The sequence below is a fragment of the Phaethon lepturus genome, unplaced genomic scaffold (genome assembly GCF_000687285.1).
Source record: "Phaethon lepturus isolate BGI_N335 unplaced genomic scaffold, ASM68728v1 scaffold1764, whole genome shotgun sequence".
Classification (NCBI taxonomy): Eukaryota; Metazoa; Chordata; class Aves; order Phaethontiformes; family Phaethontidae; genus Phaethon; species Phaethon lepturus.
Window position 1 is genome coordinate 1 of NW_010532442.1, and position 51382 is coordinate 51382.

The following is a 51382-nucleotide window of genomic DNA, read 5'->3' on the forward strand; positions in this document are numbered from 1 at the left end:
CCAGCGGCGTCGGCTGGTGTTAGATACGTGTTGAATGTTCCACGTAGCGAAGGTAAAAGAATCCCTTAACTCCCACGTCAGATGCTTTAGCTCCGTTACACGCCACGTTGCCGTGTGCTGGCAGCGTCTGTCCCGAAAGCTAGTGTCGTGGTGATTTCGGTAGGTGCTCTTTCAGTTGCGAACAGCTAACCCGTCTGCTCTGCGAGGATCACACTGTGGGGAAGTAAAATTTTCGGTGAATATTGCACAGTAAAAGGATTTTGCTCCTCTAGCCTTCTGTACCTATGCTCTCTTGTAAGAGAGATGCGGTATCAGAGCTGTGCTGTTTGCAGAGCTAATGCATGGAACAGGAGTTCTTAACAGTGTTCAGAAATGCAAGAAATAGATATTTTTCCATTTAAAAAAAAAAAAGCTTATTTTGTTCTTCAGTTAACAGTTTGGGCCCTATGTCCTAACGGGGTATAGGAATGTTATAGACACCCTATTCTAAGTGGTTTATATGTTTCAGTTTCATCTGTAGTAAGTTAGATGATGACAAAATTCGCATTTTTATAATTGGTCCACTTCCTGAATTCTTTTATAGGTGGATTATATGTTTCTTTGGATTTTAAAGAGCAAGTGGAGAAGCACCACAACTTTCTTTTTCAATTACAGCTTTAAGACATCCCTCAATCTGGATTTTTACCATGCGGTTCATAACTCAATTGAAGATGGTACTTGTGCTGTAAAGAAAATATTACTTAAAGAAAACACAACTTGCTGTGCTAAAACGCTGTGTTAATTGTCCATATTCTTATTGAAGAAGATGGAGAATCTGTGATGTGGAAACAGTGAAGTAAGCTTAAGTTACCCATGGTTGTTCTTGTGTTCTTGAAAAGGTGTGGCAGGCTTTAATAATTTAAAGCTTGCTTATGTAACACATCCAATTTAGATGTTGAAGGAAATTTTACCTTGATTTGAGCTTTGAACTTTTATTTTCCCCTTTAATGTCCAATCAACAGTTTTCACTTAGTTACAAAATCAAGATCTAAAAGCTTTGTGTGAAAACAAGGCAATAGACTTCCATACAGAAGATTAAGGATGGAAGTGGTGGTGTGCTACCTTTTGTTTAAAAAAAAGAGAAAGTCTCCCTGTCCAAGGGGGTAGCAGGGGGGGATTCACGGTTCTCGATCCATAACTCATAGACAAGTCCTTATACTGGTAAAGGGGTTAACTTGTGCGTCAACTTAGATGACAATGTTCAAAGAAGTGCAAGGTATGATTTGGCCACTGCTACTTGGTATTCTTATCATGGGTTGACAAAGTTAGGCATTTTCTGATGGCTTCTGATGCTGCCGTTCTGCCATATACTGGTGTTACTGCATGAATGAATAGTCTTGTGTTACGGTTTATATGCAGATCAGGCATGTAATCAATCACACCAGGTAGCTGAACAGTAGAACAGGCCTAATTTGTAAGACAGTCTGAAATTTAGCTTTTTTTAACACTGTGAGCCATAGTCTTTGGTCTCCCCAAAATTCTGGGAGAAAAACTCTTGCATTCACACAATGGCTTCTAATCACGAATGAAGACGGAAATCTGATTTATATGCTGAAATGAATTTAAAAGTACAAATGAATGAGATCTTTATCTTTTGGTTTCCATAATGTTAGTGAAATTATAACTTGGGCTTTTAATTTTAACGTTCTTTTGTTTTTCTAAAGCATACCCTTCTATGAAAGATAACATTAGAAATTTTTTCTGGTATCTTGATGTAAGATATGAACATATCTGTGAGTAGCTTTATGGATGAGATGTAATAAAACCTGATAGTGCCATTTGGCACCTTCATTATGGAGAATATAATATTGCTTTTTTGAAGCTGGGATTTTTTCACAAGGCTTTATCATTACTTGCAAGTAATAAAGTAGTTTGTCTGTTTTCTTGAGTGCATTGCTTTGGTTGCCAAAAAAAAGCTGTTTTCAGTGGAAGTTTTGCGTGACAAAGATGGATGAAATGTATGTGAAAGTTGTCCTGAAAACTTGGTGTCCAGTGCTGTCACTTTACAACAGTTAAATTTAATTAGTCCCTTTGTGAGAAGAATGAGTTACTGAAGGTCATGAAGTATCATGGTTAAAAAAATGTACCCGTGTCCCAGATACAAAAATGTTTAGGTCTTACAGTATCTTGAGCTAGAAGAGCTCAGAGGTGAGTCAGGTGTATTGAGGGGATTGTCTGAACAAGAGAATAGGAAGCTGACAGCACCCTCCTATATTATGCTTTTTTGCTTCTGGCAAATTTCGTTGGACAGGGAGGAAACTACTGGTAAACACTGCAGCCCTCTTGCTCATCTCCTGAAAATATATTGCTGTCTCTAGCACTTCATAGCCTCCCTCCTTTATCGCTTAAAACTACATATTGTGGAACCAAGAGTCCTGATTGTTCTCCTGGTGAAGTTCTAATTTCTGTTGAAATTCTTGTTTCAAAGTGTCATTTGTATTTTCCATTGGAGAAGAGTTATAATGTCACAGGAGAAGGATCTGGAGTTTCTTCAGCATAATGCTGCTTGTTGGGGGCATGAGACTATTTATCTTTTTAAAAAAAAAGTAAAAAAAACCCTATTAAATACTTGTATTAATAATATAAAATTGTTATTATTCATAATGAGATGTGGGTTTGTTTGTTTTTTTTAAGAGCACCTCACAAGTTTTAACTGCTGTAATACCCTTTATTAGCATCCTTTGAAAAACAAGTGTTTCAACATGTGATTTCCAACCAAAAATTCTTTGGCTGAAGGTGGTGTTCTATGCTAACCTGTCTGGTTGAAGGAGTTCTGCAGGATGTTACCAAATACTATATAGTGATTCATAGGGTTTTATGCAATTCTAAAAATAAAGGCTTTGTGCAATTTTCTTAATCCAGACAAAGACAATAGATAAAAAAAGACCATTTTGATAAGTACCTAGCAATACAGACTTCTGAAAGTTAAGTGTCTAGGGTGTACTTAATTCTCTGTTCACATTTTGTATATAGTATTAATATCTGAGCTCTTGGGAACCAGGTTATTTTAAATCTTGTCAAGCTGTGTAGCTTTAATGTCTTGCTTATGTTGCCAGCCTGCTTTACGCTCACTGTGGGCTTTCCAGGCTGCAGCCAACACCTGTGGAAGAGAGACTTTTTAAAGGGAATAGAAAGCTGTCAAACTGAGAGTCTGAGCCTGAGAAATTACCCAAGTAATTGTATTCAACACAGAGGTTAATCTATTATTAAATCAGACTGAGGTATGAGAAGTATGCTGTTGATAACTTCTATATGTCATAGTAGTGTCATAATGCACACACATGCATTTTTATGACTGCCTTGCTTCACTGTTTTCTGTTATGGTAGTCAGTCACGAGGCAGGAATGATTATGTAGAATGGTCATGGTGTGGTGAGGAAATGCAATAGAGAAGACACTAAATTGCTATGATGACCCAGTTTCTGTTCTTGGCTTTGTCACTGGTTGTCTATATAACCTTCAGTGCATTTGTTTAGCTGTCTGTACTTTCACTTCCCAAGCCTCATATCACTTAAACAGATGTGACCTTTCATTAGTTGGTAGTGGAGCTTCACATTAGTGGTTCCATCCAAACACTGTTGTAATACTTTAAAAAAAAAAAAAAAGTTCTGTGACATGGAAAGCATGGGCTAAGACTTGAGATGAAAACTTTTTTCCCTCCTCATTGAGTTTAGAAGTTTTGAAGGACCTTATTGTGGTAGTAGATTTAGAGGGTGTTTTCCAAATATATTGAAATGCGTTGTACCTGAAAGATATTACTGGCTGTGGAAGGCTAGCTTACATCAGGGCTGCCATTCTCTCATCACATACTGTTATCAACCCATTCTAGAAATGCATGTATTCATTTAAGTGAACTTGGAGACCTGACTGGTTTCTGAGTTTTTGAAATTAGTGTAATATTTCTCTGAGAAGAACATGGACTATTTGGAGACAAAGAAAAAAAATTGTACCTCTAAGAGGACAACTATGATTTTTTCTCTTTGAGACCAGTTATAAGTGAAAACACTTCCTTATAGGAATGAAGCAATTTAACTACAGTTGGTCACTGACATCTCCTCATCCCACTGATGTTAAATCTTGTCTACAAGGTTTTCATATAGTCATAGATACCTGGAGAGTGAGACGTGGGCAAAGATATTCCAATTCTGTTTCCTCTCCTCCTGGTATGGATTGTTGCTGAAGATGATGAATTAGCTTTCCCGTTAGTAAAATATGGAAGTTCTACTGTTACCCCCTTGAGTTGGAAGGCATGAAGAATTGTAAGTGGTGAGAGTAGGAAGGGGGCCAAAGCATTTTTAATGTGTTTGGGTTTGTTGGATTTTTTTTAAGAGTACGTCCACTAGAGAGCAGCAAAAACCTGTATTCCTAGAAGCTTTGACTATTCGGCTGATCAGGCATTGTTTTCTGCTTTTGAGGGAGGGGGAGAGTAGCCTCAGAAGGAAGTAGCGATCTGTTTATGCCGAGGAATCCAGTCAGGTGTGTGTGACAGTGTACTGTGTCTTGGCAGGGGACTAGAACATAGTGGCATTAAACTGGAACAAGAGTATAAGTTCTATGAAATTGCACTCATTGGGAATTCTGTAGCAAAAGAGAGGTGGGAACAAAATGAATGAGGAAGGTAAGATACCACATGCTTTATTTAGTCATAGTGGTGCCTCTACAACTTCACAAGATCAGGAAGTGTAACAAGGTCAACCCAAATCTCACTTTTCATTTGGCCTCTGTACAGAGGCACAATGTAAATATAACTTGCAGAATATCTGCCTCTTACTGTAGGCATTCAGATGCATGCATAGTTACAATGAGCCAAGAATATTATTTAAAAAAAATCACGGATGAAGCAAGTGAGATAAAGGCCTGCTTGTTAAGAAAGATGAAAGAAATATCAATGTGTGACTATTTCAGGCAATGTTTAATGGGCTAAAAATAATTTGTTCAAGTGTAAATTACCAAAGGCACACCAACAGGAAAATAACTGTTAATGTTCTCATAGTTAAATTCTGAATAATAAGACTTTCCTTACTTCTCTGATGGGGGGTGGGAAATTGCATCTAAGAAATTTGTTATATCTTTTCTGTAACAGTAGAGGATGATTGGCAATAATTTGTTTTGATTCAGAATCTTGGGGGAAGGAGGCCTTTTCAGAGAAGGGAGTACGACTTAGAATAAAGACTTTGAGATGGAATGTATATTTGAGATCAGATCACCATTTAGCTAAATCCATGACATCCAAGGATAGAGAGGGGTGTAAAATCTCAGGCAATTCAGGTGGTTATCTTAAGCTCTTGAATTCAAGTGAAATACCACATTTTGGATTTTGGGCTGTCTTTGGCCACCTATTAATCCTCACGCCTTTGGTGTAAGACTTTTGTATGTACCCTTGAAAGAGGCTTGTTTATGGCTCAGTGCATTTTTGTGTTTTGGGCATTAATGTTTAAGATTTCAAACTTGCCTAAATTGCTGTACTTTAATTTTTCTGCATGCATGTACACAAGTTCTATGCTAGTTTTTGCTCTCCACAGATGAATAAATGGAGTCAGAGTGTATTGATATTTTTATTGTTGCTGCTGCACTGGTTTTTGGCTGCCTTTGGTCCTGTAAATGCAGGAAGGAATGGAGAAATTTGATGTAGTAGTCTTCCTTCTCTAAGAACTTCTGCAGTTTTAAAGAATGAAACATGATCATCTTGGACATGATTAGTTTGTCATTCCAAAAAAAAACTGCTTTCCTCCCTGTGCCCACTCCTTTACTAGTATAATTGATAGCTTTAGTAAACTAGGAACTTGAGTAATGTAAGGCAATGTTTTCCTGCGGCTTCATAAATAATGAGTCTAAATGATATTTTGCTTGTGTGAAGGTACGTTCTCAGGTCCTTCAGGGTTTGTTAGTGAGGATTAAGCCTTTATATGCCCATTCCTTGGCACAAAATTGAAGCTATCAAATAATGTATAAAGTATTAAACTTGGATAGCCAGCAGCGTCCTATTTGTCACTTATTAAAGCTAAGCCGTGGTTAGCTTGCTACTTACTAATAACCCATGGTTATTGTGAAAAAATAGCATTATTTGTATTGGGTTTTAAAATAGCAGAATTGGCATGCTGTAGAACATACAGGATTATTAAAAGTCTAGATCTTTAGTATGAGGAATTGTAATGGAACTGCTTTACCTGGAGGAACATCTAGGCTTGCAGCCTTTCTCTTTTAATACATAATTCTTATAAGGAGAGATGACTTCAGCTTTAAATTTGACTTTCCTTCGTCTGCTCATCACCAAATTTTTTTTGTCCCATGCAAAAGCCTTGTAGTGTTCTTTAGTGTTACAGTTCTGTGCTTATGTAATCAAAAAGATTATAGGCCTCATAGTGTTTTGATCTTTAGTCATTCAAAGTGTTTCTCAACTCAGAAAATGTACCAATGCTAACATTAATGTTTTTTTCTCAATACAGCATTACAGTGTTACTGCCATCTATGTACAAAAGACAACTTTACATGTGTGACAGATGGGCTATGTTTTACCTCAGTAACACGAACTGCAGACAAAGTCATACACAATAGTATGTGCATAGCAGAAATTGATCTGATTCCCCGAGACAGACCGTTCGTTTGTGCCCCCTCCTCCAGAGATGGAGTCATTACTTTGCCTCATTGTTGTGACAGAGACCACTGCAATAAAATAGAACTTCCAGTTCCAACACCAGGTAAGGGGTTTTGGTATATTTGATTTTATTTTTTTTTAAAGAAAATTCTGTAAGGGTGGAAATTTCAGTTTTGAAGTTGTAGGTGAATTTGAAGGCCTAAAGTACATCTTAGATTATGCAAAGAAAATTTCAAGATATTTGGAGCAAGTAATTTAATCTTCTGGATGGGGTGTTAGGGCCAGTTTTGGAGACTTATATGCAAGTTAAATGAAAACTGTGAGTAAGCACGTAGTTGCTTTTGTACTTTGTAATTTTGATTCTTGAAAAAGTTCCTGTACAAAAGTTTTAATAATACATCGAAATAATTTGAAGATAACTGTGAAATACTAGAAATTAAGTTGCATAATGATGAAACTGTTTCTCTTTTTCTTTTATTTTTACTATCAGGCCCTACTCCAGGGAAACCAGCTTCTAATCTAGGACCTGTGGAACTAGCTGCTGTCATTGCTGGACCTGTCTGCTTTGTCTGCATTTCACTAATGTTGATTCTATATCTTTGTCATAATCGTACTGTAATTCATCATCGTGTGCCAAGTGAAGAAGATCCCTCACTGGATCGTCCCTTTATATCGGAAGGAACTACTTTAAAGGATTTAATTTATGATATGACAACTTCAGGCTCTGGGTCAGGTAATCACACTTCTGTAATTACTCTGTTAAGAGGCATAATTTTTTTAATATTGTCAAATTTACTTAAACCTATAAATAACTGGAGAAATTAGTAGAAAAGCTATGTCCATGTAGATTCAATATATGAAAATAAGTGAAATAAACATAAGACTTGCTGCTACTGTTCCTCATCCTTCTGAGAATACGGTCTGATATGCAGGGATTATCATAATCAGCTATTAAATACTTTGTTTCCTCTGTTGGTAAGTCTTGGGTCACTTACCTCTTTGATCTGCACAGCATATCTGAATTACCATCTTCTGTGGTTTTGAGATAATTTGTGAAGTCTGTCTTTAGCTTCAGACTGAAAATGAATTTATATCTGTAGCTATTGGTATATGAAGAATATTCTGAATTCTAAGTAGGATTTAATATTTTAGCCAGTTCACTCCTTACAGAAGATATTTTTTCAGTTGCAAATAGCCATTTCTATGTGTATAGGATGGATGCAGTATGCAGACCACATCTGAAGAATTTATATCCCTTGATTTCATGAATTTTTGTTTTAATTCTGACTTTAACAGGTGTTGCTCTGGGAATATGAGGCAGTAGTCTGTTCACTGCATATAGTCTCTGCTATCACAATCCTGACATAGTTGCTTATAGGATTGTGGTGGTCTGTGTCACAGAAGTACAGTTTAACAGGCGTTGATAGGGAATGATGTGTCAGATAAATCATTATATATGTTAATCTCTCACCCATGTTAAGGAGTGAGAGATTCAATTGTGTACTGCAACCTGTTATCAGCCTTCTACATAAAAAGTTTAGCTAATTTAATACTGAAAATTATTCCTACTACTTGCAAATATATGTGCTGAGACATCGGTGCCCTTCAAGAGTACTTTCTGCAAAGAAATACTGGTGTTTGATTCTCAACTGCTGAATTCTTTAATTTCCTAGAATTGGAAAAAAATTATAACAACATTATGGATTCTGAACAGCTTTACCAGTTACTGCCTTTGGGAAAGAAATACAACCCAGATCCTTGGGTTTTGTTGTTATATCTTCACTGAAGAAGGTGAGGTAGCACCAAGTGTATAGGCAGTTGTTTCAGCTGAGAAAATTTTTGTGTGTCCAAATAAGATTTGATCATGATAGGATTAAGTTCCTCTCTCTAGAACTGGAGCTTTAGTAGTTTCTGGTTTACTAACAGTGATAACTAAATCAATGAAAGTGATTAATAAAACTTCCAATATATTGGGCTAGAACTTCATAAATGCAAATACTGGACTTATCCCTCCTAGAAAGAGCTAAGTGGAGGATTATACAGAAGTAAGAGACTTAGTAAGAGAATATGAAGTAGTCGAAGATTTACATTTCTTGGAATACAGGAAGCTATGATAGGTAATTGTTACACTATTAGGAGCATAAAACTCTTAATGTCTGCAGATACAGGCTTTTCCTAAAGAAGGCCAAAAAGAAATTGTAATTTAAAAAAAAGTTAAACCTTAAAAGAGCAGGTGTGTGTTCCATATGTATAAAAAAAATTTTTCACAGTGAGGGTGGTGAAACACTGTCACAGGTTGTCCAGAGGTGGTAGATGCCCCATCGCTGGAAACATTCAAGGTCAGGTTGGAAGGGGCTCTGAGCACCCTGGTCTAGTTGAAGATGTCCCTGTTCCTTGCAGGGGGTTTGGACTAGATGATCCCTTCCAACCCAAAGATGATATGACCTTGTGATTCTCTAAGTAGTCATCTGCAATGTATTAGCTGCTATCACTTCAGGAAACCCAGGAAAGAAAGGCTTTACAGTTTCCCTGTGAAACTTTGTTTAGTCATACTTGTTTTAAAATACTGTCTGGTTGACAGTTCTCTTGTAACTTCTGTAGATAATCACAGCACTTCCAGCACTTTCTGCATGACTACTTATCAGAAGTCAGGCCTACGATAGCGTTAGTTCATACTTAGTTGTCTGTTGGTCTTTATTTCTTCACTTCCCTTCTGGCCGCCTTTCCTATGGTGCTTTTGAGCCTATTTTCATGTCCGTATGGAGGTAAAAAAAACTATGGAAGTACTCCTTCAAAAAAAGCTCTTGAAAAGCAGGGAATCCCAGTTAGAAGAACCTTATGATTCTTCCTCCAGAGCAAATTATTAGAAACTACTGACTCTTCCCTCGCCTACTTACAAATTACACTTCAAGTAAAAGCAGCATGCTGGGGAATTACTTAAGTTTTCAGAGCTGCAGGACACTCAAGCTGGTCTAGACTCCCAGAGCACCTGACCTACTATAATATTTGAGCATTGGCTACTTATGGCTGCATCAGAGGAAGAAAACCAGCAAATATGGTTGGATTTTATGCTTGGAAGACAAAGTCACGTTCCCTGTAAAACAAGAAGACTGGATGTTTCCTTAAGAGTGATCTTTTAACTTCAGCTGCAGTGAGTTCCATGCTCAAGTGTTTGTAAGACATGTATTAGCCTTTATCATGTTCTGTACTTACCTTTTGTTATGACAGTGGGATAGGAGGTGCTTCAAGTCTTTTCTGTACTGTTGGCCCCATATATGTATGTGCAACGACTTGTATTGCTTTTTCTCAAAATTAGTCAATTATAAATTCACAGTGCCCTAGCACTTGAACTGATAACTTTCTTGTGGCCTGAAATATGCCTACAGCAATTGAATCGCATTGAAATATATGTTTTAATTCAGACTCTGGTACAGCACATTTAAAATTGAGAAGACTATACATTTATGAAATAAACTGGGGTGGGGAACGTGGCCACTGAAGGGAGAAAAGTCAGAGCAGCTAGTGAAAATAGTGCTTAACACTGTCAGAAACTGAACTATGTGAAAGGGATGCTGTTGGGGCAAGAGGTTGCAAGAAATGCAATGGAAATGTACAGAACAGACAAAACCAGACTTAAGAGGCACAGCTAAGGAAGTGTTTGTTCTGGTGACCTAAAGTAAATGTTCTGCTTTTAAATTCATGCTGAGGGATCAGAAGAGCTTGTAGTCAAATAAAAAACTGGTAGAATCCTTTTTATTATGGTATTCTATGAAGAGAAGCATGTAAAACAGAAGTGATCAAAACTCTAAAAATGAGCTTCCTACTCGGATCAAAAGGGAAGTAGGATTCATTTTCTGCAGTGATGAATAGTAAGCTGTTTTTAATTATTCAGTCTTGATTTCTGTTAGTAATGCCCTGTTGTTCCATGACTAACAAGACCTGAAACAACTAGAGGCTTGATGAAAGGAATTGATTAAACATCTCAAATAGATCCTCCTGCTGAATCTAAGAGAAGGATTGTGAGGTGTCTTGGAGCTGAGAATAATTTTTCAGATTGTGATGCAAATCTCTAAATATCAACTATATACTGTATAGACAGATTGGGATGCCCAGCTGTTACTCTCCAACTCAGAAATGACAAAGTTACTTAGTGGTAAGGAAATGGGAAAAACTGCCTAAAACGGGGGAGAAGCTTTGATTATTTTTGATAGGTGACTTCAAGCAGGAACTTAAAGTGTTTAGAAATCCAAAGGGTCACAAAAAATCAGTGTAAAGTTGAGTCAGTTGAAGTGAATGTAAAACTCCTCAAACTTATCTGTGGTTCATAGAAGCTTGAAGAGAATGAGATTTTTCACAGTTCATGGGGCTGGGTTATTACTCTTCAGAGAAGGGCTTCTGGGCAGCGAGGTACAAACAGGATCAAAGTTCTAGCAGCTGCTTTTGTTGGCTGCCTTTAGTGCTTTAGAACTTAATTCCTTAATTCCCAAATTAACCAAATCAGGTACAAACTTCTCATGCATTGAACAGTCATTGGTCCGAGCTAATCAGAGTACAGTTAAGTTATGAAAGAGAAAAAACTCTTTTGTTAAACTCTCAGAAGGCTTGAGGATGCCTTATCATTTTCATACATAACAATGAAGTATCAGGGTTAAATTGGATGACCGTGGCTGAATAAAAGATGCTGAATGTTATGGGCGGCTGTTGAATTTAACATGAGCCTGAATTTTCTAATCCCCCTGATTAGCGAACTGCTTGTCATCTTTCTTCATGAACAGTTGGGAAAAAGCTCGACTCCAAGAGCTTGAAGAACAGTTGTGCCCAATGGATATGTCAAAGATAAATGCTGTAGCTGTCTCTGGTGAGCCACTTTGCAGGCAGTCCAGTTTGTAATAAAGCAGTTGCTTTAGTTCCTCATGATACAGGGCTGTGTTTCCTCTATAGCAAAAAGAGGAGACCACTCAGTTGCAACAGGAGGTCTGCAAGGAATTCTTATGGATGTAAGATAAACATGGATTCCTATCTTCTGATTTTGTTCAGCAGCAGTAATGGTAAAAAGCTCAGTTGCAAAAACCAGAAGCAAGTGGAATCTTTTAATATTTTAAAAATATATAGGAGCAAGGTGGATAGATCACAGCAGGGTTTTTATTGTACTGTGACATGTTAATGGGATGATTGGGGGCTTGTAATGTGAAATTGAAATGCTTTGTGTCTGGAAGGTTTGGCGCTTAGTATCTGTTTAGAGGTTAGCTGATAGCCTTGGACATCTTTTTAAACCAGAAGGGATGTCTGTGAATGGTACAGCAAGCTGAGAGCAGTGCATCTGAAACTGAAAATGTACAAACAGTTTTCTGAAACAGCTGTAGGAAAAAGAAAATACTAGGCATATCATCCCTTTCAAGTATACAAAATCTGCTTGTGTTTAACACCTGTCAGTGGATTTTGCAGTAGTATATAAGTGCTAAGGAGGAAGCTTTTGCTGGCCAATAAAGTAAAATCTTACATTTTCAGGGTTGAGTTTGGTGCTGTTGCTGTTCTAGTCTGGCCTTTTCTGCATTTCAGAAGTCTGTCCCTAAAGAATGCAAGTTAGGCTTCACAGATGAGCCTTTATAGTCTGGGCACACAGCACAATTGACCTGGGGACAGCTATTACAGCAAAAATTTTAACTTTCTCAGTAGGAATTATTGCAGCACCTGACAATGATTAAATTAGTGGTACGGTGTCCATTCTATCCTCTTCTTCAGGTAAGTATATTCTCAGCACAGATCATACAGAAATTTTCTGTAGGTCTGGAAGTCTTGAGGAACACCGCTGAACACTGTAGTGTTTTTAAGTTGCACTGCTCAGACTGAGACACAAGTGTATCAATGCTGCTGTCAAGATCAGATGTCCTTCTAGAGCTGTTATTAGCAAATAACATCCAGAGATGGACAGGACCTAGTTATAAATCCCAACTAATAGCTCAAATATTCTGTAGTATAAGGGAATACAATTGTTCTTCTATCAGTTATTGAAACGGTGTTTATGGAGTAACAGACAAAACACTTCACAAAGTTAATCCTGTACCAGAAGAGCTTATTGTGAGCAGACAACCTGGCTGATGCGTTCATCCTGCAGTGTAGTATCACCACACAGTTCTGTGACAAGCCTTGCAGTTACAACAGGAAGGATTTAAAATAAACAAAAACCTCATCCTGGCTGGGGAGTGCAAGTGCTGCTGCTTTGTTGTATAAACTTACTGAAGCACATTATGACATGCTGTGAGTTGAATGCATGTAGATGTTCTGAATCTGCAAGTATAATTATAGTGAGGTGCACAAGAATGGCCTATAAAATGAGAAGGTTGCATTACAAGGATGTTTTCCAATTTTACAGTGGCTTGAGTACTACCAGGCTACTGGCATATTTGGGCATGAATGTGAACATTTGACAGTTGGCGTTGCTGATAAGCGTGATTTAACTTAGAAATGGACTGAGTCATATTTAGTGATAAATCAAGTAAATTAATCAGTAGCAAAAGTGCTCTTGAATTGCTTTGCCAGGAGAGTTATGGGCAGATCCTTTTCTTAAAAAAGAAACAAAACCCCACAACCAAACACACACACGCACACACACAAAAAACCCACCCCAAAAAAAAACCTCAGACCTGGTCCAAATTGTTTCATGGTTTGGTTTTGGTTTTTTTCATTAAAATAAAACTTTATGGATCAACAGCTGTCAATTCTAGATTGAAAGGAAGGTTGTGCCCTCTAACAACTGTAGAGGCAGTTTGTGGGATAGTATCTTTGAATACTTGTATAGCTGGCCTTTAAGGTTGAAGGCAGCCTCTTACCTACATGCTTGTTAGCAGTTCATAAGCTGTTAAAATCTTGAGAGTTTATATGCATTCTAAGAGAAATATCTTAACAGAATATGGATCTTATATTTAGTGCTTACGATATAGTGCTTATTTTGCTAGAGTGATGTTTAAGGTTAATGTTAAATCTTCTTTTTAGGTTTACCTTTGCTTGTGCAAAGAACAATTGCAAGAACTATAGTACTTCAAGAAAGCATTGGTAAGGGTCGCTTTGGAGAAGTCTGGCGAGGGAAGTGGAGAGGAGAAGAAGTTGCTGTGAAGATCTTCTCTTCAAGAGAGGAACGCTCATGGTTTCGTGAAGCAGAAATTTATCAAACAGTTATGCTACGGCATGAAAACATTCTTGGATTTATAGCTGCAGACAACAAAGGTTAGTGATGCTGTGAATTCATTTTGCTGATGGTGTACCCCGTCAGAATAGATGGTAAATGGAGGGGAAAATAAAGTTGTGAGGATCCAATTAAGAGTAGCAAAAAATTTTGTTACTAGAGCATTTCAGGGTTTGGCAGGCTTTTATAGGTTTAATGAAGGGAAAAAAGTACATATTCCTTTTTCTGGAAAGCATGCTTTGTTTAAATATTTTGTAAAAAATATTGCATATTTAATGAGGTATAACTTCTGCAAGCAAGTTAAAGTACTGGCTAAGTTTTTTATCGAAAAGGAGATGCCTTATCCTGTCAGCCCACACATCTGCTGAATACCTGTACTTCCCTTATAGCCTGATAAAATAAGTGTGTGGGACCAAAAGAGATCATGTCTAATATTGTTGTCCTAATAGAAAGCGGGAGGTAGAAGATTGGTTTTTAAGGCTGAGATGAGACGTTATTAATTTAGAGCTCCAGTTAGAAAAGAATTTGGGAAAAGGTAATTGATGATTTGTTCCCAGTATGTAAAAAAGCTGTACCCGTTTCCTGATGTTCTCCTGATAAGCCTTTAAGTATCCACTAAGAACAGTTTAACCATTTCTTTTCAACTTCATTTGTTGCGGTTTTAGTTGGATGACAGTTTCTTGGGTTTTCCTGGAGTCCAATTTAAGGCACAAATTTGGCAAAACCAACAAAAGGTTTTTTATTTCTTACGTTGAGGGGAGCTAAATGTTATGCTGTTTCGTTTGGTCATTTTAATCTGAAGTAACATGTTTTGCCACAAATGGCCTTTGCCTTTTTTTTTCCTGAAGAAAACATTAACAGAAAATTATGTCACTTTAGGGAGGGGTCAAGAATCCACACATCGTGGATTTAAAGGGCTCTCAGTTTTGTGGGAAATTTCTAAATGGTTTTAGCATAGTTGGAGTATACATGTAAATAGGATTATCTTTAATTATCAGTAGATTAATTTCAAGTATCTGTATAAATCTGTAGAATTGGAACAGAACCCAAGAGGTTGTGCAGCACGCTTCCCTTCTCCAGGAAAGGGTTAGCTATAGCTAGCTTGTTCTGAACAGATGTTTGCGCAACTTGTTAACCTCCAAGAGCTTGCAGATCTGCAGCATACCAAGCAACTTTTTCTGCAGCTTATTATGCTTACCATTAGAAACTGTCTTTCATGCCTAAAACTGTATTGCATATTAATAGCACCGGTGAGAACTTGAGTTTGTTCTGATGGACCTAGTGGAGTATCTGTAGCCTGGGTTTAAAATTAGTAGATCACTTGCATTAAAGACGTAAATGAAAATTCATCTCTGCAGAAGCCCTAGTTACTATGTCGCATTTATTGCAATATATCCTATATGCTTTTACCTTAGCTATAACTTTTCAGAGGATCTTTGGGTTGGAAGGGACCGTTAAAGGTCATCTGGTCTACGCCCCCCCCTACAATGAGCAGGGACATCTTCAACTAGATCAGGTTGCTCAGAGCCCAGTCCAGCCTGACCTTGAATGTTTCCAGGGATGAGGCATCTACCACCTCTCTGGGCAACCTGTGTCAGTATCTCACCACCCTCATTGTGAAAAATATCATCTTTATATCTAGTTGAAATGTACCCTCTTTTAGTTTAAAACCATTACTAGTTGTCCTATCGCAACAAGCCCTGCTAAAAAGTCTGTCCCCATCTTTCGTATAAACCCCCTTTAAGTACTGGAAGGCTGCAATAAGGTCTTCCTGGAGCTTTCTCTTCTCCAGGATGAACAACCGTAACTCTCTCAGCCTTTCTTCACAGATTAGGTGTTCCATCCCTCTGATCATTGTTGTGGCCCTCCTCTGGACCCTCTCCAACAGGTCCATGTGTTTGCTGTGCTGAGGGCTCCAAAGCTGGACGCAGTACTCCAGGTGGGGTCTCACCAGAGTGGAGTAGAGAGGCGGAATCACTCCCCTCAACCTGCTGGCCACACTTCTTTGGGTGCAGCCCAGGATATAGTTGGCCTTCTGGGCTATGAGCGTGCACTGCCAGCTCCCATCCAGCTTTTCCACCCGTACCCTCCAAGACACTCTTGGCAGGGCTGCTCTCAATCCCTTCATCCCCCAGCCTGTATTGATACCAGAGGTTGCCCTGACCCAGGTGCAGGGCCTTCCATTTGTCCTTGTTAAACCTCATGAGGTTCACATGGGCCCAATCTTGAGCTTGTCCAGGTTCCTCTGGATGATATCCTATCCCTCAGGTATGTCAACTGCACCACTCAGCTTGGTGTCATCTGCAAACTTGCTGAGGGTGTGCTCGATTCCACTGTCTGTGTTATTGATGGAGATATTAAACAGTACTGGTCCCAGTACCAGACCCCTGAGGTACACCACTTTTTGCTGATCTCCCTCTGGACATTGAGCTGTTGACCGCTACCCTCTAGCTGCAATCCTCCAACCAATTCCTCATCCACCCAACAATCCAACCATCAAATCCATCTCTCTCCCATTTAGAGAAGGATGTTTTGGGGGACTGTGTCAAAGGCCTTACACAAGTCCAGATAGATGACATTGGTAGCTCTTCCCTTGTCCACTGATGTGGTCACTCCATCACAGAAGGCCACTAGGTTGGTCAGGCAGGACTTGCCCTTGGTGAAGCCATGCTGGCTGTCTCAAATCACCTCCCTGTCCTCCCTGTACCTTGGCATAGCTTCTAGGAGAATCTGTTCCATGATATTCGCAGGCACAGAAGTGAGGCTGATGGGGTCAGTAGTTCCCAGGTTCCTCCTTGGTACGTTTTTTAAGAATGGGTGCAATGTTTCCCTTTTTCCAGTGTCCAGGGACTTCACCTGACTGCCATTAATTTTCAGATATCATGAAGAGTGGCTTGGCAACTACATCAGCCAATTCCCTCAGGGCTCTGGGATGCATCTCATCAGGTCCCATTGACTTTTGCATGTTCAGGTTCCTCAGGTGGTCTTGAACCTGACCTTCTCTTACAGTGTGAGAGACTGCCAGTGAAGACTAAGGCAAAGAAATCGTTCAGTACCTCAGCCGCCTTATCTGTTGTTACCAGTCTGTCAGTCTTGCTCATCAAGGGGGGTACACTTTGACCTTCCTTCTCTGGCTGATGTACCTGTAGAAGCCCTTATTGTTTGCATCCCTTGCCCACTTCAGCTCCAGCCACACCTTGGCCGTCCTGACCCCATCCCTACCCAACCAGGCAGTGTCCCTGTAATCTTCGCAGGATACCTGTCCCTGCTTCTATTGCCTCTGCATTTCCTTCTTGCCCTTTAGTTTGCCCAGCAGGTCTTGACTCAGCCATGCTGGTCTCTTGCCTTCGCTTCCCAGTTTCTTACACCTGGGGATTGAGAGCTCTTGTGCTCTATGGAAAGTGTCCTGTCCTTTAATTTCTGCCAGCTCTGCTCCCGTGTCCCTGAGGTCAGTTTCCCAGGGGGTCCCTATTAACTGAGTTAGTCAATATCAAACTTTTAACAAGATCTATCTGTAGTTAAGCATACCAGTCTCCCATTTGGCCTAAAACTCATAGTTTGTCCCAAAAATACACTTGACTGCTGTGCAGAGGAAGGTTTCCTAAACAAGTGGGTTCCTATAAATAATTTCCTGATTGCTGGCTCAGGTTCCAGGTACAATAGGATGAAATTCCATATGACTGGGTCATCTTTAGGTTCCTTGTGATATAATAAGATGTGATTATAAAATTGTTTCTGGCTTCTATTGTTAATATGCTGTACATCCAAAGGAAAAAATCCTTAGTTGATAGGTCATGCCATTATTTGGGGGTTTAGGGCAAGGTTCTTCTGTTTTCTTGAACTAGTTGGTAATTGGTTTAAAAAAAAATGGATGAAGATGTGTTTTGAAAATGCTGCTATTCTTGACTCCATCTTCTAACTGTCTGAGCAGATGTGGAAAGCTAGATTATTTCTAACCCACCAGTGCAGAATTCTCAGTATAACTCTTCACATTCTCTCAGTGAGGAAATAGGTACACACCATTCTTTCTGGGTTAAGCATTCAGAAGTCCTGAATATTGAAGGATGTTAATACTTCAGCTTCTGTTTAGAATACTCCCATTAAATGGGAGAACATAGAGGGACCATGAAGGAGGTAGTTCTTTCGGTTTAGCAGGTGTCCTATCATGATACTCTGAAAGGAGTAAGTGTATCACAACAGGGTTTTAGAGACCAATGGTTTAAAAACACCTATTAAGTATTTCATTGTAGATGCTGGTGCTAACTGATAAATGCTTATTCTGTGCCAGGTGCAAGATGAAGTATTAGTTTACAGCAGTAATAGCTGTGAAGGATTTGCATCCATTTCTCCATAGGGCCAGGCTGTTGAATGCATTCAGGAGTTACTACAGCCTAGCTGGAATGCACAGTCATTAGAATGTAAGAATCTGACTGTGTGTCTGAGACCTTGCAAAGATGACTACAGAGAGAGAGCAGTACAAGGAATTGCTTGTTGCAATCCTAATTCAGTGCTTACTGAAAGCTTTGGTGATACATGGAGAAGGATTCTCAGGAGTAGGTTCTTGCGTATCTATCATGAATGCCAAGGACTTGTATCTCCTGACATTTAGTTTGTGGAGTAAATGTGGGCCAGTGTTGTGCTGCCTTTCTCACTACTAGTAAAGGCATTAAGGAAAGTGCTTAATGAGAAAAAAAGTTTCTCTTCTCAGTACAACTGCTGGGCAATGTCTGGTTGGTCATTGTAGTTGTAAAATTGGGGGGATGCTTCAACTGGAAGGGTGCATGTATAGATTAGAAAGTGTTTACAAGCACAGATAGATCAGCTAAGTTAGTGGTGTTTAGCTCAGATAGTGGAGTCATAAAGCTTGTGACTGAACTACTGTCTTCCCTCCTTGTTCTGCTATGCTGTCTAGACATTCCACGTGCCTTAATGGCACATCTCCTCCTGTACTTCCCTACAGCTGTATGGTGTTCAGAAGGCTGCAGGAGCTGGTCCAATCTGTCTGCTTTCCCATCCCAAAATTTAGTGGGAAATAGGTGTTGCTGTTAGGCCAGCTTGAGGGCTGAGAAGCAGTATATGATTTTAACTGCAGTTGTGTTCTGTCTGGCTGGCACATTTGTGTTCTGTGTAGCTCTGTACTTTGCAGTATATGCTAACTTTCACATACTGCCAGATCAGGGAAATTACTTTCTAGGCCATGTGTTGCCATGTTTTGAACTGTCTAAACAGATATGTTTTGGGTGTTTCTTTCATTTTGTTCTTTCTAAGCTAGATACTTAATTGAAAAGTATATCAGGAACTACTTATCTGCATTGTTCTACTAACAGAAGAGTAGTGGCAGCAACCTCTGTTTACAGTACTAAAAGTTTCCCTGGATTAGCTGTCTGTAACCATAACTGTCTGTAGTCATGTTAGAAGTAAGCTGTAGTCTTGTATTTTCAGATAACTTTATGCACTAAAATACGTTGGCCTCTCCATTCCTTCTCTTTGAAAGCTGCACTTCCCTAGGTGAAAGTTTTGTGCAGTCAGACTACCTTACATGGTAAGTAGACCCCCAGGAATGATGTTAGGCAACATGCTGTGGAGAAACAAGCAGAATTCCTTCCTCTTGAGAAAAGTAGTATCTGAGCCATTTATTCTTTTTTGAAGCTCTGGCTTTAGCTTGAGAAGAAGGAATTTGACTGGAAAATCTTGCTAATCTACACAGCTAAGTGCTTTTCATCAATTTAATCAGATTACTATCTCTATGTGATGGAGTCAAGCTGTTTCACTAACAAAATACCATTCCTCTTCCAGCTACAGTGTTTTCCCTGACATTTCACTGAATATCTCATTTTGAAGAGTTCTCTAGTTATAGATCCCATCTGTACCTGATCTTTTCACTGCTTTTTTGTCTCTCTTCTCTGTTACATTAGCCTTTTTTGGCATGCAGATAATGTATCCCACTCTTTGAAACACTTTACTATGTGACACTAGAGAACACATGCAGTTAGGAAGTTTCTGTAATTTTTTAAACATTCAACTTGGAACATAAGTCTGTGGCTCAAAACTCTTGTACCAAGCAATACTGTCACACCTTAGAACCTAGTATTTGGTTTAAAAACAAGCATGTGCCCAGTCCAGATTTTTGTTTTGCTAGTACCAATGTGAAAAACGCATTTTTCACTTAAGTGAATTCAGTCAATTCAGTTTTAATTGGAACTTGATTATATATTTGATAAAGCAATTTGTTATAAATGCATTTCTTCAAGAGGCAGCTTGTCTAAGATGGATATTGCTTGGACTTTGCTAATGTTTTTTCTCAAACTTAATGGGTCTTCTAACTATGAATTTGAAAGTTAATTTACTCAGACTTTAAAATTTTGTTAGAACTGCAAAAGAAAAACTTTTTACTTCTGAGTGATTTTGATGGTCTAAAATACTTTCAGGTTTCTTGCAAACAGATGAAATAACCATAAATAATCTCTTAAATAGGTTTCCAAGAACATATGTAAGTATTTATAGTGTTCTTGAACATTCTGAAATTGCTTGAGATTCTTGATCATGGTGCATATGTGAACTAAATTAGGTTACCTTGTCATGGAAGGCTGTGCTACTGTATGTAATTACTATTGAGTGTAATTACTTTTTCTTACCTGATAAGCAAGTCCTGTGATGGAAAGCTTCATGGCAGATGCTGTTTATTGTGTGGCGAAAAATACTTAGGGTCAGATTAATTATTACCTGGTAATAATTAACTACTGTCAGTGGTGTAAGACAACTTAAGTTCATCGTAATATGTTCTGCTTAAATTGCTAAATGAATGTGTAGCTTGTCAAATATAGCAAGGTAAAGAATGTAGTAGGTCTAATGTGCTAGCTGGATGCTATACTTGCAGACAAGCAGAAATGCAGCAATAATTAATATTATTCATGTAAGCTTGGATGTAACACCATCCTTTCTTAAAATATTTTTGGAGATCCACAAATATGACATACAATAGGAAATAATCATGGCTCCTTTCAGACTGCTTAGTAAGCCCAACTTTGGAAGGAAGGTAAAATGGCCTGAATGTTAAGACTTGCAGGAAATAAGATAAAGCTGAACTAGAAGGGTCTGTAATCAGCAGCATATTCTATTCTTAGGTGGGAATCTAGAGTTAAGAGGGGGGAAGAGTTTAATGCAAAGATACTGTGAGCTTGGTTCAAAGCAATGATAATTCTTCAGGAACTTTGATGTCTTTAAAAGATCTGTTTGAACACAATAGGTCTGGTAGTCTACTTGAAATAGATTACTAATTTCCCTACTTACTGTTGAGTTTAGATGCCTGCTGAGGTATCCCATTCATAAGAAACATGACAAGAAATCAAATACAGGATTAAGCAATGAGTGTGTATGGTGTTAATGCCCAGGAGAGGATTGTTTCAGGCTATGTAGGGTCATAACTGGTGAAGCAGTAGACTAAAACTGAGTGAAGAGAATATTCTGAACTGATTAAGTTCGTTTATTTTGAACTTCAACAGCTTTTTGGAGCAATTTGACTATATGTATTTGAGAGCACCTTTTATACTCCTGTGAACACATGCCTGTTTCTGACAGTTCTGTAAAACTGGTTCAGTGAAGCTAATACTGTTGGATTGACTTTTCAGAGACCATAATTCTCTTTGGAAAAAGTCATATTTAATAGTATGCAGAGTTCTACAAGTTCATGCCTGGATATGTGAAGTAACAAAACAAGCAGCAGTCCTAACTATGAAATAATTGAAGATTTTTTGAAATCTTTAATTTCCCTGTTTTAAAAAAAAAAGCAAAGCTTAGGACCCACTTTTGTGGGTATGTTATAAGAAGTTTCCCACTGCAACAGCAGATTTCTAACAGTCTTTTACAGGTTAGAGCATTTGACTGCTTTCTTCTGCCTGTTTAAATGAACAACTTAGTTGAGACTATTGTGTGAATGTAGCAAGGCAGAATTCTTGTTCCATTATAAGAATTGCTTGAATCTAGATTAGGCTTTCATTTCCCTACTCTGAAGCGTTTGGTGGTGTATTGGGTTTGCATGGCAAGGTTTTGGTAGCGTGGGGGCTACAGGGGTGGCTTCTTATAAGAAGCTTCCCCTGTGTCTGATGGAGACAAATGCCAGCCGGCTCCAAGACAGACCAGACACTGGCCAAAGCCGAGCCCATCAGTGATAGTGGTAGCACCTCTGGGATAACATATGTAAGAAGGGGGAGGTGGAGAGGCAACAGCAGTTGCAGCTGGAGAGAGGAGTTAGAATATGTGAGAGACAACGTCAGACACCAAGGTCAGTGAAGGAGGGGAAGGAGGTGCTCCAGGTGCTGGAGCAGAGATTCCCCTGCAGCCTGTCGTGAAGACCATGGTGAGGCAGGCTGTCTGCTTGCAGCCCGTGGAGGTTAACAGTGGAGCAGATATCCACCTGCAGCCTGGGGAGGACCCCAAGCCAGAGTAGGGGGATGCCCAAAGGAGGCTGTGATCCCATGGGAAGTCTGCACTGGAGCAAGTTCCTGGGAGGACCTGTGGACCCATGGAGAGAGGAGTCTGCATGGGAGCAGATTTGCTGGCGGGACTTGTGACCCCTGGGCGACCCATGCTGGAGCAGTGTGCTCCTGAAGGACTGCACGCTGTGGAAGGGGCCCAGGCTGGAGCAAAGAACTTGCAGCCTGTGGAAAGGACTCCCAATGGAGAAGTTTGTAGAGGACTGTCTCCTGTGGGAAGGACCCCATGCTGGAGCAGGGGAAGAGTGTGAGGAGTCCTTCCCTTGAGGAGGAAGGAGCAGCAGAGACAATGTGTGGTGGACTGACCGTGACCCTTATTCCCTGTACTGCTCAGGGGGGAAGAGGTAGAGAAAAAATCAGGAGTGAAATTGAGTCTGGGAAAAAGGAGGGGGGGTTAAGATTTGATTTTATTTCTCATTATCCTGCTCTGATTTTGATTGGCAAGAAACTAAACTAATTTCCCCAAGTTGAGTCTTTTTTGCCTGTGATGGTAGTTGCTGAAATGATCTTTCCCTGTCCTTATCTCGATGCACAAGCTTCTTGTTACACTTTCTCTTCCCTGTCCAGCTGAGGAGTGATAGCCAGGGTCAACCCACCACAGGTGGCTTTTTAATTTTTTTAAGTTATTTTTAATGGCATCACTGGCCTCCTTAGAAACACTTAAGTAGAAGGGATGCTTGAAAGCTTTCCTGCTGCCACCTACATGCTTATTTAAAGATAAGCACAAGCACTTATATAAAGGTAATTTCTGTCAATCAGGTCAGGTATTGTGTGACCTGGCTTGCCCCCCCCAACACTTTCTGGGCCAGGTGTGTTCTTTGAGGTGAGTGGAGGAAAAGGGGAAGGAAACATGAGAACCTTCTATTTGGAAACTAAACATTTTTCAGTATGTTTATGATAGGAACTAACTTCTGAATTCACTTTTCCATCCTATTCTTTGTATTTAGTTCCTGCATATGCATTTTGATAATCCTTAGGGACACCTGCATAATGAGATATCTTTTTGGCTTTTACTGAGTTTTCTCACTTGTTCTTTGGGAATAGTGGCTGTATAATTCGGGATAGAAGTCCAGCTGAAATCTTTTATGGGATAACTAGTCTTTAAAAGAGATGAAAGACTTCTCTTCTACAAAAGTAGTTAGCTATAAAAACACTTCTCAGATATGCCACATGAGAGTTGCTTTTATAACAGAACAAAATTGGAAAATACATTTGGTGGCAGGGTTGTTCTTTTCTGGGTATATTTCTACTTCCTAGGTTAAAAAAATGGTTTAATAATATGAACAGTTTAGTTCTTATCTGTCACGTGTACACTTGGGATATCTGCAAATGTATTATGGCCTGTCTTGTTCTTAATTGTTCAATGAAAAATCATACAGCAAACTGGTTTTCTCATAATCAGTGTTTTTCACTCTCTTTACCCTTGTGCCTCCTGGAAATCTCAGTTTTTGGCCAGCAACTTAGAGGTCACCAGAGGTGGGATTTGACTTTTGTTTTTGAAGTAATATGTCAAATTGCTGCTTGCAAGCTTCTGTTCCAGGAGGAGAAAATCCACTAGCTGCTGGTAACTGTGGGAATTGTCTCCCACGCTGAGGCCAGATAGGTTATGAGAAAACTGAAGGAGTTACGGGGCAAAGCCTGAAAGACTGTTTTTTGTTTGTTGGGGGTTTTTTATGGGTAGCCTGGACAATATTGTACTAGACCAATAGTGACAGGATTAGGTTTGCATCATGCATTCAGCACTGTTCCCTCTCAAGCAGAAAAGTTAGGGGAGGGCAGGGCCTGGCTAATACCATGAATAGTTCACTTTGGAATCAGTGACATCATCTTTCAACGGTTTTTCTTTTAGTTTAAATAAAAGAATACTCACTGAGCTGTTCAGAAAGCCTTGCATGATAGTCCCAGCCCTTAGAGGCATTTAAATGTTACAGGGATAGAAGTAAAGATTAAGAATCTAATTGGCTGAGGTTCCTTGCAAAACATAATTTGTACTTCATAAGCATTGTATAGAAGTGGCATATATGGTTTGCTTGTCTTTGTGTATATGTGTGGTATTCATGCCAGTGTTATTTTGCAGACAATGGTACATGGACTCAGCTGTGGTTGGTGTCAGACTATCATGAGCATGGATCACTCTTTGATTACCTGAACAGGTATACAGTAACAGTGGAAGGAATGATAAAATTAGCTTTGTCCACTGCCAGTGGTCTTGCTCATCTTCACATGGAAATTGTTGGCACACAAGGTAATCTTAAAACTCTTCAACCTGTCATGTAGATAATACTGGATTTGTTTTAAAATGAGACATATGTAGCTTTTTCTACTATAAAACTCTTCTTAATTAGAACATTCAGCCTTTTCAGGGTGTAGTTGTTTTGCGCACAGCTACTTATTTGTGTGATAAGACAGCTGAACTCAGCACAGATACCCAAGTTAATCTCTTGTGGAGTTCAGTGACTTGAAAAATGTTTCGTTGGGACCTGTAATTTCTGAACTAATAAACTTCTTAATTTGGCAGGCTTTTTACCTTCCTTTCTATGATATATCCAGGCCTTTCTATGATATATCCAGGTTTTGTAATGTAACAGTCCTTCCTATAAAATACCTATTAAAAGGCACTAAGTAATGGTGCCTGTAGTATCTTAACTTTGATTTGAGACAGCACTATGGGTCTGTTTCCAGAGATATTAGGAACTTTTTTGTGGCAAGTAGTATATGTATGCAATAAATACTTGCAGGAAGAGGGAAAGGAGCAGTACAGTGGAGTAATACGGTAGATGTTTTAAGGCACGCTTCTGGACAGCCAGCCAGTCCACAATGAATGATTTCAGGAGTCACCTTGATGCACATAAAGCAGCAGAACTAGAAGGAATTCTGTAACTTTAAGCAAAATCTGCATCAGGCTTAGAATAGTAGGAGTTATGTTTTTTACAGATGTGTTATTTCTATTTTTTTCCATTACAGGCAAACCAGCAATTGCCCACAGAGACTTGAAATCAAAAAATATATTGGTAAAAAAGAATGGAACATGCTGCATTGCAGACCTAGGATTGGCGGTTAGGCACGATTCAGCTACAGACACAATTGATATTGCCCCAAACCACAGAGTGGGAACAAAAAGGTAAAATCATTAATGTGGTGTCAGGCAACTTTTATAATAAAATGCTTTGTTTTTTTCTTGTCCCATATAGAAGACTTTTGCGGATACAAACACAAGTAGCAGGAAAATACAAATAATGGCAGGTAGACTTCCTAGGCACTTCCTTGCCAGCTGGTAGTTTAGTTAGACAGTATGTGCTTAAAAAGCATGCTAAATCTTGGCACCTATCACTAGTATGTGTAAAATACCAAAAACTTGCAAAATATTTTAGGGAACAAGTATATATTAAAACTAGGAGACTTCATGAATGACAGTTTTAGAGACTTCACTGCTATATCTTTATTCTTTTTGCTTTGTGTTGCATGGAAGTGTTGGCTGCAGCCCAGTCTAAGGTGTAAGACAGGATACTGACAGTGGTAGTAAAAAGCTGAATTTTTTTCAGTGTGAAGCCTATGTGGTAGAACATACCAAGGTGCAAAGTCTTGGACATCGGCTTTCATGGGATCATATTTTTGAGAGAAATAAGAGAACTTGAAACAGCAGTCATCTTTGTCATATAGTGCAAAATGGAATTATCAATGCATGAGTCAGTGTAATCCCTTTCTTTTAAAGGCCTGCTTCTGAATTTGGAAATACAGATTTTCTTGTCATCAAAAGAACTCAGAGCTGTAACTCCACCAACACAAGTGCAGTTAAACTTATTGGCTGTAATTTAGCATTGCTTGACCTTCAGACAATAATAACTGGAAGCTGTTCTGAAAAGATTAATTTCTGTTAGTAATCTGTGCAGCTATACAGCATACAGAGATAGCAGCACTAGCAATGAATCACAGCAACAGAGTTGTGTGACATGGGCAACTTTTTGTCCTTCTGATGCATATAGGCTCAGTGGTATGTCAAACTGAAGTTTGTATGCCTGTCATGGAGAAACGTGTGGAAGCCCAGTAGTTCAGAGCTGTACACGATTAACTTTAGCATATGCCCTAGCAGTGTTGTAGAAAATTCTGTGTTGATCTTGCCCAATCTCCAATCCATACATAAAAATTACTTTTTTTTATCTATTTCTTTAGCAAGTGATACTGCAGGGGAGCAGCGGGGCATGTGGTTGGGGTTTTACAATGAACTAGGATGCCTCTTTAGCTGTGTCTTTTTGGACAGAAAAAAAAACTTTTAAGGCTCAGTGAACAAAAGCTTTTAAACATTGACTGAAAATTTATTTTGCTAACTATTCTATCACTGAAATTACTTTGTTCTCAAGCTCTGCTATACTAGTCCTTTGCCAACTTTAAAAATACCACACAAGCAGTCAGATGAGACTTGTTGTCTGCACTGCAAACTACTGGGCATTATTCCTTCTCAAAGACTCAGTAATCATAGGTAGTAGAACAGCAGAGTACTTTGGAATTTGTCATTGCAAACTTAGCTGTATGCAAGGTGTATTCCACATGTGACTTAGTATTTTCTACTATACTACATGCAAAGAAAAATTACGTGCAAATCAGTTACTTTCTGTAGTCTTTGGAGAAAGCATCCTTTCAGCTCTGTCTGTAGATCCCACTTACAAGATCTCTTCTTGCGTAGGCACTGTTAAATTGCTTGTTCATCTGCTTTATGCTTCTTCACAAGGGTAAAGCTGTAGCAACTCTCTTGCTGCAGTGGGCAGTAGCAGGACTAAGTCAGTTTCCCACTTCAGAGATATTAGTCACTTCTGCCTCTCTGAAAATTGTTCATTCTCATAAAAAGCTTGGTTCCCTCTTATTCCCTCTTGTGCATTTTTAGGTAAGTAACTCTGCATCTCTGGTTAACTTTTCATAATAAAGTTCAGATCTACCTGTTCAATGACTATTTTAATTCCTATTGATTGCCACTGCTGGTACCTCTTCTGCACATGGAAGCTCTGTGTGCAAGTTCAGGGAGATTTGACTAAGTTTATTTTTTCTAATGATTGTCTGTTGTAAAAATGTATGGTCTAGGTAGTGAGCAGGATTCTTGGGTGAGTGATCTAGGTTCCGAGTCAGACTGATGATCCTTCGCTCCAACTGAATGAATCTTTATTTCTTTTCTATTCAGAGGCTTAGCTTTACCAGAGGGTGTGAACTGTGTGCTTTCACAACTCAGCCTGCAGCATAAAGCAGGGAATGTGAGCTTTAAACTGAGAAGGAAATAGAATCTCTCTCTCACTCCCTGAGGCAAGTAACAAAAAAAAAGACTAATTTTCCTTTTTCTTTAAAGTGTGGCCCAACTGTTATTTTTGGTAGTTGAAATAGGCTGTGTTTAAAAAGTTTGGCTGCAAATTCCACCTTAACATGGATGCTTTTCTGCAGTTTTACCTAAACCCAATATAAGCAGAATTCTCTCCATGCTTGTGGAGAACAGGCTTGGTGAAGGAAGATGTTACACTCGCCATGTTGTGTATGCATCCTGTTTGACATCAACATATGTTGCACAAGAAATTTAGGCAACTAATACAGAGCTTTTAGACTAGAAGGGGTGGAGGAAGAGGTCAGCGGGCGCCCAAAGTTTGGCAAGGCCATGCTCAACATAACTTGTACACTTCTTTGTAGACTTACCCTTTCATTCGTGGAGGGTACTGAGCTGCAGACCTTGGTCAGAAGGTCAAAGGTAGTCTATGTAGAGTAGTTCTCTCCAGAACCTAAAGTACTGTTTCTGACAAGCAATGCATTTCCAGTATATAACCTGACAAGGAGATGCAGGTTTCTCTCCCTTTTGTCTGATAGCTGTAAAGTGGCTAATCTGCTAACTGCACTAGATTACCTACTTGCCTTTCGCCTCTCTTGTTCCAGCAATAATCTCTGACTTTTTGAGCACTCAGTCACCATTCTGAGTTATGGAAGCCAAAGCCAATCTAAATGCATTGATGGAGGATCATGGTAAGAGGTTGATTTGCCAATAAACTCAGTAGAAATCACACTTGGGAGGGTGGGGAGGTGGGATTTTTTTTTTCTTCAGAAGGGTACGAGTTCAGCTCCATTGCCACATTCAGGCCTCGTATGGTCTTTCCTGTTAAAACCCTTGTCCTTAGGATGATACACAGAAACTGAGACAACGTCCTTCACTGCTTGTATAAGTGACTCTGGCTGACAGTCTTGTAACATGGTTGGGGTTTTTGGTTTGGTGTTTTTCTAGCTCCATCACTCTTCTCATCCCCTACTGATCTTAGGTCAAACAATCTTTCTTCTAGACCCAAAGCTGATCACTGTACTGTCAAGTACATAAGGTAGTGTGAGAAGATGATCCAATAATGCAAAATCCTTGGAGAGCATTAATACACCCACCACAATCTTGCATTCTTGATTAAAAAGTGTTTGATATGGGTAGCCCAAAATAATTTGAGCCTTGTCTATATCAAAGATTGTGACATATGTAAACTTAAGACTCTTAAGACTCTGGTTCCATTCCATAAATACCGTCAAAGTAAACCTTATGTTCCTCTTTAGACAGTTGTCCTCTGCTTGCACTGTGTTATCAGTTGTGGGGAATTTATATGCCTGTACAGTCCTTAGGAGAACTCTCATGTCAGCGGCCCTGTTGAAGTTCTGGACTACTTGGTTGCATTTTTGCTCTTTTGTTGATAGCCCTTGCTTCCTTGTATCTATGTCACTTCCATAAGACACAATAGTGCTGAAAGAGTTCTGAAAAGTCTTATGGTCCTGAAATTTATTTTAAGTAGTGTGTCTTGTGTTCTGCCTACCATCCCTGGTACTAGGAAGAGAAAATCCTAGTATTATGTGATGTGAAATTGTGCTTAGGCTGCTGTGGCTGTTCCAGAGGTTGAGCTATTGCCTGACACTGTATTCCACTTCAGTAATCTATATGTGTTTGCTTTTTTAGCAGTTAACTGTGCTCTCCAAAGCCCTGGTGCCATTATTTGCCTGCTTCATTAGTATGTCAGCTTGAGATTGACAAGGCAGTGATGTGGAGAAACACACTGAACTCTACTAAACATTACATACTGGATTTAGCTACCAGAGCTATACCAGATTGAGAGCGCAATGCTACAACTGATGTTGACTGATACAGCAGATACCATTCATTCTTTCCAGCAGCCAGCGGGGATGCTGCTGTCAGTAACTCTCAGAATGTGGTCCGCACTGACATTTTGCTTGATGTTCCCACATTAGGCCTAGTCGCTAAACAAGGTAACAATCACTTGGATGCTATGACCAGTTTTCAGTCCCTGTTTCTCAGTTTAAAGTCTGTCACAGCTTTTTTTTTTTTCTATTGCAGGAAACATTGACAAAGTAAACTATTCTTGTGAGCACAGTTGTTAATTGTAAATCCTATTTGGGTTACACATTAAAAAAAAAAGCCTGGCATGGTTTATGATGGGACTTACAGACTGTGTGATGAATAATCAGTTACTACAAGGGTAGGGAGCCTTTGTTCACAAGGAATCCTTAACAGTGCTGCTTTTTTTTAACCAGCCTTTCGTGTCTATTCCCTCTGTAGTCTTGCTAGGGGCTGTTATAAGTGTCTGCTATATCTTGACAGATTCCAGCAGCTGGGGCTTCCTCCTGCGTGGCTGCTGGAGCCCAGCCTGGCCTGTTAGCAGGGCTGGGGCTCTGTCCATCCTAGGCCCGTGGATGTGGCTGCTGCTTTCTTGAGGCTCAACCAGTAATGAGTCTGGTTGAACAGAGACATGTGCAATAGTGACAGAGCTGATTACACAGATTGCTATACACCATGTGGTGTCTTCAACACCCACATAAAACACTGTCAGAACTTCTATAAAATTTAAGTATAGACAGCCAAGTCTCCTTCCTTCTCTTCAGCTGGTAAGGATTGAACTTCATTAGTGAAAACATACACATGCCCTTCTGTAGCCTCACAGGCCCATGCATGTTTATGAATCCCTCAGCTTGATGTGTCTAATGCCCTCTTCTGTGCTCCACAGGTCTCATACTCACCAGCTGGGTGAGGTTAATGTGCAGTAGCAAACAGATGCATGTACTCATGCACACGTACATGCATGGATTCCCTTGAATACCAGTGGAGGCCCTCCCCCTGTCAAACATCCCTGCTTGGGCCACCTCTTTGCTGGCTAGATCAGCTTGAAGTTTGCTACTGAATTATACCCATGCACACCTACCATGCATACCACATTTGGGGGAAATATAAACCTTCCAGGCCACCCCAATAGCTGGCACTCAGGCACATAGACCTTATGACCTGTGATTCCCAGTCCAGTTGCTGGTGCTGAGAGGCCCTTACTCTGATGTTTTCTTCCCTGTAGCTGGTACCTGTAAGCATGTGACTGTGAAGCTTGTGACACATGGTCTTACTTCAGTGGCTAAAGCAGAGACCCTTATTTGTTCCAGTTGCTGGCACCAGGGGTGCTTTCACACACTGTCTGACTGCAGTTGCTGGCCCAGAATTCATCACGCTGACTCCCTCCACAGTAGCTCCAGCTATGTTCTCCGAAGTCCTGTGGACACATGTTTCTAGGATCCACAGTTCCCCTTCCAGTTGTTGATGCCAAGACCTTCCTTCTCCCCAGTCGCTGGCACCCCAGGCCCGAGGGCAACTTCATCCCTGGTCTGACTCCAGCTAACTAACTAACTAGCCCTGAATTCACGCATGCCTGCCTGCAGTTGCTGGCCTGTAGTCCTTAAAACACATGCACATGGGGTTGAGAGTGAGATTGCATAGAAAGATAGGTAGGATTTAATAAAAAAATAGGATACACTGCGGTGAACAGGTGCAGGGCTTGGTCAGACAAGCGTAGTTACTGGCAACTGTTTATGCAACTGGCCCCTTTGATATCCTTTTCTATCTATTGCCCCACTTTTGTTCCTCCCAGTTACCTTTCTCCTAAACTTGCCTTGATAAGTGTTGCATAGTCCCACAGGCCTCCCTTGAATATCCACAATCCTGCTGTTCCTCTTGTTTTCCAGTTATTAGCAGTTACAGTTAGCAGTTACAATGTCTAGACTGGTCCTCTGTAAAGCTATGCCTGGAGTTTCTTAATAGCCCATCAGTTAGAAACTGGAGACCTTTGGTCTTTGTTACTGTCTCTGTTATCCTGTGTCTATCACGTTTATGGTTCTGTTTGTTTATTGTTTCATCTTTTACTTATTCTCCCTATTCTTTTGCTTGTTCCTCTCAGTTTGTTTATATCCCCTTTGCACTGAAAGGCCTTTGATTTGATAACCTTAATGAAGCAGATTTTCCTTTGTCTCCTTTTCCACATAAATACTGAAGTTTGGTTTTGAGCTGATCAGTAGCACTGAACTTTTTCTACAGTAAGTATTTATGAAATTAAATGTTTTCTTTTTTTTTTTTAGGTACATGGCACCTGAAGTTCTAGATGATTCCATAAATATGAAACATTTTGAATCATTCAAACGAGCAGACATATATGCAATGGGATTAGTGTTTTGGGAAATAGCTCGGCGATGTTCAATTGGTGGTATGTGGCATCTTTACAAAATTGGACATAATAAGGAATTATAAGTAACTTACACAACCTGAATAAGTTTGAGTATTTTGCTCTAAAAATGGTGCAAGGTTATAGCCAGTATGTCTTGGACTTTCTCTCTGTTAATCCTGTAAATGATGACTGGGTTATTCAACCTCTTTGTAAATTGATGAATCATACCTGTTGAGGAAAACAAGAAATCTTGTTTTTCTAAAACTTTTATGTAGAGGAGAGAAAAGGGTGAAGTTGAACGTCCTTGAGAGCAAGGGACAAAGACCACAAGTAAGGGCTACCTAATAATGTGTTCAGATAACATCTGTGCCTTATTTAAAATAAAACAAAACATGCTATTATAAATTGTATGCTTCCAAGAACTGTGTGTTCAGTATAATGTATGAAAGATTTGATATAGCCTCCATCTTTTCCAAATGTATAAATTTCAAAATTAAAAGTTCTAAGCTATGGTTAAGGATTCTTTTTTAAATTGTTTGTCAGTGTTTGTAATGTAAGTTTTAAAAATAAAAACTAAAAAAGGAAATTGTAAGTAAAAAGTTAAAAATATCTAAGATAGTGTTAGCTAAAATAAAGCTATTTTCAACCTATTACAGGAATCCATGAAGATTACCAGTTGCCATACTATGACCTCGTTCCTTCAGATCCTTCCGTTGAAGAAATGAGGAAAGTTGTGTGTGAGCAGAAGTTAAGGCCCAATATTCCAAACAGATGGCAGAGCTGTGAGGTATTAACTAACCTTACTAAAGCTGCTTTAACGGACCCTAGAGCTTTTATTGATTTCAAGGGCTTAAAAATTGTGCTTGTTATTGAAGGGAGAAGGGTTGCTTCTAGGAGAACTTAATTTTGTTTTGATTATTTTGGCTTTATAGGGTGTTATTGATCCTTGATTATACATTAGTATTTAATGTAATTTCACAAAAACTAATAGCTAACCCTGTATAAAGGATTCTAGGATTCCTTCCTGTGAAGCATAGGTGACACTAACATAAACTAAAGCTAATCTGAATTACATTATGCAGGAAGCATCATTGCAAATAAATTGTGCAACTGGGGGTTGTACTGTATCTGGCTGGGATTGAGTTAGCACCATACAGGCTACTATGAAGAAAGTTGTGTTTCCGATTTGTGACCAAAACAGTTTGATAGCACGCTGATGTTTTAGCTATTGCTGAGCAGTGCTTACACAGCTTCAAGGCTTTCTCCATTTCTCACTCTGCCCACCCTACTGCTGAGTAGGCTGAGGGTGGACAAGAGGCTGAGAGGGAGCGCAGCTGGAACAGTTGACCCAAGTGGATCAGAGGGATATTCTATACCATGCAACATCATACTCAGCAATAAAACTGGGGGAGGGGAAGTTTTCCAGGGATTGCTGTTGCTCAGGGACTGGCTGGGCATTGTTCAGATGGCGGTAAGCAATTGTTTTTATATCAATTGTTTTAATTTCTTTTGGCTTGGTTTTCCCCCTTTGCCTATTAAACTGTCTTTATCTCAACGAACAAGTTTTTTCACTTTTGCCCTCCTGATTCTCTCCTCCATCCCGCTGTGGGGCAGTGAGCGAGTGAGTGGCTGTGTGGGGCTTAGCTGCCTATTGGAGTTAACCCACAGGAGGAGTAGTAAAGATACATGAGCTAATCAGGTCTGTGCGAAACGGTTTGTAACTAGGCTGGTTATCTCTTTCAAGATGTGGAATGGCTAGTTGTGCTTAGTACTCTGCCCGCACAGCAGTACTGCTTGTTGGGACACGAATGGTATCTTCAACAGTGCTGTGCTGCCTCATGTGGATGCTCGCTTGGAACTAACTCACTCAGGGGTCTTTGCTGTATCACTGTATAGTAAAGGAATATCCTACAGACTAGCCAAAGTAGTAAATGCCTTTAAGAATTTGCATCCAAAGCTGTGGTTGCCTTAGTATTTTGTGTGTGTCAGAATTTGTACTGTATGCACTTACATAAAGATGAACACAGTTATTAGGAAGCTGGGACTTCAGTAAGCCAAAGACTTAGAACTGAAGTGTGTATGAAACCACCACTCCTGACAATGCCTCTGTAGAATTGCTTGCTTGATTCTGGGGTCAGTTCATTATGCTGGTAGTCACTGCACGGGCAGTAGCATGGACAGCAGCCAGCTCTTGCCTTTCCAGCCAATGAAAGGCTGCAGTAGGCTACAGGAGAAGTAAGAGTTTGAGGTATGATGTATTTTAGATGGAAGAGGGCTCTGGGTTGTGGCATGTGTGAAATAAATAGATGGGTGAAGTCCTGAGATAAGAGATTGGCCAAGAAGAATGCAGGCAGGAGGGAAAAGTGATGATACATGCCAGTGGACTGTACAGTCATTGTTTAAATGCTGCCATTCCAATCCTGCAAATGTATTTGGCAGCTCCACATAATACAGCTTTGAGTGTAAAATCTTGGAATGTAGAACAATTAGTTTGTTTCATCTTCAGCTTTTATGTTATTTACATTGTTACTTGTGTAGTAGCATTCACGGATTTCAAAGAATGGCTGTTAGAAGGATAATAAGAGTGCAGTGTCAGAGTCATTACAGAGCTTCAATTTGAGGAAGACAGTTGATAAACTTCTGAATGGCTACACATTGCATTAACTCCTTAAAAAGCCATTTATGTCTGAAGGAAGTGATTGAGTACATTCCCAGCTACACAGTACTTCTGTGCAAATACAGAGTACTTCCTATTTTATTACTGCTTTTCAACTGGAGGTACAATAAAAAAGAGTGTATTTTTGTCTAATGCAAAAATTCAGAAAACTGTTACAGACAAACTACTAATTTTTCATTAAAATATTTTTGCATGGGCCACAATTCTACTGAAAAATACTAGTCCTGCTATATGGTGTTTTAAAGGATTTTATTTTTCTGTAACAAAAGTAAAAATTTGAGGGGTTTTTATACAAGACACTCTTCCATGCGTCTGTAGTACTAGTAATAGTCTTCAGAAATGCATGAAGAGGCTAAGGCAAAAACAGAGGTTACATGGGCTACACTGGAAGAGCAGTACGTATAATTATTTGTCTTTCCTTTGCAGGCATTACGAGTAATGGCAAAAATTATGCGGGAATGCTGGTATGCCAATGGAGCTGCTAGGCTAACAGCTTTGCGCATTAAGAAAACATTATCCCAACTTAGTCAACAGGAGGGGATAAAGATGTAATCCTGGATTTGCTACCGAAGAATACTGTAAAAATCCATATCTGCACCAGAGTGGCGTGTTAAGAAGGTTAATTGTTCTACCTCATTGGGGGAACAGAAGGATATTGCTGCCTTTTAGTACTTCATAGGAACGTCACTTATTAGGATTTTTGTGGACGTGCTAAACGGTTGTGTTGGGTCCTTTCTGTGCACTATGAACCTCTTTCCCAGGTTACTTACAAAACATTGTGTAGTATAGTTTTATTTTTATTAACCTATAATTTTTTATTTGGAAAGTTGATAGCTGGTCTTAACTTCTGGTTAACTGTGCTAAAAATAGGAGGTCACTCTTAAAACAGAACTGGTTCACTATATTGTTCTGGAGTGCATTGATGGCTCTTTAATCAACTTTATTCCTGGCTGGTACATTGACTATCCTGAACCACTGTACGGTTCTTTGATTCAGATTGTGAATGTACTGTTGGAGTATGCTTTACTAGCTATTAACGTAGTATATCTTTTGGACTCTTACCTTGATATACAAATTGACCTCATTCAGTTGTGGGAACATAATTTATGCAACTATACTTTATACATGATTACTGGGCTTTTTCCACTTTTCCAGAACATTACATTGCCTTCAAAATAGATTGTATTATACCAGTAAGTGCCGCTTTTGAGTCTTTTAATGCAAAACAGTAGGAGCGTACAAAGCCTATGGTACTTTTGGTTTCAAAAATACAAGTTAAAAATCAACTGTTCCTTTGCCTAGCTAAGATCTAATTCACACTCCTTTTGGCAAGTACAATATTAAAGGATTACCTTTAATTTTACCAAAATCTGTCTCTTTAAACCACTGTAGGAGTTTTACATAGTGTAAGCTAGTTAATTCACTGTCATATTTTATATTTGTCAAGTCATGAGTCATAATTATATATAAGATTTATCAAATTATACTTCTAAAATGCTTCAAGTACCTGTCTACTTCAGAAAAGTAGCAAGAGGAGTAAGATGTTCTTAAGGGAGATTTTGCTCCATTAAATCAAATATGAAAAACATATTTTCCGTGCAGTTCTGCAGAGTCTTAAGGCTCAAAGAACAATATTTGCAATTAGATGAGGATTAAGTGCACCTGTAATTAGGGAGAGTTATTTGGGCTTTTGTACTAGAAAGTTCAAAGCTGCTTATAAATTTTATGTGCATATATTTTTTTGTGTGTGCCTCACACAGAAAGTGGTGAGCTGCAGGTCTTTAGATACAAATACCAGAGGATTCCAGCAATCCTCTTCATAGTTACAAGAACAAAGCTCATGGTGTCTTGTGTTGTCGTAGGAACACAAAAGAATATGCATGGCTTTAGTCAAGATTTGCCTGGGATTTTAAGGATATCACAAGAGTTTTTGCAAACTTGTTTAGAAATGGAATTGCTTCCTGACCAAATGTACAAGTTCTGGAGGGGACTGGGGGAATTAATGAGGAAAATTCTCTTTTAAAAAAACCCTACTGTTACAGGATTATTTTCTTTTTAATTGCAGTTTTAGGAAGAGTCTGGTTGACCTTTGGTTTCATTAATGCCCAAAACACTCAATAGTATTTCCGTATGTAACTGTGTCTGGTAATTAATATGCCACCTAACCTCCTACTCACCAGAACACATCAGTTTCCATCCTATTATGCAAGACACGGAGCAACCTTAAGTCTTGCTTCCCGTTCATCCTTCAGCATACGGTCTACTGAGAGTTTTTCACACTAGTAGCAGGTGATTGCTAACAGAAGCATAGTTGAGATCGTGTTCCATGGTCTGTGATATATGATAGTTAAAGCAGTAAGATGGATGGGTCCTAGTAAGAAGAGGCTATATATATGTGACATAAGCATTAGGACTTTGCTAACTTTTGCGTATTTCCAAATTCTTAGTGCTTGCTTGGAGATAGGTTTAAATGATGTGGGAAATACAGACCTTCAGATGTTGAACTGCAAATAATTAAATGCTTTATGCAGCCATCTTTATGGATTAATTTACTGATATTGGAAGATGGCATCCAGGAGCAGAGGAAAAAATAAGAGAAGTTCTTAGAAAACAATTGGGTTTAAACATATGTACAGCTGTCACACTTAATGTTTGTTTGGCATTATGTGACCAGTCATGTGCTTCAGGCCTCTATCAGTCAAAGCTGGATCAAAAACTAATTCATGTAGGTATTTTAAATAAACTATGCCTTTGTGCAGATGGACAGCTGTGCACCACAGTTTTTCAGTTATGATTGTTCTAAAAAAATTGTTGAATATAAGTGAACTCCCAAGTCTATCCAGCTGGCATGCCTCTAAGTTCTATGTTTCTAGACAAATCTTGAAAGAAAACAGGTCATCATCAAAGTAGAACTTACTGTAGCTCCATACTAATTTCAAAGGACTCCTATTTAAATAATTTGTTAACTTACTAAATTTTGAGTTTTTCGTAGGCATACCTGGATCTTTACCATAGATACAAATGGTATAGTTCATACTTCAGAATCATCAGGCACACTTCAGATTTTTATAGTAATCTTGATGGTAACATGAGAGAGCTTCCAATACAACTCATCAGATAATTTAATTAGTGGCTTTTTTAGCACCTACAAAACCTTCTCACCATAATGTTTAGTTTCCTAAAATATAAGGAGCAGTTCTGTTGCATTTAAAATTAGAGAATCTGTGGCAGCTGAACAGCATCATGGTATGCAGATTATTCAGTCAATGGTACAGTGGTTTGTTACACCTGTCTTATCTCAACTACCTACTAGTCTTCATTGTCCTGAATTGCTAGCAACTATTCTTACACTCTTCTAATTTTTGCTTTGTAATAGAAGCTTGCAAAAACAAAGCACAGGAAGGATGCTTGGTACAGTCTGTGACATTTAGGGATGTTATTTTGGGACAACCTTATTCATATTGGAATGCAGAACAGGAAAATTCTGAATAGAGCTATATGTATCCTCAGTTCTGACACCACAACTTCAAGCTTTGTTCTTCTTTTCCATTGTATAAACTGAACACCTTTTACAAAGGCTGTGTCTGTATATATTATGTAACTTTAAATGTCACCTGTGTAAGATCATATCTTATATATATGGACACAGGTACACATAAGTATTTTTTAAATTAAGATTGTAATATCACCAGATCTGCTCTTGGAAATCCAGGGGGACCAAAATATTTTAGCATTCAAAATATTAATTTTGTATCATTTCAAGTATATACCAAAACAGTTTCCGATGAATACTGATGCAAATGTTTATTGTAAATATTACATACATTATACATTCACTTAAGTTTTGTGGATTTAATCAGTTTGACATTTTAGTAGCATTGAAGCCTCAGTTTGGTTTACAGACTTGTGACCAGGTGGATATGGACATGGAGAGTAATGAGCATTGGAAATGGACTGATGCTGAAAAGTCTGAAACTTTGTTTTTTCAATGCTGGAATTCTTCAGGGACCTTCCAACCCTAAAAGCTGGAATTCTGGGATGTTTCTCAAGCTGACTTTCCAAGTATGACACACTGTCACCCTCAAACGGTTTCACTTGTAATCCTAAGAAAGACTTTGTTATATAAGGTAAAGACATTGGGATTGACTGTACGGGGACATGAAGGTGTCAAATGAAATAAGAGGCTATTTTATTTTTTTCAGTAATGGTTCTGAGTGTGATTGCCATGAAATTCACCTTTTAGTTAGCTTCTTGTTTATATTGTGCCATTGAAACAACTGCAAGGTGTTAATCATTTTGTGTTTAAAAAAAAAAAAACTTCACCGTATCAGTTGCTTTAAACTCAAATTACCTCTTAAAAGACCAAGGTACATTTACCTCATGTGTATATAATGTTTAATATTTTTCAGAACATTCTCCAAGTCTGCAGTTACATGTTTCTAGAAATATGGGTATTACTAAATTTACAACATCAGCGGTACTAAATGTATTATCTGGTGCCCCAAAACACTTCAATTTTCTGTATTTTATTGTATTAGCAAGTTTGCTGCTTTGTCACTGTAGCACCTGCCATTACATAGCTGTGTGGATACTGCTTTGTAAATTTTACTTTTTGGATGATTTGAGGATCCTGTACAGATGAGTGTCACTTTTTTAAACCTTACAAATTGTGCATTTCCCTTACATTTCTGAAAATATGTATTGTATTTGTAGAGTATACATTTCAATGGATTGTAAATAGGACAGTAGAAGAGTGGATGCTTATGTTAAGTGCTAACACTACAGTAGAGAGATTAAAGCAGTGAAAATAAATAACTTTTTTCAAAATGTGTGAGTTGTCTTTCAGAGGAAGAAGTTGCAGGTAGGTATGCGTTTGGGTGTGATGTTCTTACCTGGCAAAATGTGGAGTGTCTGTAAATTCCTTTCCTCAGAAGGAATTGCTGCTGGTATAAAAATGATAAAGGGGTTTGCTAATGCTTAGGCCATCAGTCTCATGTATGATATGCAGATAAAGTGTCTGACCTTCCTTGTGTCCTACACTAATGTTTGAGAAAGTACCTTGCTGGCATCTCTGATGTTTTGAACAAAATAACCAATGACAAAGTGTTCCTTCTCCCCATTTATATTTACAGAGAATCATATAATGGTTTAGGTTAGAAGGGACCTTAAAGAGCATCAACTTCTAATGCCCCTGCCATGGGCAGGGACCCCTTCCACTTGACCAGGTTGCTCAAAGCCCTATCGAGCCTGACCTTGAACACTTCCAGGGATGGGACATCCACAACTTCTCTGGGCAACCTGTTCCAGTGCCTCATCGCCCTCCCAGTAAAGAATTTCTTCCTTATCTACCCTCTTTTAGTTTAAAACCATTACCCCTTGTTCTGTTGCAACAGGCCCTGCTAAAAAAGTCTGTCCCTATCTTTCTTATACTCCCCCTTTATCTCCTGGAAGGCTGCAATAAGGTCTCCCTAGAGCCTTCTCCAGGCTCAGTAACCCCAATGCTGTCAGCCTGTCCTCACAGGAGAGGTGCTCCAGGCCTTTGGTCATCTTTGTGGCCCTGGACTCAGCTAATTGGTGAAGTTGGGGGGCTGCAGTGATCATGCACTGATGGAATTCACAGTCCTGAGGGGTATGGGACAGGTGAAGAGTAAAGTCAGGACCCTGAACTTCAGGAAAGCAAACTTCCAGCTCTTCAGGGAGTTGGTCAATAGGACCCCTTGGGAAACTGCCCTCAGGGACAAGGGAACAGAACAGAGATGGCAGATCTTTAAGGACACTTTCCACAGAGTGCAAGAGCTCTTGATCCCCAGGTGTAAGACACCGGGAAGTGAAGGCAAGAGACCAGCATGGCTGAGTTGAGACTTGCTGGGCAAACTAAAGGGCAAGAAGGAAATGCACAGGCAGTGGAAGCAGGGGCAAGTATCCTGGGATGGGTACAGGGATGTTGGCCGGTTGTATAGGGATGGGGTCAGGAGGGCCAAGGTGTGGCTGAAGTTTGCAAAGGATGCAAACAATAATAAGAAGGGCTTCTATAGGTATGTCAGCCAGAGAAGGGAGGTCAAAGTAAAGCGTAACCCCAGCAGAACAGAGCTGGCAGAAATTAAAGGACACTTTCTATAGAGCACAAGAGCTCTTGATCCCCAGGTGTAAGACACCGGGAAGTGAAGGCAAGAGACCAGCATGGCTGAGTTGAGACCTGCTGGGCAAACTAAAGGGCAAGAAGGAAATGCACAGGCAGTGGAAGCAGGGGCAAGTATCCTGGGATGGGTACAGGGATGTTGGCCGGTTGTATAGGGATGGGGTCAGGAGGGCCAAGGTGTGGCTGAAGTTTGCAAAGGATGCAAACAATAATAAGAAGGGCTTCTATAGGTATGTCAGCCAGAGAAGGAAGGTCAAAGTAAAGCGTACCCCCCCACACCGCTTGATGAGCAAGACTGGCAAGCTGCTAACAATGGACGAGGGAGAAGGCTTAGATACTTGGTGACTTATTTGCCTGTCTTGACTGGCAGTGTCTCTTCCACACATCTCAAGTGGATGGACTGCAAGATGGGGACTGGAGGAGCAAAGTCCTTTTAAAAAGGGTAGCAAGGGGGAACCTGGGAACTACCAACCTGTCAGCCTCACCTCTGTGCCTGGGACGATCATGGAACATCCTCCCAGAAGCTATGCCAAGGCACAGGGAGGTGATTTGAGACAGCCAGCATGGCTTCACCAAGGGCAAGTCCTGCCTGACCAACCTAGTGGCCTTCTGTGATGGAGTGACCTCATCAGTGGACAGGGGAAGAGCTACCGATGTCATCTGTCTGGACTTGTGTAAGGCCTTTGACATGGTCCCCCACAACATCCTTCTCTAAATGGGAGAGAGGTGGATTTGGTGGATGGACTGTTGGGTGGATGAGGAATTGGTTGGATGGTTACACCCAGAGGGTGGTGGTCAACAGCTCAATCTCCACATGGAGATCAGTGATGAAAGAATTTTAGCTAAAGGCAGTATATTCAATACACTTATTTTAAATTAAAAACAGGCAGTTTCTTTAGACCGTTTGAAACCTGGCTGAAGTTAAACTTCTTTAGTATGTGATTCAACTGATAAATGTTTAAGGAGTACTGTTTTTCATGTCACATCACTCTCATTTTTAGAAGGTGAATGACAGCTTGGCTTTTTTTTAATCCAGAAAGCTGGGAGGCAGTTGGTTTGTTTTAGTTCATTTGAAAAGCTAGTATTTCTCTGCAATTTCTTGAGCAACTGTCTTGCTTTTCTTCCAGACCGGCTCTTGGAGGTTTTCTTCGTAAGCAACCTTCAGTGAGAAATTTTATCACAGTAGTAGGTCTTCTCCCTGCAGTTCTACCTTTATTGTTGATCGGTTTCAACTGGTATCAGCAGTTGCATTATAAAGGACTTTGGCCCCTTGGCATAAAAAACAATGCTTTTTAAAAAAAATAGAATGTAATTTTTAAAGACCGATTCTCCTAGTCCCAGCTATTTTTCTCCAGGCCTTTTCAACCCAAGAGAAACATGAAGCTGCACTTTCCAGCTGCCATGAATCTAACTGCTGCTTGCACTCTGGGACCCTTGGTTGAGAACAGGTAATGTAGCCAATAATTGACACTGCCCTGGATCCATTTCAGGACCAAATCTGTCTTCAGGTGTGACAGCCCTCTAAAAATACACTATACTGCCTTGGTATAGCTTCCACTGCAATGAAGCAGGGTTGCTTGGCTGCTTGTAAGCGGAGTGCCTGTCAGGCTAGAGGGCTTTCCACCCGCGTGGATGTGGGGAGAAGAATTTCCACAGCCCATTCGTGACATGAGCTCCCTCACTTGCGCGCCCCTTGACACAGAACACTTCACAGGTGACTGCTTTTGCTTTGGCCCCTTACTGCTTGAAATTTGCAGGATGAAACATCTGCGTTGTCTGCTCGAAATTTGCAGAATGAAATGTTGGTACGGACAGTGACTCCGGTATCCTTAGTGCTCAAAATCCCTCCTAGATTTTTATGCATAAAGCAGTTCAAAAATATACAGTAAAATAGAGCAAACTTCAATGCTTTACTTCTTCTGCATTAATTTTCTGGTTGAAATAAGTTGCAATTGCAATAGTTCAATGAGCAACTTGCAGAACTAGACTTCTGTAGTGCTTTATGATATCATCCTGGGAAATATCTAAGCACGAGCTAGATACAATTTCTTTAATGAAATTGCTTGGGAGAAAAAGGAAGGAGGGTTACAAGACGAGAGATCATTCCTGAGTATTATCTCGAGCAAAAGGATCATTATCATGTCATCCGTATTTTAATTGCAAAAAGACAGAAAGCTGTTCCAGTTGGAATTCTTAAAATCTGTGCTTTAAAGAATACTTTGTTTACAACAGCCCTTAAGAAAACCAGAAAGATAGAAAAAGAATCAAAAGAGCAGTGATGGCACTTTGAAGTACTAGCTCGTTAGTTTCCATATATATATCAACATGAGTTTCCTTTGGTGTCCATCTCTTAGACTTGATTAAGAAAGCAGCTGTGCCCTGAGGTAAATATAAAACCTATGAGATACTGCAATCTTTATAGATCTAAATTAGTTTGAGTTTCTCATTTAAAGGTTGATGCAGTCCTGGGTTACAGTAATATTTACACATGGTAACTGAGCTCCTGTAGGATTCCATATTTGATCAGAAAGACAGGAGTTTTAGAAGAAATTTGGGATTTATTTTTTTTTTCTGCGCTCCTGAGGGTTTTCATTACATCCACACGCCTTATCTAAGTGGTGTTGCAAAAACTAGCTGGTCTGCCAAAAGCAGAGACAGACATGCACTTGTGAAGTAGCAGTAGTGTTTAAGGAGCTTCCAAGACTAGCTCTACGTTACCGATTCCTTTCCTAAGAGGTGACTGCTCAGGCAGCGGTCTAGTCACTGGGGCTTTCATGTGTTTTGGTGTGTTTGGTTTTCCTTTATAGTCTTAAGCGCTACTGGAGGTGATTTATATAGGCCAAAGTTCAGGAAGCTGTCGTCTCTCAAGATGATCTGTTTACCATGTCTAAGATGATGGAGTACAGTAACTTTATAAATTATTACACATTTTTTACATATGAGTGACTGATTAGGTTATGAATAAATCCCTCAAATCCAGAATGGTCTGCTTTTTCTGGCTCCCTGGCAGCCTCTTTCAAACCGTCTCCCTAGATGAATCCCAACACCAAGGAAGCAGGACCTGCAAGTCCTAGCAGTGTATGCGATTGTGGGCCTGAAAGAGGTGGCCAGGCTGAAGGTACATTGGCTCATCCAAAACTTCCTTCAGCTTCACAAAGGAAGTACCTTGAATAATTGATGGAACAAATCAAAGCTGATTCTCAAGCAAAGTTGTTCGTGCCAGGCCCTGCTCAAAGAAATGCATTGGAAAATTTCCATAAAAGCAAGGACAGGGTATTTAAAACCAGAGATGATCATGATGATCACGGAGAGGAAAGGAGGTGAGACAGCTGGCCACCACTTGGCATTGCTTAGGCACAGTTTAGTATGGACTGATGGCTTTTTATCCAGGCAAGTATCTCCAATACCCTATTGAAAACAGCACCGGAGACAGTGACATGCACACTGAGAAATGAAATAATCTTCCTTGAGGAAGGCTTGGAAGTCATCTGACAACCTAAGAACAATCATAGGAAAAAAAAAAAAAATCATAGCAAGGAACATAATGCAGGTATTTTTGAAGCTTTCAATAAAGAAGTGGCTGTGCAAGACTACAAACATGATCTTATGCAATAAAAATTCAAAAGATGTGAAAATGATAAATTAAATCAAGGATGAAAAATCAAGGCTAAGAAAGTGAGAAAGAAACCAAGCTGTATTTCTAGCAGTTCTCATGCCATCTGTGCATATGAGGAGGTGCTAGACAGAATTTTGCTGATGCATCCCATTTTGAAGGCAATATTGAAGATAACACAAGTATTGCATTGTCTGTACTGTTATTTTTGTTCTTTCATACAGAAAATCATCCCCAAATCAGTTTGTTTTCAGATGGACTTTGAACAACAACAACAAAAAGACCCCAAAACATGGACTGTTGTAATCTAGGCAGCTAGAACACTGAGATACAGAGAAAGCACAGCAGCTCTCTGGTAGAGAAAAGAGTGAAATGATAACAACTGAAGGAAAATACGCTCCTTATGTAGGAGGAAAACCATGATTCTTTTTATATATCAGCCATCTCCTGTATCGTGAAAGGACATAAAGCAAGCTGGAAAATACTGATGTAGCAGATTATGTTTCTTTTGTGAATGTAGGGGAAAATTACCTCTGATTATTCCATTCTGCAAAGGGCATCTTGCTGATGGCTTAAGGGAGCCAGAAAAAAAAGTGAGCTTTGGCATCCTAGTCTGTGATGAGGCTTCGTCCCTTGTTTTTTCAGAAAAGCAACCGGTAGCTTTATCTTACAGCAAGTACTACTGGGCTGCTCTAACCTTTCTGTTAGCAGACGCAGCCCATGTGTTAGTCTCCCGCTGCGTGCTCCGATTCACCCGCAGTCCCTCGGAGAAGGACCATAGTTAATTCATGTGGTACAAACGCGCAGGGCAATTGTAGCCAAGTAGCGTACCGGGGAATGAGAAGACCATATCTGCAGGAAGGACAGAGGTTCGCTGCAGTCGGGAAAATTCCAGCATTGCTAATGTCTCCAGCCTGCCCACTGTAACAGTTGTATGACCCTGGCTGGAAAAAGGAGGTTTTCCATTCAGGCGTGTTTCTACGCATGTGCAGTGATGTCGTGCTGCAGTTAGCAAAGCTACACTTGGATCTCTTGGGAAGGGGGAGCTTTTTCTGCCAGCAGCTCTACAACTGCTAGTGTTTTCCCTAGGTTCACAGCACAGCACTCGCGCCTCTTCTGCCAAGAGTCCAGGAATTAGGGTGCACTGAGAATTAGAAATTTGAAGAAGCTGTTGTGTTTTACAGCCCCCTAAGTTCAGCTGCAGGCACGTCTGATTGATACACCTTGCACGTTTTTGTTCTTGTCTTCAAAGTCACCATTTCGTAAACAAGATGGACGTTCAGGATATTTTAATATATTCAAGGTCATTACTGAAGTGATCTTCAAAAGTTATCCCTGGTGTTTCACTGTGACGGGAGAGTGCCTGGATTCTCCTTCCATTTTCAGACATTCATTTTCCACTGTTTCATATAGTTTGAGTCCACTCAGGCAATTTAAGTATCTAAGTTACACATCTAGAGTAGGTTCAGTTGCGTAAACAAAGGCTTCAACGCCATAATAACGTCTGGGATATCTCACACGTTGACTTAAGCAGGTTGATACAACACAAAAGCAAGATAGACACGCGTCTTGCTGCAGTGACAGCTGGCATGCCCTGGCGTGTCTAAAATGATATTAACAGTTGTGTTTAGCCTGAAACCTGTCCTTAAGAGTGGGATGATGTGAATGTGTGTGTGTATGAGATTATATACATAGATATCTGAAGACTGTAAAGATAGCAGCTGGCCTCTTTGTAACTGCAGTAGGAGTTTATCAGTTTGGGGTTTAGTTATTGTTTTGGTTGCTTCATAGGCATCTTTCATCTTACTTGTGGTTAGACTGATGCTGTTATTTTAAGTTGCTCTTGTGCAGGCAAGAGTTGAATGCAAATACTTATATCCTCAATATAAGAAGGACATCGAACTGTCAATCTGTCGCCCAGAGGAGGGTGGCCAAGATGGTGAAGAGTCTCAAGGGCAAGACTTAGGAGGAGCTGCTGAGGTCACTTGGTTTGTTCAGCTTGGAGAAGAGAAGGCTGAGGGGTGGCCTCATGGCAGTCAACAACTTCCTCAAGGTGGGCAGCGGGGGGGAAAGTGCTGATCTCCTCTCTCTGGTGACCAGTGATGATAGGATACGAGGAAATGAAATGAAGCTGCATCAAGGGAAGTTCAGACTAGCCATTAGGAAAAGGTCCTTCACTGAGAGGGTGGTCGCTCACTGAAACAGGCTCCTCAGGGCACCAAGCCCATCAGACCTCAAGGAGTGTCTGGGCAACGCTCTTAGTCAAATGGTTTCGTTTCAGGTAGTCCTGCGACGAGCAGGGAGATGATCCTTACGGGTCCCTTCCAGCTCAAGATACTCTATAATTCTGTGATTCTACTTGTGGCATTCTTTTTGAAGCATGAGCACAAAAAGAGAGCAGTGAGGAGGGAGGTTAAAGACCATCTGTGCTCCTGTAGCTCACAAATATCTACAGTGTTTTAATTCAGTTTTCATTTTGTAGAGCTAGTAAGGACTAAGTTTTTAGTAGAATGTGCACAATAAAATTCATTTGTAATTTAATCAGTCTGTCCAAACTCTGCTGGTACATAGGTAGATATTTTCTGCTGGTATAAAGGTAGATATTTTTGCTTATAAAACATTGATATACATTTTTTCTGCAGCTGAAGCTGTTAAATCCATGCTGTTTAAATGCATTTGTGAGGTGAATTCATATGGTTGTCAGAATTGCTGCTTGGTTCAACTTTGGTGATCCTGAATGGTGATACATATGTTTTCCAGAAAAGATGTTTTATTGTTCTGGAATACAGAGAGATGTCATGCAGGACTGCACCCTCAGTAGGTCAGGTTGTTGCACGTTGTTACGGAAATCTCTGTAATTGGGAAGATCAGTGAAAAGCCATTACTTCCAAGGTATGAGTATTTTCATTTCTATTATTCTGATTAATGTATTTAATAAACAGATTAGTAAATATGAAACTACTTTTCATATGTTTGTTTTTTAATTACAAATCTATCTGCGTATGGCAAGTATTTTGACATGGTTACTATATGATTTATTGCTTTCACACTGTTAAAGTTTTTTGGTATTTGCATTCTGGTTTTGTTGCAACTGACTGTGCTATTTAGATCAAAATGGGACACTTCCTTGCCACAAAAACCTTATATACCAAGACACAGAACTATTCTGTGCAGGGGATCACAAGCATTCTGTTCTTGCAAAGTGTTTTTGTTTGTCAGCCTAGTTCTTCATTGCACTATACAGGCTTGAAGTTTGTCATTTCCCACACTCAGTTTTGTATGTGTCTTATTTACTGATATATTTTTAAAAAGTTTATAGAGAAGGAGGACTCACTTAACTGACCAAGAAATCAGGTTGTGGTTAAAAACCTATTTCCTTTCTTTTCCCCTTTTTTTTTTTTTTTTTTAATGCCTTTATTCTCCTCGCTGCAATACCTGGAATTTTCTGTTCTGTCAATGTACTTACTTAGTAAAAAATTGGAACAATTTACATTTGCTTCTTTGACTGCCGTGGTCAGACAACATGCATTTGTTGCCTCTCTTCTGTTTTTTCTGTTTCCTTAGTTTCAAAGGCATAAGCTTAACAGTCATGTAGGTAGATTGATTTGCTACCTGGAAGGAACAAGACAGGCTGCTATGTAATGATGTCTGCCTCTATTTTATGTGGCTACTTCATGTTAAAGTGCAATTAATCAGAGGCAATTAATTTCTTTGCAATGAGTTCTAAAAGCTTCTACGAACTGTAATACTTCTATGGGCCTGGCAGAACATTTGAGATAGGTGAAGTAGAAGCAGGTACGCAAACTGGTCAAAATGCTTGCTTTTTTTCGGTATCTGATGCGATACAATCCAGTACTGATACTTTTCTTATTTGTCATAAGTCCTATTGTAGTGCTGCTAATTCTGTCATTTTTGGCAATCACAGCCTGTCACAACATTGGTCAAACTCAAATGCATCAGTTATATGTGCACATTGATGCTGAACATGTAAAATAAAGTATTTGCTTTTTAAATATTGCATTTAATACTCATTGCAAAGTCTAGCTGATTCGGAAAATAGTATTTTCTTAATACTGAAGGGGGAGGAGGCGGCAATTTTAAGTTACGCTAGTCAAGAATTTTGGATCTCTTTATTCCAATGTTTTCTTTTTTTTAACTGAAAAAGAATCTCCCCTATGTTTAGGAATTGCTGGATTATTCCTGCACCTCATAAAGCAGCTCAGCACTGCTATTTTTACTGCAAAACACTCTAGATAGATGTAGGTAGGTCAAGAGTTAATCATGTCTTGCAGCAAAAATGTAAAAGCACCAAATCAAAACACTTCATCACAAAACTCACGTTATGTGAGGCATTCACATCTGAATTTAAAAACTTTGCAGGTCTTGTTACATGAGATTATTCTGCCTTTAAATAATTTTATATACATTTTCTTCATTGGAAGGAAGGTCAGATTTGGTAGTTGCTTAGCTGTTTTTAGTGATCTGCCTATGTATGGTACCAAAACAACCATGCTATTTCACACTTAAAGACAATGAATTGTAAAGTTACAATGATAACTATTCTCCTGCCTTCCATATTTTACACAGCTATAGCACAGGTGAAATAAAATTGTAATTTAGTATTGGAAACCATCTCCATTTCTCAAGTCATCTTCTAATTTTAAGTTATTCCATAGTGCATCACTGTAGATACACTGGAGGGGATTACTAAAATTGCAATGCATTGCGTGATTGCGTTGCAACTAATTCACTGAGGTGGAAGGTGGAGCTAGTCTGGGTGGTACTATGCTTTCCACATACCAGTGAAAGAGTTTTTCTGTTGGGCTTTTGGCTTGTTTGTTTGTTTTTCTCATCAATAAATAATGCATGTCATTTTTTTCATTCTTGTGAGTCTGGTCAGGGAATCACTCAGCTCTTTTGGCTTCCTGTTTGGACCGATGAGAATAAGAATGTATTTGCTGGAACCTCAATTAATTATTGTTCTGCTGCAATGGAATTAAAGATTTTGGGAAAGATCAGCACTGTTGGAAGAGGGAGAATGAGAAAGAACACTCGTCAGCTCTACTTCCCGTACTGAAGATCAAAGACACAAGATAGCGATAAATCTTTTAACTGACAGTGGAAGTCTGCTGTCTTTATTCTGCCCCAAAATGGAACATTTTTGCTATAGGCATCAGAGGGACATAATTGCTTAAGAACTGAACGGCAGTGAATTTCTTTAGAAAAACCTGTTGCAATGTTGCAGCTAGATGGTCTACTTTCCAGAAGACTCACGGCACCACTTTAAAATCCTGAGATTTTTATCTCCCATCTTTAATCTTATTATAAATGCTAAAAAGCTGCCAAAGTTCTTAATACACATTTACTTAAATTATGCTCCGCTCTGAAAAGAAACATATATCATTATCCAACTTTTTTTTTTTTTTTTTTTTTTTTTTTGAGAAAAGGCGACAGTGGAGAAGTCTGGAAAGCTTGGTGGCAAGGAGAGACTGTTGCTGTGAGAATCTTTTCATCAAGGGATAAAAAATATCACGATTTAAAGAAGCTGACATTTTTAGTACCATACTACTTCAACATGAGTGTATACTGGTATCCTTATTTCCAAGTAAAAAGGACTAATTTTTCAGAAATTTATCTCTTAATGAGAAAATCTTAATCATGCCCTTTCAGGGTTCTTTTGGGGGGGGAATAAAGGAGTTATGTTGTACTTAATTTTTGCTCAGGTATATAGTTTACTTGAAATTTTTAATAGAGAAAAGAACTTTTGAAGTTCTTGAAAGATTTGAAATATTTTTCTTACAAGCCTGTAATTTCGCAGATAGTTCCAAGGTTTTGTTTGTTGTTTCTTAAAAAGGGGCTAGAAAAGAACATTGTCTATATGATACAGAGGCTTTTAATATCTTTTTTTTCAAACTAAAGCAACAAACATTCAGGCTCTCTTATATGTTACGTGTCTGGAGAGAAGTGTCCATTACGAATCTGTCTAAAATTACCATTTTTGTAGTTTATTCATTTACTTAAATCCTAATCAAAAACAATTTTACTTAATAAGTTGTTGAAACAGAAAAGTAGTCTTCAGAATAAGACTTAGGAGAAACTGATTTCTTTTAATAGAATGCAATTCTTACTCATCAGTGATTTCATTCTCATTTGCACAAAAAAGATGGTTTGATAAGAAACAAGGATTGTGTTTTGATTTTTTTTTAATTAAAAAAAAACAAACACTGGAGTTAATTAGTAGCTCTACTGATAGATTTACTGATCCACTCCCACCATATCAAATTATTTTTAAATGCTACCACAAAAACGAGTCACTGTATAACTGTAATACAGTTGATAATTTATGGGTTTTTTAATTTTATACTTTTTGTTGCAAGTGGTCTTGTATGTCCACATATTAAAATATTTGGGTGAGAAGATAAACCAGCAACAACACTTAGGCATTAAAAAAAGTAAAAATATCTTTGTTAAGGACTGTGCCGCTGCATTGCTGAGCCCGGTAAGGAATTTTCATTGTTCGAAAAATAATCCTTTTTATAACAAATTCTGGATTAAAAATAACCTGTTCTCCTTGCAGTTAGTAGATCTGCCATGTGTTTGAATGAGGAAAATGTAGCATTTATGGGACAACTCGTGTTGCATATAAAACACTATTATGATATTTAGTCTCAGGAATAATACATCAATCTGATCAGAAGTTCTACTCTGTTAATCCTAATACCTTACAATTGATAATGCATGGTTCATGGTTTATTCACTTGTACACAGAAAACGCTAAAGAGGATAGAAAGACTGTGAGGAAGATATATAATGTCTCTTTGGCTGCATTGCACTTCACAAAAGAACGTTACAGCTTTTAATTACCAGTGCTGATAGTTGAGGTGACTATAAAATCAATGATCCAGAAGCAAGGCAGAAACCTAGCATGGATAACTTCTCAATAAATTATAAATATTACAAGAAAGGATTCTTCATTTAAACTGCCTTTATTCATAACATTTTTTCAAAACCTTCCTAATTTTTGCCACTTGACATTTAAGATTAAACAAAAAAATAATTGAGCAATAGCTTTAACTATTTAAATAATTTTTATATTATAAATATTTATAGTTTAAATAATTTAAATAAGTATTTTAATAATTTTGTAATATTTA

The 51382-nt window shown here is 39.2% G+C and overlaps 1 protein-coding gene across 2 annotated transcripts; it reads left to right on the plus strand.

Annotated features, from left to right (window-relative positions):
• Positions 1 to 1318: 1318 nt before the first annotated feature.
• On the plus strand, positions 1319 to 35593 carry TGFBR1 (transforming growth factor, beta receptor 1). Of its 2 annotated transcripts, none has more exons than XM_010284816.1 (9): positions 1319 to 1352; positions 6485 to 6736; positions 7124 to 7366; positions 13627 to 13857; positions 24386 to 24553; positions 25273 to 25429; positions 31714 to 31838; positions 32456 to 32586; positions 34903 to 35593. In XM_010284816.1, the coding sequence occupies exons 1-9, from the start codon at positions 1319 to 1321 to the stop codon at positions 35026 to 35028; spliced, it is 1467 nt and encodes a 488-aa protein (XP_010283118.1). In that variant the 3' UTR covers positions 35029 to 35593. The 2 variants fall into 2 exon arrangements, with proteins under 2 accessions (XP_010283118.1, XP_010283119.1); XM_010284817.1 differs by having other exon boundaries at positions 7136 to 7366.
• The last annotated feature ends 15789 nt before the right edge of the window (positions 35594 to 51382 follow it).

Excerpts from the sequence above, each read along its gene's own strand:
- TGFBR1 (XM_010284816.1), top strand. The coding sequence starts at position 1,319 with ATGGCTTCTGATGCTGCCGTTCTGCCATATACTG. Across the intron at positions 7,367-13,626 it reads AACTTCAGGCTCTGGGTCAG|GTTTACCTTTGCTTGTGCAA; the intron begins GTAATCACACTT and ends TCTTCTTTTTAG. Across the intron at positions 13,858-24,385 it reads TATAGCTGCAGACAACAAAG|ACAATGGTACATGGACTCAG; the intron begins GTTAGTGATGCT and ends GTTATTTTGCAG.